The sequence below is a fragment of the Hylaeus anthracinus genome, unplaced genomic scaffold (assembly GCF_026225885.1).
Source record: "Hylaeus anthracinus isolate JK02 unplaced genomic scaffold, UHH_iyHylAnth1.0_haploid 3, whole genome shotgun sequence".
In the NCBI taxonomy this organism is placed as follows: Eukaryota; Metazoa; Arthropoda; class Insecta; order Hymenoptera; family Colletidae; genus Hylaeus; species Hylaeus anthracinus.
Window position 1 is genome coordinate 8,593,785 of NW_026535284.1, and position 60,948 is coordinate 8,654,732.

Genomic DNA, 60,948 nt, shown 5'->3' on the forward strand with positions numbered 1-60,948 from the left:
CTGATTAATTTCCTTGCTTTTAACAGGGGAAAGCGTACAAGAATACCAATATATTACTATTATTAACTTGTACGTCAAATTAGGCTGACGTTAACTTATGTTCACTGTTATCACTGAATATCATCAACGGTTAAAACGATTGGATATAATTTTCGTTGTTTGTGATATTATAAATCTACACTATTTAGACTATGTTATTGACGACACATTTTTGCTCGAATATCTCAGATTTCGTACAGCATAGCTTCATAGCGAAAAAGTATCGCAAGTGTCTCCTCTGTTTGCAAAATTTGTGCATCGCGAGTGTAGAGCCGGCAACATGGTTATCAAATCCCGGGATGTAAACACTGAAATTGATAAGCCTACGATAGCTACAAAGCGTTAAAAGCAGAGCGAATTATTCGGGCGGTCCCGTTTTGAAACGCTTCACCCTGTATAACCGAACGAAACGTACTTATAACGTCGTTCGCAGTGATCCTAACGAAATTCAAGCCACTCTTTCACTTGACAACCCGACCGAATGTTAACTCTGGTTTTACGAGCGTTCCCCATTGGTCGCCGGGTCGTTCGTGCCCGGCTAATATAATACGAACTTATAACCAAAGCCGAAACCTAGGAGCTCGCTCTTGCTTTTACGATCCGGCTCGTTTTTAAAAGTTATCGTTATTTTGCTCGCTTTCGGATGAAATAGTTTGTTCACGGACGTAAACGGTTCGGAGGAGGCTAAAAACCAGCGCGCGGGGGCTAACCACTAAAGTTGAATTGACTCGCGTCGGTCCTTTCCTGGACCGTCTGGGCCAGGATTTCAGCCCGAGTTTCGTGACAATTTCCCCCAGGGATAGCGCACGGAACGATGGTAAAATTTTTTACGAGCACGGAACAAGAGGGACCACCGTATAGTCATAACTGAATTATTTCCTTTCATTGTTGTGCGTTTGTTCGGCCGAAAAGTCGACATGGAACGATTCGACGGATTTCGTTTCGATCCGTGGAATACGGTTCGCGTTCACGTATCCCTGGATACTGGTTTCTCTTTAATACTGTCGCTTCGTCCCGAAGACCGTAGCTTCTTCAGAATTTGCATGTAAATCGCCTAGGCGTTATTTCGATGTTCTTTATAAGTAAAATTGGTTTCGCTTTGGAAACGTGTAGAAACCTTTGTAACCTTGAAAACCTTTTGTAAATATCAACAGAATAAATAGTAACGTCTAAAACATCAATTCCTATGCTCCACGTTTGTTCGGACTTCTTTACTTCTTTTGACGAGTGCTGTCTGCTCCAATAGTTCTGAACCCTTCTTTTTAACTTTCTGTAGAACAAATAGCCGACAACCAGTGAATGTTTACTGGTAAACTTTAAAACGAGTAAGAAGATCATCTTCACGAGAGGGAAATGTAAACGGTAGCCAGAGAAACGAGTAACCCTAAGTGCCACGTGTCGGATGGTTGATCGCGCGTCGCGTGGGATTCAAAATGGCGAGTGACACGGCTTTGGGACGCTCGCATAAACCCAGGAACCGACGTTACGTTTTCGCGAGTTGTCGTGTCCTTTGCTGGTACAACAGCAAGCGACGTGTTATTAAAAGCCTGTGCCCGATGCCTCGAACTGCAAGCTCGTAAAGACGAAGTTTATAACCCCATATACCTCGCCATAATCACCCCTTGGGTTCAACAACGATTCCCTACGCCCGGTGTACTTCCGTCAAACTTTCCATGGTATCGCCGGCCGTGCCACTTTTCCATTACCAACGATGATACGGGGACGACCCCCCCCCTCCACCCCCCTCCCCACCCTTCGCCTCCTGTTAATTCCATCATCGTGGATCCGTGGAAACGCCTGGGTTGTAAATCAATTAAGGGGTTTATAGCTACTCGCGTGAAAAACTATCGTAAACCTCGGATCGCCGCGTTCCGCTAAAGGACCACGGAAGAATAACAGTCTCGAGAATTTCGTTATTAGCGATTATTAGAATTAATACCCGAAACCTTTATTGGCGTGATCGCGTTTATCGAGAGCTCCTGGTCCACCGTGGATGGTGCTTTCAGTAATGCTCGTGGCTAATGACACTTTTTCATTCATGGATCACTTCAGCAGTAACGTTATATTGCTAGATTTGCAACATCAAGAAAGTGTAATTACGTATCGAAGTCATCGTCCTATGCACCGTCATTATCTTAGGAATCCTCGTCGTATTTCGTCGTTATTTGAAACGCGCGCCTTTTATATTTCAGAATAAAGGGAGCTGGTTTTATACCACTTTCGTAACGAACGGCTCGTATTTCAGAATACAAAAGTGCACGGCTGTAACTTTCATTTAACTTGGCTCAACTGTATCCGTCCACGAGTAATTGTCAATTACCTGCATATAAAGTAATGATTTAATGATCGTTTCGCTATGTCGTTAAATTCTTCGGTTGCGTATTCGCCGTGGCTTAGGCGATCAAACGAGGAGATAATAACGCGGGGATGGAATCTTATACGCGAATCCATACATCGGACATATTTTAGATTCTTCTATCCAGACTCCTTCCGGAGAGATATGTTTCTTTTTTTTCTCGAGAAGGTTGAACGCGGATAATGGAACGGGAAGAGTTATCGATATAGCGTCGGAAGTACTTTTTCGGAATCGAATGATACGAGTGTCCAAAAGTGTAAGAGTTAGAAAAAGCTTCTGGGTTGCGCTACTCGGGTTACATTCTGTACAACGCGACTCTGAACATCGCAAGATGTGTTAGTAGAGGGTCAACTTACGTTTGCTCGAGGTAATGTTTTACGATGGAGATAGTTTTTCGGCGCGCAATTAGTGGTACGCGTGCATGCAAAGACTGTTGGCGTGAATCGCGCAAGAAACAGGTCTAAAGGTAGGAAAATAAGCGATTCGCACCGAGTTCATGGGTAGCCAGGTCGATTTTATTCTCCTAATAAAACGTAAGCATGCTTTCCAAGCGAACAGCAAGCGTTCGATTGGTTGTAAAGATTAATTTTCATCGTGCGAGATCTCTTTGGTAACAAATATTCATTCCGCGAATAACATGCACGTCTTGCCGAGATCAAACTCCCGATAACGCGACGGATTTAGTGTTCCTTTTTTAGTACTTCCTTCTCGCAGAGTAGTTCCGTCGCTGTGTACAGCTGTCATTACGTGATTCCGTCGATCGTACACGGTAGCATGATGCAATTAGTCGGAATTTATACGTACGACTACGTATATAAATAAGTACGTTGATAGCGATGAAAGTTGACGAATATCTAGTTTCATTTGCTATTTAAATTCAGATTTGTTTGAAGAACTTCGTATTTAAACATTTTAGGGAATTCGCCCCAGTTGTTTCCGCGAAAAAGCGTAAAACTGCTCGGTTTCTAACGTTACCATAGTAACGGAAATCGGCACGCGTCCACGTCGAAGCGACGATCGTTCCTAGAACGATCATCGAAAGAACGATATTGCGGTCAGACCCGAAAGGGATTTTTCACCTCTGTCACGGAGAGCTCTCCGAATTTTTACGACTCGAGCGGTGGCCTTTACTCTAACATCGACCTTCTCGAAACTCCGACTCGTAAATCTTCCTAGGAGTTGGTCGGCTTTCTTTATCCTCCAGCTACCGCAATCGATGACGTTCACACTGATAGGTTGTCCACTTACAAAATCTCATCAGTTGCCCTTTTATAGACCCCTCGCGCGCCGAACTTAACGGAGGGGTAACCTTTTCTGTTACACGATACCACCGGTGTACTGTTTTTAGGGGTCGCGTGGCGCTGTGGGGTGGCATTTACGACTTTCTTCGGTTACAGTTCCAGTCTTGTGCGCAGTCAGTAGTAAACACATCAGAGGGGTAGGTCAGGTTGTGAAAATCGACCCAGAGAACATCGTTTTCTTGTTACAAATACATTAATCTTTGAAGTCATTTCCAGGACCACGAGTCCATTTTCTCTCATGGTTTCATTAAACATTAAGAAAATGTTTTCATAATACTTATTCGGTTTAAAGAAGCAAATTATACGAAGTATTGGGTTGTCCGGAAAGTCCATGTCGATTTTTGGTAGGTGATACAGGTCTGAATATATCGAAGCGGTTGAAAACAAATAACATACATGCATCCCTTAAAAGGTGGAAAGGTTGTGAAACAAAATGGCACCTATGTAATTCAATAATTATATATTAAAATTCAAACATGTTTTTGAATGTTTCTTAGAAATTCGCACGAACTTTCTGGACAACCTAATAAATGAAATAATCCGGCGTCCTCGGTTTTTTTTATTGTTCGATACGTCTCAAGTACTGAATGTTAGAGCAAACAGCCGATCATGTGTCAAATATTTGTTCAATTCTTTGCCTACGATGTTTCATTAAAATCAATGCATTATACTACGCGTGGTATCTCGTCATTCGATATTTTGATTGGGACAAAACGGTATAGCGAGAACGTGCCGCGCGCGCTATTGTCGAGATTTCGCGGCCACAATCAATCTCCCTCTTTTACTTTTACGCCTTCCTCCTTTCCATTTAACGATAATTAGACGAACAGTAAAACGTCTTTCTAACCGTCGAGTATTGGATATATGATTTTAAATTTCAAAACTGAATCCCAGTTAATCTAGTTTTGTAAAGAAATTTTTCTCGACTATTTCTTCAATTTTATTTCGTTATTCAAACGAATGAGGCTTTCGAAGATTGATGCACGGCCAGCCGCGTCCCTACACACCCTTTTAACTCGTGCTTGTCGACGGTTGCAAATATCACCGCAAAGTCTGCTTTGATCTCCCAGAGACTGTTACAATGTAACGAAAACCGATCATGTTACAGAGGCGATAATTGAAAATACACTTCTCTCATACGTCGATGTATTATCCGCGGCGTTCACTATTGCGAAAGGGGGGTTGGCAGATCATTACTCACTCCGAGGTAATCGCAAACTTATTGCCTGCTAACAGCGTTTGTACAATCAAGCCATAAAATTAAACAACCGGTCTCCTGGCATCAACGACAGTTCGAGCGCTTACAGTTTAATCGCAAATGTTCGATGCAATTCCGTTAAACGTTTCCCACATCAGGATTCACCAGTCTACTCATTAATGAATGTACATACATTTTCTTTTACGTATTAAGATTGGTACATTGTCGAAAACGTTACTATAACGCATGAAAAATTCATTCGGTTCATGAATATTCGCACGCGTTGATCGTGAGACCTAATTTCCACGTTTATCCTGTGCAATTATTTCCTTTAAAGGCGTCTTACGACACGTGAATAATTTTCCCAACAGTCGATAGTCGATAGTCACGTGTAAATGAAGCCTGAAGGTGCGAACTGATGCATACACCTTTATGAATTATCTTGTAAACTGAGCATACATTCTTAAGATATATTTCAAAAATAATAATCCAAAATGGCAAGAGAAAAGTTACCAAATGATACCGCATCCTGGAGAATTATAAAATATAAGTTTGACATGAAAACATAAACATTAAAGCACATTATTATATAAACGTATATCTTTAACGGTTAAGATATATATTTAAACGATTTGCATTAGTATGTATCCATAACTTCGTTCGGGTGCAGCTCCTTTTCTACTTTCCCGATGAATGCCAGTCCCCGTAGAGAAGAACTATAACTTCCTATCCCGGGCTATACGGGGAATTCAGTTTATAACCACCGACTCCACCAAGTTTTATTACACCCATCGTCTTCCTTCCGCTGGTCGTCGGCTGGCATCGGCGCGCTTTGTCCCTTTTACGCGTTCCTTCCACTATAATGAACCGACTATTATTTGCTATACCTTACTTTATTCTTATCGCTGCGTGTTTCGCGTATCCATTCTCCGGCGATCATGGGCGACTTGAAACAGCTTCGCGGAAAAATAATATTTTCATCGCCCTTACGTTCGGTTTCTCTTATTTGCACTCGGAGTTATATCGGCGATATATAAAATTATACCGAATACACCGAACGTTTCTCGTGTAATGAAAAGACGCGTCAAAGTAATTTTTGCGCTCGCCGTTTATTCGTCGATGACAATTTCGTTTAATTTTGTACGTTCGTACGTTTTGTACATTCTTTTCTTCAATTGTCTTCGTAAGTTGAAGTCTAAGGTTTCTTGGAGTGTTGGAATTCCTATTTCCACGTGCACTTGTAATATTGGCAAGAGTAGCAGCGGTAGTGCTATTAATTATTAGTGATTAATACCGTGTCGGTGTCGATACTGCTTAATTTTATTTACAGTCGACAGGTCTCGATGTAGGTGCCATGTACCTAACACGGTTTTACGCGAAACCATACTTTAGTCTCTGGTATCGTATCAATCGATTCAGTATTATACCCCTCATTGACGTTGCCTTTGTGAAAATGAATTTTTCATCGTCTCGTGTGTCATACGTAAACTGTGTACTAACTTGTGAACGTGTTATGTTTGCATTTACCTTCGATACTTTGTAATTATTATCGATAACCACTTTGTGTACTTACACTTGGATGCTTAGAAAGAGAATCATAAATGAAAAACCGTAGAGTCGTAAAAAACGTAGACGTTGCATTTCTTAGGTTGAAGAGCACGGTTCTAATCCGAGAACAATATTAAAATCATGAGTAGTCTATCACTAAGACTAGCAAGTCATGTACTTCAAACTCCTTCTTAAAACCACCCAACGATCAATAATAATTTTACCGCATTTTTTAAAGAATGAATTCGTCTATTAGCCGAGTAAAGTTTTTGTAGTAGACATTCTAAGACAGTCCAGTTCGATTGTGTAAAGTTACCGTCTCGAACCAGGGTGGTTGTCTTCAGAAAAGTTTTCACATTGCTATAAAACTAACAAAGTGGGTAGAAATACTATACAAACTAACAATTAGGTAACAAATTGAAAGAAACTTGCTAAACCGCTATCTAAATCGATGTTGTCGAAGGCTTTCCTTAAGCGTAAACGTTCCTAAGTATGGAAATATGGATTGCGATTTATAAAAATAAAACTTTACGTTACAACTTATAAAGTTATGCCTGTCAGGGCTGAATAGGTCCCTGACATAAGCCTCTTGCACTCGCGTAGTTATTGGCTGTCAGATGATGCTATGTACTAAACATGTAATTTTTGAAGGGTAATAGACGATCTCACATACCATTCCTGAGAAATATGGTCTTCGTTTCTGAAGGATCCAAAGGAAGGCAAAGATACTTTCTGCCCAGAAGACTTTAAAAAATAGCATTATATTGAATTAAACGAAAGAATCTCCAACAAGTGAGCGATGGGAGAAAAGACATTGCTCTATGTTAGCATCAACACATTTTTGGAATGCCTTAAAGACAGGTAGCCATTCCTCTTTGCAAAGGTTCCTTACTTGGTCGAGCGTTGAATGGTCCCTCGATATCTTAATGAGCAGATGCTGAACGATGACTGGCAGTACTTACTGGATGTCAGATAATACTGTTTAGAAAACGCAGAACTTTAGATGGACGACCCCACGTTTAAAGAATGGATTTCCACAGGATCTATGGGGTGAGAAGGCTTGCCTTCTGCTAAGAACACTTCGAGGAACCGTCATGAGATTTACGCCAGGACAAAAACTTTAATTCGCTACCGTACGTCTGTTCGTTGTTGCAATTTTCTCCGAAACTAATATTTAATCTTCGCGCACGATTTATTGCGATCGTTTAGTACCTGCTCGACGAGAGGATTGTACAAATTCATTGGAAATGAACAATTTCCAAGGTGCAGCGTTACTGTTGCCGTCGTTAACATATTTTCAGTATAAATCCTTTCAAGTGGAAGCAATCGAAGAGATCACGATCGTGAATCCCTTTCGGTGTGCCTTCAGGGTCCGATTTTACGACCCGTTCGCATGGTGTGAGAAGAAATCCCGCGTGTATCGGTGAACGACTTCCTCGACTCGGCTTCCTTCTTTCTTCATACCTATAGCCACCCTTTGCAAGCTGGCTTTCATCGCGATTCGTGGGGTAGGAGTAGTGTCGTCGACGCGAAATTTATGGTCGAATCGATACGATGCAGAATGGAAGTCAAGTGTTACGGTTTTAACACTAAAATGCCAAGAAGACCAATTTGAGTCATGCACAGTAACAGTATTTAAATATTCCTGAGATGAGGAATTTGATGTTAGGTCACTCGGAGCCCCCGATAGTCCCGTCCGTAGCAATTCCAACCGTGAAGACTTCACGTATTCGTGCACAAAATTAACCTTATCGCTTCAATGTTCGTATAGATCGAACGATTTATAAAACATGACGCATAATTGTGCGTGTTTTTTTTTTAACGACCGGAGACTTGTGGATTTTAAATCGTCTTCTCTGGCGCCTGGCCTCTCTCCAGCGTATTCATTACTGACAAAGGATGAGTGGCCTAGGTAGAAAGGAAGAGAGGAACAGATAGGAAGGAAGAGAGGATGCAGAAGGCGCCTCTTGCGATTCAAAGCAACATTTCCTGTCGCTACACGTCCCGTCGTCTTCGCACTGCGTGCTCGGCGGACAGAATCGATCGATTTAACCGAACGTACTCAGAAATCATCGGAGCGTAAATGTTCTCGGAGTTGGACGTTCGGTGTTTGTTCCAGCAGCGCATTATAGTAACATGCATATACATGAGACGTAATAGAACTATGTACAGAGTGACCGAGTAAATTCACCCTTCGCATTTCCACGAGTCCTTCAAATCTAATAAAAAATTATTTCTTTTTCGTTCGTTCATCTATTTATTATGCCATTCGAATAAATGAGCCTACGAATAAGTATGCGAATAATAAATGGAATAGTTTTCTTACCAATTGTTGCTGTATAATAAATCGAATTGTTTCGTGATCGAATCAGCGTGTCCGTTGACGATATACCCGCGGTAAGACATTTCACAGAATTCCTCGAGTGCAACACTTGAATCGATCGGCCGATCGATACCTATCTCGCATTGATGGATGTTCATCGCCTGATTATACGCTTACTTTACGACCTATCGCGCGATATTATCGGCAAGAATACACGATCGACTATTTAATGCGCGAATTATTTCGCGAATTAGTTTTTAATCGAGTGATGGATGACGGAAAATTGGCTAACGATTATCGAACGTCGTGAACACTAGAATTTCAGCGGTACATATCCTGAAGTTATGGTTACGGATACTTGGTGAATATTATCAGTGATAATGCAAATATGTTTTTTGTAGACCTTGAAGCTGTTCGAAGGGAGTATTACATATCAACAGATGTGGGACAAACTTTATGTTAATAATAGATAGTAAATAAGATTAACGTCCAGCGACTTATATGCAACGTTTATTCGATCGAGCGGCTAAATTGATGTCTCATCGAAATAATTTATTTCGATAATTAAAATTTTTATATAACTTGTAACGGTGTTTATTCTCTATTTGAATTAATATAAATTGTAAATATTAAATAATTTATTTTACTAACAACGAGCGCTAGGAATACGAATTAATAACGACCAAATTTATTCCACGATCGTCGATATTGTTATTGGGTATCAGAGACATTATATAACTAAGACGTATACGTCATCTTGTGAAAACACTAAAATTATTTAATATATCGTCCCACCACAATCGCTCAGTCTCTACAGTGGTCAGATTTTCGATTGTCGCACATCCAGATCAGTCATCGCAGGGGTTTGGTCACCCTGTCTCAAGCGAGGGTGGATAGTAAAGTTGATCACAGTCTAGTGACTCAGGACGGGTCTCTTTTACGAGGCGACGGGGTTAAATGATCTGTCACTTTCACCTCCGCCATATCTCGTCTACACGTAGCAGCAGCCTACCACTATCGCAAGAATGCTATAAAATATTATACGTATAGCGCCCGTCGGTAATGACGGTCCACGTTTACACATCCAGCAGCAGCTCGCAAGTTCTTCTGTTCACTCTTTCCCTTTTTCTCTCTCGGTTGTTCCTTTGTCTACATCCCGTTCGGCTTTCCTCCCTCGTTTATTCCTCCACTTATCGTCTCTATACTTTCTTTTTTCTTCCGTTTATACTTATCTGTAAATGGTTCCCATCTGATATCACACAGAGAAGTCAGCGTTCGTTAACGTAACAGTTACAACGTGAAGTTCATTATTCGTGTAGTTGTTTATTGTAGGAGTGATATGTTTCAAATAATCACAGCGCCCGAAGAGTGCGGATGCTCAGAGTTTCCAATGCAAATGTTCAAGTAGGGCCCGCCCCCCCCTCCCACGATAATGCTGTCAAATTTATTTCGTCCTCAGAAAACAAAATCCCAAATCCTCCTTTTGGAAAACCCTTTATATTTTCATCTAACGTTCCAGCGTCTCGTAGGTTCAGACGACGTCTGTGCAAGCTGTAGTCGGTTGCGTCGTGGAGAAAATCGCATCGTACACGGTTAAATAGGGCGGTTCATTTTCATTCTCATGAAGTCTTCGGCCGTGCATCGCCTGTCCGAAGAGTCCTAAAATCTTTACGGCTTTCTACTTGTACTCTGTGCCTGCGAGGGCAACGATCTTTACGGTACATATCTCGAGCAGCCTCCTCCGAGGATGTTTATGGCCTCTCGTTCATTGTCAGAGCGCATTGTATATCCGCGCCGTTGTGTTGAAGCGTTTTAATGCACGCGACGTGTCACGTCCCGTGACGTCATTGGTTTCGCTTCGAGAGACTGTTAATCTAGCTGGAAAGGTGTGCTGTTGCTCGTCGTTGAACGTTCTTGTCGGAATTACTTGATTGGAAAGCGATCGATGATTTCGGGGGAATGTTACGTGGATTATTATTCAGGGATTCTCCAAACATTCGCGACCGGCAGATATTTTACGTTTCTAATACAGAGCACTGACGTAAATAATAAAAATTCCGATGCTGGACATCGCAAATTTTGTATCGTTAGGCCGAAGATAAAAATTACAAAATATGTTTCGAAATATCAATGTTGTAAATATATTTTCACTTTTCATTTCGTTTTATAATATGCTCGGTAACTACCCTAAATTTAACTGAAGCCAATACTGTTGTTTATTATCGTCAACTCGATTTTACATTTTTGTTTCAGGTAAGTTACGAAACCTTAACGTAGACGAATCTACAACTAATTGCCAAAGAAATTTCTCATCGCAGGTATTTATCATAATTATTCATTGCTGACAATGGTATTACCAGGTTTCCTCATACGTATGCAAAAAAAAAATGTTTTTTTTTTTTTAAACTGAAATTATTAATCAACCGTAGCGTTCTGTAAAATATAAAACGTCATAAAATGTTAACAAAATGGCAGGACACCTGAGCCACGTTTTAAAAGTTGGATTTCAAGCACCGCTATGATATATACACATTCATTTTTTCACGAACGAACAAGTATGTTCGTCTTTTTGCGGGGGTGTGTGCGGGACGAGGGGGGAATTTATGCGAACGCTTGACAGGATAGAATTTTACTGCTTCCGAAATGTCATGTCTCGTAAAAGCTACTGCGTTCACGACCGTTCCTTCATTCGGTTCTTTCCGCTGCTGAAACTTATTGTGATTTCACGTTGACTATTTTTATAGACGGAGAAGAACTGTTGCAAAGGGTTTCGGTTATATCGTTTTTATTGAAATGGACGTAAAACGTCGTGGCGCGGAGCGAAGGGTAGAGCCTGGTAGACGGAATGTCTGCAACCTCTTCGCGATTCTCTTTTTGTCTATAAAATGACGATGCTATCCGCTGAAAATAGATATCGAAAAAGTTTCGAAGCTTCTATTAGAAACGAAATGGGTCTTACAATCACCTGTTCGCGTGGGACAACGCGCGTTGCTTTCCACCCCCTTTAGATTGAAATTGAGGGTATAGCCGTTGGAGCCTTCAAGCTGAAACTCGACTTTTCGAATTGAGGAAACTATGGCGTTTCATCTTTTATGTTTGGACATGCTTGGACTCGTACACTTTATACCTCTAGCTTTGATTCGTTAATTCTTGAAGTAGCACATAAGGTTAAATAAACTTTTCCTCCATCTCCTCTAATGAAAGCAAAATTAAGAGAAATCTAAATCTTTTTCCATCCTTAATTATTCTATCGTACATTCATCGTAACGTCTCTCTCTTATATTTTCATTTAACTCTTCGCATTTTCAATGAACATTGATTCATTGACAAGTCACTTTCCCTGTGCTCATTTATTTCTTTATTGTTTTTGTCTAATTCTGTGAAAGGTAATACCATATGCGCAAGTAACAGACTAGATCTCTGTTAATTTTATATTTAGAAAGATTTCCTTTGATATTTCCACTTAACAAGTATAAACACATTCGCAATGTACATCCACCGTGTTTCCTCTTCTATATCGTCACCCGACTCTTTTACTGTGCAAGAGGTATCTTTCTACGCGACGCACGATGTTGGCTCTGCATGTGCAAGTCTAGTCATTTTTGTTGCACCTGGCAAAAGCAACGGTGCGGATGATACCAGCGCGAGGATCTCTTGTCATCGAAACGGCCCTCGCGTCACGGCTAGGGTTTCGATTACGTACCGACACAACGGTATCATTGCTACAAAGCTCTCATCTCCAACTCACCCCCTGTGGAAGCTATGCGTGCCTCGATATATGTCCATCGACGCCTGACCAGCGGTCGAAAAGTAGGGGTGGCGCGTTTCTCTGTGTAACGCGAGATCCTCGCCGAGGTAGCCCAGCTGGAAATTTGCGAATTCGCGAGTGTTTGCAAGCGAAATTGGTCCTCTCGATGACGGTGGCGTTTCCATGGTAACCCTATGCAACCTTTCGTTTCCCTAGCTCTTTGCACGTTCAGAGGATTACAGTATCGTGTACAAGTGTCTTAGGCCACTATGCGAAATATGCATTACACTTAAATAACTCATTACTGGACTACATTAAACTTTGTACTGTTTCTTTAGCGGCAAAAACTGTAAAAGATGTAATGTACTGTGACCCAAGACTTTTGCACGGTACTGTTGGTACACCTAGGAGCTTGAGGAAATTACTCCTTTCTCTTTAGTCATTTTTGATAAAATAATGATTGGTGTTATTTATTCGAGATCTTTTTGCACGTGCTGCTGAATGTATGGGGATATGAAATTAATTCGTAAGAGGACGTTCATGCATTCGTAGACGTGCACGATGCGTCAATTGGACGTGTGATTATTAGCCTCGGGGATCTTGTTGAAAAGAACGAGGCCGGTCAGCTTCGTTGAGGCTAAAATTATATATTGCATCCTATATCATTCCTTCAAGAGTTATAATTAAAAAGAAAAGATTTATTAATTAGAATCTAATTTAAATTTAATAATCCTCACGAGCAGTAATGATTTAGATCGCGTGGAAATTGAAGATTTTTAGTTGTAAACAGAAATATGTTTTGTTGGTAATTTTTTATATATATATTAAATTATTTTGAAATTTAGATCACTCCTGCTCGATCGAAGCGAATGAACCAGGTAGTGAAAGCAAAAGACTACATAATTTAAAGTACAGTTGCGTATAGTTTAAGATACTGTTTGCCCAAACATCGAAGGAATCATTAATGAATTTGTTTTCGATTTGCAGTGTGGATTTTGAGTTAGGGAATTATTCGTGTCGCACGTTAAGTGAGTTTGTTGCGGTAGTTGGGGAAAATTCAACAAAGTCGCGGTTATAGTCTCTGTTATGGCTGGAGACCGCGGCTATATTGAGTTAACGAGCAATTTCGTACAATCGGGAACACGGCCATAAAATGGCACAATCGTGTTCGTGCTACTGGGCCCGTTTCGCGTGAAAAACCGACACCCGTTGTGTGATTGGATTTCTTGTATTGGATTCTTTAATTATAAAACACGTTTATTATTAACACGTTATCATTTCATACATATACCTGATTCTTATTTTTTAAATTAATTACGTTAGCATTTTCTGCAGTCAATAACTGTCGCGGCGTTATCCTGTCTCCGCGACACTTATCGATGACTCATTCGTATTTGGCGCCCACCTCGTGTCCCACTCATCACACACATCGCGCTAGATTGTAGGAACCGAAACGCAAAGTACTACAAGATGGGACTATGTAGATTTTATTCTGTGCTTCACAAATAGCCTGTAGTCTTGCGTTATGTTGGCAATCGTCCCGATGTGTGCGCAGTAGTCGATGAGAATAAATCGAATAGGCGTCATTGCAAGTATGTGAGAACAAATGTACCGCGATGCTTTATGTCTATTTGAGAGATCAGATTAGATTCCGCGAATTTCGTTTCTTGTATTGAATAAGTGTCGTGGCGCAGACTTCGCGACACTTACCAACGATTCATTACATTCAACGTACATATCGTGCTTCATTGTATCATGTACGTTGAATTAGATCGCAGGAGTAAAATTGAAACCGTGTAATACCGTTAGATTTTATTTTCTAGTTTGCAAGTAGCCTTTTGAAATTATGTTGGCACACCGTTAGATGTTTAGTATTCGATGGAAACAGATTGTTGAATATAGAAACAAACGGGCGTCATCTTACGGATATAGGAGCAAACGTACCGTTATGCTTTATGCCTCTTAAAAGGGTTAGATTACGTTTCGTTGGATGGTTTCCCTAATTGTAGCCACGGTACATCGTCCCGAACGGCTTCTAAAAAGACCATTACCATACTCGTGCCACGAGCGTAAAACAATACTATCAACCGTGGGCGATTCCAGGTGGTCTGCTTTCTGCGGTGTCGCAGAATTCGCGGGCTTATATCAGTGTTTTTGTTACCAGATATCGTTACTGGCGTCATTCTTTCTTCTTTTTTATGTCCGGCGTGTTGCTATTACGTCGTGCACGCTCGAGCTCAGGTATGCGCGCGTGTATATCTCATGCACGAGGCATGATAATAAAATCGTTCGACCGGCGAAGTCGGAAGGAAACGACGTGGTGCAACATTTCGTACTTCGCTACGACCGAGTAAGTTTCCAGAGAAAAGAAACGACGATCGCGGAATACGATATATTTGAAACACGGGATTCTTCTTTTGTCCAATAATAGTCGTTATACGCAGAGGTGCCACTACTTTATTTTAATGGAAACGTTGGCCAACCGGACGGACAACACAGTCTCCGTTTTGTTTACAGATATTTATAAGCTCCGATCGGGGAATTCGATTAACAAAGAAATGGAATTTAGCGAATTGGAGGAATGCTTGAATTTTTTAAACATTAATTTACCACACACGTTCAGCGAAAATGGTGCGTGGTTGAAACTTTCTCAATAGTTTGTTATTGAATACATTTTCTTTTTATCGTGACTTATTTAACAGACTTCTTTAATGAAATAATTACGATAATTTAGTTGCACAATTTTTAAGTACTGCTGCTACTTATAAATTCATATGTAAAATTGTGTGCATACAATTGTTTTTTATAGCCACCTAGTTGAAAATATTTGATAAGACCTAGAACGAAATACGTAGTTCCTAATCTTAAAATATTCTCAGCGCACTATTAATATGTATGTCGTACGAATTTTATCTTTCTATTGTTTTAACCTTGGATTAAATATACTGGGACAGTAGGTGATTTTGTCAATATTTGTTCATTCGCTCACACATACATAAGTGCTCTACATATATTGCTTTATTATTTTTGCAGCGAAACATAAAACAAAAATCGAAACCTTAATGGAACTACCACGACCGTCCAAGCGTCAATTAAACAATGCCAACAGGTCTTAGAATCGTCCTATATGAATCTATTACAAAGAAATACAATACATTATAAACCCCAGTCGGTTTGCGTTTCACGCTTCCCTTTAAACACGATCGAACGAGTCGAGGGGTTAATCAATTTCCGAGTAGGTCTTATCGATGTTTTGTGTTATCGGATACCTTCGCGTTCCTCTGTCACCAATCTCGATCATCTTTCAACGCCTTCGAATCAAATATTTTTTACGTAAAATCCCAATTATGTTTTCTTTTTTTTTTTAGCTCTTAAGACCCTATAGGATCCATTTCGCTTTACAAAGTTTACAATACAGTGGCGATACAAGTAACGTACAATTAATAGACTATATTTGTAAATGGATAGAACAGTCTTTAAAAAAGTAAAAGATTCGCAGGCAAGCTTTGATGTTCGGGACGGCTATAAATATATCAATGTTTAAGGGCAACTGAAAACCCTTTTTATACAAGGATCTTAGCAGATCAACCGTAGGAGCTTCATACAATTCACATTGCCAAATGATGTGGTTTAAATTCTCATCCCTTTGGAATCATGGTCTAATTTCAAATCGTGTTCAACTTTGGCGGTTGAATGATTATAACGAAGCAAATTTTTCAAACGCTTTCTCGTCGTCCATAACTCTTGTATATGCATCATATAGTACTGCATACGACAATTTTCTGAATACTTGTGTCTCTTATAGCAACAACAGAAATAGCTATAAACGGAAGTTGAACTGTTTAATGATATCTGACTTGCTATATCCATAGATTTTCCATAACTGCACCGTTGCATTGGCAAAGTTTGTACCTACAACTTATTTTTATAGCAACAGGAGTGAAGTCGTGTTTCATAACGAGATTAGAATATCTAAATCAGGGGTCGTTAAACTTTTTCTGGGAAGGGTTAAGACATAAACGTGTAAATGATTTTCCAAGTGACGTCTTAGGATTTTGTTTCATAATGAAGCACAAGCGATGGAGAATATATTCGATTTTTTTTTTCTTTTTTTAATTTTTTGTAGAGCATTTATTTCATTTTGCGGCAATGGCAATTGCGAGATTTTTCGTGATTCGCTACTTATGTGATCATCGTCGATACCAGGCACGCTATATTAAGATAGATAGCTTGCCGACGCGCAAAATGAGTCACGTGTGGCCTTATGTAACGTCATGTATGCTCATTTATCGGAATGGATAGTCGCGTGAAGTTGAAATCTGCGACTAAGTTTCTTTTCAAGATTATCATTGCAGTTATCGCTGTCGATGACGTTTCATGTGTTGGCGCAACGTGCGCGCTTATCCGAAAAGTGCATACGTGGAGAGATGAATAAAATTTTCTAAACTTGGTTCAAATATCTACTTCAATTCATTCGTTCATTTCATTTAAGTACGTTCTATTCAAGTTTCGACAATTTTGATTACATTTTTCCCGATAAACAATTTCAAATTGCATTCTATTCGTTATGTATGTCAATTTATTTCGGAATAGAAATGATGAAATTTTTGGCAAGATTATTTCCTGTGTTGCTTTTCATATTTACGACCCGCGTATTAATATTATCTGGTCTGAATATTGTCAATATCTAATAACAAGGGAAAAAACAATATTTTTGCTTTGCTTAAGGTCGCTGTTAGGTTAAAAATAGTAATGTTACTTTATTACCGTATCGTTATGACATTAAGTAATCGGAAAAACGACTCATTTGCGAAACAACATTTTAACGACCTGTTTCTTAATCGTTTTGCACATTAACCAGTTTTAATCTTTGAAAGACAAATTAACCCGTGCAAACTAGTTACAAGTAAAGGCACAATTTTTATCGTCATTGTTAGGGCGCAGTAACAAATTCGGCTCTTAATGACATCTTCCCACAACGAACACGACGATAGTACGTCAAACGTTTATAAATATGCAATACTCATTGAACACGGTTTAGAGGTTTAGATTAGACTTTACTGTACATACTTCTGACGCTATATTTTCAAATATATTCGTACTTTATGCATTTCCAGAAGAGTATAAATTTTACTTGTTGATGAAGGACGTTGTAAATCAAATGAAATTTTGGCATTTTTCTTATTTTAAATGTTGGAGGTGTTTAAGTAGATATCATTGAAACATTAAAGGAAACGAGATATCTCCTCAAGTATTGAACTTTTGATAACATCGTCTCGTATCGTTTATACACATAATGGTTTAAGAAATCGATTTATGTAATCGAATTATATAGTTTTCATTTCCAAGGGAAGTTCAGTTGCAGTTTGCAAATGCACTTGGAATAAAAGTAATAAAATTTCCCTGTAGGCTTCTATTTTTACTTAGTACTAATACGATTTATGAACAACTTATAACAAATGTCTACAAATACAGAAAATTATTTAAATCTCGCATTTAACCATGAAAGTTGTGGTAAACATTTTGCCACATGATTATACAATTTATTTCTCGTCATCAAAGCGGACTTTGTCGACATTTGCCACGTTTTCTGCACTTTCTAAGTGTAAACGTGTCGTGAATAATTTTACATTAAACAGCGGGTAAGAAAATGCAATATATTTCTCGACAATGAGACTCGACTAATAAGGCGTGCTAATTATGTGATAATGGTAACGTCATTTTCGAGTCACTCTATTATGTTTTTAAAATTGCAAGAATTGTTAAAGCAATCAATCTTTTTGTCCAATAGTGATATCACTTGTCACAATTGTTATTTATTTATATTTCACCTACTTTGAATCACTAATGATTTTTGCATATAGATACGAACTTCCTTTTACTCAAATGTAGATATATACAACGAAAAATTACGCATTGCAGATATCTTTTTGTTCGGTATATTCTAACCTGAATTTTGCTTAAAGTTTAACGATAACATTGCAAAGGCACAGAATAAACATCTAGATCCAATGTATCATCTACCTACAATTTATCAGTAACAGAGTGAATTCTGGTAACTTCTTAATTTGGTAGGAATAGAAATAATTTTAGTAACTCCATAATTTCATACTAATCGAATTAGTTGGTAACATATAAACAATTGTTTAGATATGATTTACGTATAATTTTGTATCTACCTAAGAATTTTGCCCCTCTTCGTCTGTAATTCTACAGGTACTCAAAAGTTTGAACAGCCTAGCTGTCGCATACTCAAAGCACTCTGACAGTTAAATGACTTGGCGATTGACACGGAGCAATCGCATAGAGTCCTGTCGTTCGGCATCGATGATGTTTACAAGAGCTCTCCAATTCTTGGTAGAGACTCGAACGAGAAACTCTCATTAAAGGCCTCGTTTCTCTTCTGCGAAGATATTTATTCAACGCAGAAAATTGTTTGTAATCGTTGGGCTGAATGACATGACTGGGATCCCTTGACCATATTAGTTCCCTACATTTACAGTGTACACGCACCACTCAGATAGTCGAGTGCGTTTACGCTACTCGTTCGCACGTATCTTATCATTCATGTACTACGCGGTAGTTGCCTGTCTCTGGTGTTACATAATTAATTGCATTCGCGATATTTCTTTTCGATTCGAATTTTGTTTATAATGACGAAAATATGTTGTTCGGTTTTGATTAATTTACTCTATTCGTTCTGGTAAAGACAGGGAAACCTATCCATTTGACGTGCATCGTTAGCTCCGGTATTACGAACATAACAAGTGGTCTTAAGATCGAGCCAATTAAATGTTTACGCTCCAAAGGTGTGTAACGAAATCTAGGTTGTGCCACGTTGTTGTACATTTCTGACAGATAGCAATATATCTAGCAATATAAGAATAGGAGCTTAACTTAAATGAAAAGGGGTAACTATAAAATCATCAAAAGTATCCAGGGAACGTACACCGAACTTACAAATAAAAACAGAAACTTAGACAAAATAATCCAGTTAATTAAAAATGGACATATTTGGACCAACATAATCAAAGGTTGATGCGACGTTAAATATCTAAGGAAGAAAAAAAAATTTCAGGTAGTACCTTCGGCACATTCCACCATAAACAACCGTCAGAACAAAACATAACGCCACCCTTGGGCGGTTAAATGGATGATCGGTGAAAACCGTGTTCCCCATTGGCTGGAATCCCACCCCGAGCGCAGGCTTGCTCGCCAAATCGACCGGACCGCCGCGCCGTTCGGCCTCTAGGTAGAAATATCGTAAATTCGTCCTCCATTCCCATTAGGCCGCGTAAATACATGCCTGCGAATTTTCACGAGTGCCCCCACTGTACCCGTATGTTCGCGTTATCGAGACCGCGCGGCATTGACGTCACGGACAAAATGGCGTCCGATGGTAAAAGGTTCACCAAAAGACCATGAAGCGAAGGAAAGCGTGCATACCTGGAGACACCAGGGGACGTATGCAGACAACTGGTAGCTCGACGAGGGGTGTGTACTAAATAGTACATACCGCGAAAAGAGAGATAGAGAGAGAGAGAGAGGAAAGAAATGGGAGAGAGACAGTGTACAACACTGGTCGGAATCTTTGGTCGACCAAGAGGACTGGATGGCACTGAAAGGAGCGAACTCTAGGTCTTTCTCTCTCTCTCTCTCTCTCTCTCTCTCTCTCTCTCTCTCTCTCTCCACCTCCGCATCGTCGGTACAGCCTTCCTACGTTTAGGGGGCAGCCCCTCCATCCAGCTCTCTTTTTCTCTCCCACTCCCGCATTTGCGTTTCCCTCCCCTCTCTCGCTCTCGCTCTCTGGTGAGGACGTGCACACGCGCGCGTACGGAGCACGTGGTTGGCCGGGATCACCTGTACACGGGAAAAGGAGGGGAACCAACGCCGGGAGTCCCGGCGGCACCTGCTCTTCGCGTCGTGTTGTCTATTCGATAAAACGGCGGGAGGGTGGTGGTTAGAGAGGGAGGTGCACCATGGCGAAAGAGGGACAGACAACGCGTGGAAATGAACAGGGGGAAAGTGATTGTGTGCGACGGGGCTGCCAAGGGAGGAAGAGAGGGAAAGATATTTCCTACCTTTTAAAAAACGCTTCAGAAGGCCCCTTCATAGGCGGAGCTGGCTGGTGCGTACGAGCCACCATTGGTTGCCTTAACGTCTAATATATCGTATCATATCGGCCAGGGAATTATTGTACTTGTCCATGTTCGCGGACGCCTGGCATTTACGGATTCGCGTCCCTCCGTCACCCCTTGCGCGAGCGAACATGCGCCATTCGTGGTATACCAACAACGACTTGTCGCTGATTATTTAAAATCGATATTTACCACGGCACCGGGTCACCACTTTGCCTCGAGTATGCGCGTGGTTCGTTTTTAGGATCTCCTTTACGAAGGGATGAGTTGGATCACGTGGTACCGCGAGCAAATCGAGCACGGTTGTGATTTACGGATGACGATGGCATTCGGTGCGAGGATTCTTCGGTCTTTGTGCTCGGGTACCTTCAGAAAATCGCGTTTACGCGTTTAGAATGGCTCGTGACCGAACGGTGATGGTGAGGGGTTGGGTTCATAAGCTGTGATAAGATATAAAGCATTTTATTGCGGGCTTATGACGGGAATAATATTTGATTACTTATACATATACTATTTTCTTGTTTTCTTTTTCGATGAAAGTGGAATCTGAAAATTGTTGTACATTATTTGTAATCGCCTTTTCTCAGACTCTCAAAATAAAAAAAATAGAAGAAGTGAGAGATAAGAGATCACTACAACCACTGGCGATCGCTAGACCACATAGATTTCAGAGGAGGATCTAATGAAACTGTGACTGTTCATGTATAGTTCGTTGGTCAGAAGTTGGCGAGGCAGTTCGATTGGCTGTATTGGCTGAATCCGTTAGGCCGGGGGCATACTATGCGTTTTCGCCGCTGCGGCGAAAGCGGACGCGATTTAACCGGAAGGCTACCACATGATACATTGCTGCGATTTTAACCCAGTCGATCTCGCCTGAACTGTCAATACGTCAACATAAGCGCGAAGAAATTTTTAACGAAGACGATGAACGAGACATACCGAGATAAACTAAGAGAGTTTAGTTGTGGAATATATCCGATTTATTATATATCTACGATATATTTTATATTATAAAAGTTACATAAATTGCACGCACTCCACTCCATTTGCGTTTTTTTGAAAAGATTATAAAGCTTCTCTTAGGAAACCCTTGACTTCAACCCTGGCAATGGTTGTTGAAGAAACTAATGGTTTCAGGTGGCCTCGAAGGAAAATCTAGCGCATGTAAATTTGCAGAACAAGCAAGCCAAGGAATAGGTTTTGCACGACCTATTCATTCACTGGAATTTAGATAGTCATTCGGTCAAGTACTCTTTGGCTATTTCGCTGAAATGAGCAGGTGCACCGTTATACATAAATCATATGCGACGTACATCTAATGAAACTTTCTCCAGTGATTTATTTTGTTACTTAAGAGATGTAGGTAAAATTGACCCGTTCATCTCTCATTAAGGCAAATTAGGAGTTACAGAACATTCGGTGCAACATTTTAATAAAATCAGTTGTAACGACTGTTGACTTGGCAATAGGATCAGATAGGGAATATGTTTCTGCGAATTCTTTCTATAAACTAATTTTATAATGTGCAAACAAAATCCCACGATTCCATTAAAAAAAATTAGCGGTGGTGTTGAGACGGCTTCAGCATTTGGACTAAAAAAAGAAAAAAAAGGATCTTCTAACTTTTTCCTGTAAGATTTTTGTTGTATCCACGATAGTTTAGACATTATCGCTCTGTAACAGTTTAGCTCCCTCACCCTGTGATTCTTTTAGTTTACGACGTAAACTCTACGTGTTCGTTCTCGTAACTTCTCTGGTGATTGACATCGATAGCTATCGATAACGATTCCCGGCAAATGCAATTCACCGGTTGCTCTCAATTCGATACCTGTCGTCGACAGTAGCAGGTGTTAGAAAACGATGAGAAAGTCGACTCTATTACAGATAACGGAACGGATGGGTCGTTAAATATGAATAAAAAGGATATCATTTATATTTTTGGTTTCTCGACTGCACCCGTTTCAGTTTCATCTCGCGTGAAAATTATTGAATGTACGAATAAACACGTACGACACATTATCAAAACGAGAGTTTCTTACTGAAAATTACTTGGAAATGAAATAGATTTTCGGTGAATATTATGTACAACATATTCTGGCAATGTTCTCGTTATAATTTCAGTTTGGAACATTTTCAAAGAGAGTATTACGTGCAGGCAACCTTGGCATTTAATATTCGTATACAGCGATGTAAATATTAATGTTTGAGAATAAACGAAATTGAAAATAATATTTCAAATTTCAAATAAACATTCTCGAGTATACAGGCTGCGATGGAATGATATTTGTCGAACTACCAAATATGAAATCAAAATTATTACGTGTGATTGATCTTAAAATTATATGAAACATACGAGTATTTTCAAAAGATAATTCTTTTCTCTTTGTTACATTAGACCAACAAAAAATTCATTGTTTTATTACTATTATTGTCCATGTATTGGAGTAACACCTGTATTTCCGTTACAGGTGACAGTGTGGAGTTGTTACTGGAGTATAGTACCAAGCTTCTGGAGCTCTTTCAGTATTCTTGGGAAATGCTGCCACTCATGTACGTCATTTTAAAGGATACAGGAGCTAATCTCGAAGAGGCTGTGAGGCGCATCATGGAAGGTAAGTGCATTATTTATAACTTTTCACTCGTGAACGTCATTATTTGACGTTTCCACAGCAAGGGTATCGATATTTTCATTATCTAAAAAGCACGTAGTAATTATTTCATTTTAATATACCGATTCATGCTGATAAAAATATCCTTGCGTTACGGTAAAATATAAGCGAGAAAAATAACTTTTTTATTTTTTCCTCCAGCTTCGATAGCTTATCACCCGAAAATGAAAAAGTCGCCTTGGAACTCCGTCTTGGACAAAATCCTTTCGTTCATAGTAAATTTACAACCTACTTGAAAGGGCAATAGTTTTGGCCATTTTTAGAGCTGTTTTCATGGGAATTTTTATTTATATACTTGAAAATGTAATTTTATTATAACAAAGATGGCTCCTTCGCGAACCTGCCAGATAAGAATAACAACTCCGTTCGAGTTGGAGAGGAGACAAGGATGTATGTTTCATTCTGGCAATTCAACAATGGGAAGATACTTATTTTTTCTATCAGAAGCGGCGAAATTCGCTGACAAACGTGGAAATCGTAGCGTCAACGAAATCGGCAACGCGTTTAGGATAACTTAACAACGAATTGCGTCAGTTTTGTCTTTTATTCGTGATAAAATTCTGTGACACAGAATGTATCTCCGTTCCGACGAGATTACAATTTCTTAATTTCAATTTCGTTGGGTCCGTGATGTTCCAATTCACCTAGAAAACAATGTCAATTTTCGCCTGTCGGGACTTCCACGATCGTCGCGCTCGAAGATCCTCTAGGACACTTCCGGCAGTCTCGGAGGCGTCTCTTCACTCGAAGATGAACTCGCCCTGAAGACCAATACCGTCATCCTCATGAAGATATCCCGTGAAACGCGGTTTAAGAAAGTGGAAATGCGCGAATCGGAACACGTTGTTCTGTTGATGGTGCTTCTGTAAAAGTTCTCCCGCCAGTTCGACGCATTCCTTTAGAAAGTGATGCATCGACGAAGCGTCTTTGTTCCGTAGAAAGGAAACGCTTTCTATGCGACCGTGCCTGGGTGAGTCGTGGGTGTCGTGTAAGTCGTGCACTGTTGGACTTCCTCCACTCGAAGATCCGTGCTAATTCGATGCTCGGGCGGATGGGAACCTGCGACCAGCAACGAGGTAAGTTCACTAGATATATTCTATTTTGCTTACTCTCGTTTGTTTCACGTAAAGTGACAGAAGGAGAACGTGTATGGGAGAAAGCAAGGTGTTCCTATTTCGATGACCAGTGTAACGATTTATGCGAATTAGTGGCACAGTTGTCGAAGAAGTTTGATTTTGTGACAATTGTTACGGGTGAAAAATTGTCTATATTGCGTGAGCTGTGGCAAACACGTCAGGCTATTATGTTTGTATTACGTTGCTAGGAGCGTGGTACAAGTAGTATTATCGCCTATTTTTGGACCGATTAATAAAACTAATTGTAATCTAAATCGATCAGGCATACCTACCCAAAAATCTCGTGTCTTCTTTGTTAACCACAATTAAGGTATCGCTGGGTCCATAAAAGGTGCAAATGTCCGTTGTGATTTTGTATAAAATATGGAAACCTTTGTATCCTATTTGTTGTACACGTTTGAAGAGTTTCGAGCTAGAGCGTTATTAATTTTGATGAATAACGAAGCCAGGCGTGACAAAATTCTATTAAGAATTTCCAGTTTATTTCTCTGAGAGCAATCACCTCGCCCAACAGCTATATAACTTCTAACACCGGTTATACACGAATTCGCATGGGAGTTATAAATTTCCAGGCATCTACGTGCACTTAATCATTCTGTTATTCTCGCTCCACCGCGTCGGCCGCCCGTCCGAATTAGAATCCAACGTACAAAGTATAGCTAAGTCTCATTGTTGCATCCGTGCGGAATACCAGCTGTAATGAATATTCTCCCATTGCCAGCCAGGAATAATTAGAGGATATTTTTGCAGTTATTATGTAGCCGTTATTACGATCTTCTGTCGAGTTGCCGACAACCACTAAATGCGTCCAATGGAAGTCTGCCAATCTTATTCACAATGCGTGCGTGTTGCTTTGCTCGCAGCATCTCGTTTCGACCGGTGACAGCGAAATTAATTGCGAGAATTATTTCCTACTGCAAGGTTTCGTATCTTTATTTTAAATTCCATTGCAGGTGAAAATACCATCTTTGAACGACAGGAATTTCTCTGTAGGATGCGGGATGATTTAATCGAATTAAATGGTCTATTTTAATTCGGTGTACTTGACGTTTTTATTGCAGTAAACCTGTTGCAAACATACACTGTATCACACAGACTTTGTGCAATAACATTGATAAACATAATTCACTGTATTTATTTCTTCTACGATGCTTTGAGTTTTTTAATTTTTTTTTTCTTATTTTTTTTTAATGATAATATATTTTTTTATGAGTAGCGTTTGAGGAAGGGGAACCTCGGCACAAAAATTTTGTTACAAGTCACCCTCTGGCATCCTCTTTGTTCGACGTCAGATCAATTTTGCGGAGGTGTGGCGGTCAAGTAGGCGTGAAAAGGTGGATGCGTGATTTGTTAAGTAGTCTGCCTACTTGGCTACTGTTCGCACGAGTCGATCATTATAAATCGTTTAAGCTGGCTTGGGTTCGTTCGTCGTTACATTGCCTCCTGCTGGCGCCTCGGTGCCCGTATCATCTCGATCACGTTACCTGGTCTTGCAGAGCTCTTAATGAGCTGCAATTTCACCAGCCACTTATCGGTTTATTGCTCGTGGACGCGATATTCGCGTTAAAAATTATTTAAAAAATTATTTTTAGTTAAAATCATCGCTTTGGAGGATTTGAAGGCATTGTGTAACATTCTTTTATAACATTGTTCGAAAAGTATCTTAAAAATTATGAAAAGTGTTTGCCTATGCCTGACTCTTAGGATGATATTCAAATAAGAAGAACGTGTGAAATTTCAAAGACGATCGATTCATTTTATTCGCGTTTGTAAATTAAATAAACCATTACGTATAAAAGGTGTGCGAGCAATAAATACTCTATACACGTCGAATCAGAGTAATCATCGAAGCTGTACATTTAATTCAAAGAACCGTTATAACGCAATGATTGAAGTGTTCGCAGTAATTGCGGTCATCTTTCCTCTTCTTCCGTCAGCCATCCTGGCGTGTCTCCATTAGGTCTAATTTATTCACGGCCATAAGCTTCCAAAAATTCAGAAAAAATTCATGGCTATTCCTCGAGACCTCTACTATATTGTACAACAGTTTTTAAAGTTATTCGTTACAAGATACATTCAATAATAATCGAAAAGTATTCGAAAGTCTTAATTGTAAGTGATCCATAAATTGATCTATGTATTCGTGGTTTTCTCGAAACAGCCGTTAAACATTCCATTCGAAACGTCATTTACATACCTAACCAGCCCTCTGGGTCGTCTGTAAGAAATGACCGAGAATTCGCGAACAAGATCAAAGATTGCGCAGCGCGCTTTTTATTAAGAGTAGAGATTAGTCAATCGTTATCGCGACGGGGAACTGTTTTGTTGGCGTAACATTGTTAATCCAGGTTATGATCGTGGACTAGTAATTACGATGCAGACGTCGTGTTTCACACGTGCGAACACTCTTTGAGGATAAATGCGCACGTCGAGAATAGAGCCTGTTCGCTCAGTTGGATACTTTTAGACGTGGAAAGTCGCATTCCTGCTAGCGTACGGCGAACAGGTAGACGATTAACGACCTCGACTCGATCCAAGTGGTTACACTGTTGCTGAAAACACACCGCTATGGCGCTCCGTTCAGTCGGTTGGAAATTATGCTCGTGAGATATGCGATCGTTGACTGGGGATTAAGGAGCCCCAGGCGGGATTAAGGGGCCTGCTTAAGGAATTTTTAACTTGGAAACTGAGTAGTGTAAAGACTTCGTATTTCACGATGCGTATGTTTTGACTATACATTCTTTCTCCGCTACAGAAAAATTCAGAACTTTTAAAACTAATAAATTTTTAATGAATTTTGTTGGGACCTTTCACACTTTTCTAAAGTGGATATAAAAGTGCATCTCTTAATGCATGCAAAAATGTCTAGTTTCACTCCAAAAGAATCGAGGTTACTCATTTCGTATTAACTAAACAAATTTTGTACATTCGTACAAAAGTACATTGTACATTCGTAAATTTGTACATTCTCTTCAGTTAAAAATGTAAAAGATGTAATACACCGTAGTAAGTGGTATATGACTTTTCCACGGTGCTGTATATTAATACGTAATTCGCATGCAGGCCCAGACCGGGTAAACTGAATGGGAAACGTCCACACCTAGTCGCTCGGGGCAGAGATTAATGATAGCCGGTGGAAAGAAAAATGTCGTGCCGGCAAGAAACATCGTCCCCAGCTATGCGGTGGCCGTAAGTCGCAACCTCGCGCAAATAATAATGGGCCCGTGACGCCAGTGTACACATGTTATACCTTAATTATCGCCGAGCATTACCGCGACTAATGCACCGGGAGAAGAGGTTGCAGAAGCGATGCCGCCACGACGCCGGAAGCGTCTTCAAGGTTTTGTTCCGTGCTCGTACGGTGAATGGAAAAATTCGATGATCGATGCCGAACACTCGCGGCGACGTACACGAGGTTACTCGCAAAGAAAGTGTCCCCCTGCGCCGGCCATTCCTCATCGGAGACGGGCAAAACTCTCTCTCATTCCGATAACAAATCTAGAATCATGAATAAGCGAAGATGAACAACTCTCGGTGAGTTATTCGTTCGGTACTGAGTGGAATTTAAATTGGAGAAGGTTTTAAGGAGGCCTTCATTATTTTGTTTTTGAGCAAACATAAGCGATTTAGGGGTAATAAGTGTGGTTGTTTATGCAAATTCTTATTTTTATATAGACAGATGAGCAACGGGAATTTAAATTAAAGTATGTTTTCGTTTTTTAAATGTGGTAACACGTATGCAGGTAACGCTGCATTTTTTTTTAACTGGCAAAATAAAACACAATACTGCAAAATGCAGTATATTCGAGCATCGCATCGCAGAGTATAATTACCGCAAAATACAGAATATTCTGCTTTTCGAAATTTCATGACTAAGTCATGAAACATCGATTCGCGATATATATATTCAAGTAAAATATCAAGTAAAATATTTTGAAGAACATCGTTGCTTTAAAAATCTTTCGACCAAACCCGTACAATAATGGTCTCGAATTTCTCGCGAGACGATTACACGCAGTGACTTCAATGCCATTGAAACGGCGGCCTAAGAACCTGCCCCGCATAATCTTCTTTTTGAAATTTCATGATTAATTTATGAAACATCGATTCGCGATATATATATATTTAAGTAAAAAATACGAGGATCGAACGCAACTTTAGCTTCTGACTCTTCGTTAGCATGTAATAAATATCAAGAGAACGCGTTGCGACACTTGTGCACACCTCTGAAATAAGAATGCGTGCAGCTCGTATATCAACGTTCAGACTGGACATGAATGAAAATGATCTTATATAGAGGCGAAGTGTTATTGTTAACGCTGCTGTTCACACTTAAGGGACACCAATCGTGATCGTTTGAAAGCGTGTCTTCCAGTAGCGATGCGTTATTAATCTTTCTTAACGTATACCAACATTAGCGGGCCACATATGCGCTGCCATGCTGCAGCTGCAAATGTATGCATGGATGTGCATTACATGCCGTCCAACGCGCGAGGTCGATGCTATTTTTCGTGCCGTCATTCATTTTCTTCTTCTTCTTCTTTTTTTTCTTAGTGTCGCGAGAGAGACACGTTTAATTTATTATAGCCTTCAACGTTTCGTGATATTTAATTACGATGGTACCAGTTTTCTGAACTCGAAGGTGAATCATGACGATCGGGGCTAGTAGAACACTTATTCCAGTGATTTCCAAGTCGACTCCCAAAGACTAATTAATACTTTATCTTTAAAGAAATTTTCTGGGTAATATTCTGCGCGGAATAGCAGAATAGAACGCGGAAGAAGCGATAATTCGCGAGCAACAATAGTATCTAGAGAAACAGCTGTAAAGATAACGCGTCGTTTGTTTCACGTAGAACAATTAGCCAAGAAATCCCAAGTGCAAGCAATTTGACATCGTGCAACGTTCGCTCGTGCACCGCAAAAGGATACATGGCGCAGATGCATGCAGGGACGAATCTAGACGCGGGGTACTTACCTCTCTATCTTAAGATTTATTTACATTTATATTTTGAGAACTTAAAAGACGTTTTTCCTGAGATCTCGTAGTGGTTTGATCCTGTTGCTTATTAGTTGTCTTCAACTAATAGAAACGTTTCTCTAAGTCTATTTCTCGAAGTGAGACAAAGGGTTACTAAACCAAGTCAAGCCATAATAATAATAAATACATTTTATAATTAAATTTCGAATCGTGCAAAAGAATATTTAGGCATTGGTTCGTATATGATTCGTGATCTCCCTCCTAAGAAAAGTTTCGTGTATCCGCCCCTGGGTGCATGTGCATGTTGACTGTCAAGAGAACCGCTGCACTTCGCCACAAGGTCGTGCATTTTTCGGCCGAGATCGACATGCATGAGAGGCCGGAGAGCCTGACATTTGTAACAATGTAACCACTGGTAAGAGCCGGTTTCGGGCCGTTAATCGCTCGCCTCAGCTTACATTTTTAGGCCTTGCACATATAATGGGCTGCAACGATATCGGCGATCGCGTACACTTACTATGGAAATGGCGTATAATTTTCCCCACGGGACGAAATGCTTTTCATCGACGCACGATTATACATGAACATGGCCAGAGATGAGCGAAATTTTCCTCGAATAAGGAATAATGAGTAAAGTCGATGTACAGCCATTTATTCTTTTTGTTTATTTAATTGGACGATTACTTTTATTCATTTATTATGAAATGTTTCATTCGATCATTTGAAATCTAATTACTAATTTTTAGTGTCTTTTATTCGTAATTTATTCAAAATATTTATTCAGATCTAGACGATTTGAATTCTAATTCGTAGATCAACGGATAGACAGGTGTTTCTCCCCCAAGTCAACGGGACGCGCTGATTGGAATTTTGCCATTCGTACGAGGCCCACTGAGCGTCTTCAGGCCCGTGTTGTCGAGAAGAAGTTGAATAGTTGCCTATTTACGGGACCCCAAGTACTCAGGTGGTGACAGAATGGCTCGTGTCGTGGGACCCAGCGAAAATCGACACTTTCGTCAAGTGATAGCAGGTTTCGTCCCTTTTATGTTGCACAGATGTGCATCGCCCTTGAGTTCTCCGAGTTTAGGACAACGACGTCTATTGAGAACGAAAAGGAACAAAATTCTGCAGGTCTTATCTTAAATGTTCGTTGACGGAACACGCAACAGAGGTTCTAATGTAAAACCTTTGCTTAGAAGTACCATATGGATTGCTTCGATGAGACCTACTGAAAACTTCCCTAACGATATCGATCACTTAGTGCAAATATAGTAGCTCATACTGAGACCCATCCATCACACTCGCTTAAGCATTGGCCTCCATAAAGAGCACTCCGTTATTTCCGGTGCCAATGAACCGATTAAAATTGTTTTTGTCTTATATGGCTTGGTTCGAAGAAGCCTACAAGCAATTTGAACTACGAGACATCTCGTACGTTGGAATGTTCCTAACTTCATCAATTTTCCAAGCTCAAAATCCTTTGGCAGATATACTTTAAATCATCTACCGTTTAAGAAAATAACCGTCGAAAATAGTTTGTTTAAAAGTTCTAGACGGAAATGATCTCTTAAGAAAGAAAGGTACGATTTTTAAGAAAGAAGAATCTTCGATTGAAGATCATCTTCAATCATCTTTGATGAATCTTCAAAAGAAGAATCTTCGATTGAAATGACGGAAGCGGTGCTGGTACATTGTAAACGATTCATAAGAGTTAACGAAGCCGCATCTCATCGTTATCTGCGTTTATCATCGGTGCGTCGATCATCGTCGTGCACGTTTGCGATGCATGGTAATGACCGTGAGCTCATTACACGAAGAACACGGCGCCATATCTGGGTTCACTCGCCGGTAAACGTTACCCCTATTACAGCTGCTTTCAATTACTTGCCTGTTCAGAAGTTTCGTGCATAACTTACTGTTGCAGACCTATAATTACGATGGACTATAAAACGTACTATAAAACAATTTTTGACGTAATTCATGTGTGTCTATTATAATCTATTATAAATCAATAGGAAAATACTTGGAAACGAAAAAATCATGCAGGACCATTTAACGCGTTGAGTGCCGCGTCAGTCACCGATGACTGCCACTCAACGCGTTAAGGGGTTGGTCGCAGTCAGGAAGAGGAAAAATGACATTTCTTTCCGTTTTTTTTTTTTTTTTAGTTATTAAATAATAATTTGCGAAAGTAAAAATTAGGTATATTATGAAGCATATTTTAAAGAACTAAAAAACATTTTTTTTTGTAAGAAACGTTTAATTTATATCGTCATAACAGCCGATGACGTAGACGATGATTTAAAAACATAGGTTTGCGGCGAGCAAGATTCTCTACACTGGTTTACCTGAAAACAAAAACAAAGGTAGATTTTGAAAATAGATTAGTCTAGCGGGTCCCTGAACGTAAGATTTTGGAAAAAATTAATTTAAAACGCGATGGCGTATATTTGAAGTTGTTTTTCAATTTTTTCACTAAAATTAAGCGATTCGATACAGGATGAAAAAAAAAAGTATACAAGAAAATAAAAAATCCTTCGATTAGGGACCCGTTAGTCTAATATATTTTCTAAATCTACCTTTAGGTTTGCTTTTAGGTGCACCAGTTTGAAGAAATCTTGCTCGCCGCAAACTAAGTGGCCACCCACACCATTGCCTGTTATGACGAAATGAATTAACCTTTTTTTAAAACAAAAATTCTTTTATAGTTCTTTAAGACACACTTTGTAATATATTTACATTTCATTAATAAAAATTATTATTTAACACCTTAAAAAAATACACACACAAGAAACTGTCCGTTTCCATTTTCCTGACTGCGACTAACCCCATAAATGGTTCTACATGATTTTTTCGTTCCCAAGTATGTAGTTCCAAATATGGCCATTTTAGAGCATCCTTCTTCCGCACTGTGCGTAACTTAATAGAATTTAATAGAAGAATAGAATGGAATTAATTTAATAATCGTTCGTTGGCCTTCGAAAGAGCATTTTAATACGTTAAAATGCAAACCCTCCATCTGTCCCGTGGTTGCCAATTATACTGTCAACGTAATGGCGATGATGCTCAGCTTCGTTAACGTTCACTGTCTCGATCGAATATCCAGATAAAGGTCCGGGAGCGGCCCCAGGACGTGATAAGTATTAAAAATTTTCAGCGCACAAAGTATGCAACGTGCAATTAAACCTGTTGTTTGGCGGAGTATCGTTCTCGAAATTGCGAACTCGCATCGCTCTGTTGGCCTCGTAACTGGTTTTCGTCGGTGATGGGCAGACTTCGCATCTGCAGAAAATACATTCAAATTGTTTATCTTAATATGTATCTCATTTACTTTTCAATGTTGAACGTAAATGATATTATGGCGCAAGAAACGGAGTATATATAATTATAAAGTTTCGGAACGTACCTATATTAATATTTTTTAATTAATACAGCGAATTCCAATAAACAACTCCGAAGCTGAAATTACCGATTCTAATTCACTTTAGTATGAAGCGAAGATCTTTATTTCGAAAATAGTACATAGTCTGTTTCATTCAATTTATATATCAAAAATATTGAGGATTTTGAAATATTTTATTTATGCATCCATAAATAGTCGTAATGACGTACAAAGTATGCAAAATGATAATTTGTTGCTAATAGTGTTGCCGATGCAACGACCACGCAGGCATTTTATTCGCCATCTGTTCTTTTATCTTCATCCGTATAGAATGTTGCCTACCTCTGCTTTCAAATTGCGTCGAAATGGAGAAAATGAAGCCACTCGATGGGAGTGTACGACAAATAGATATCGGTTAAAGTTCCAAATTGGCGTAAGCAATGACGAGAACTTGTTCGCTGCGCGACAGGTGTCCGGTGACGATTTATCGTGTATTTTCATTTTCTCTTCGCGGCGAACGTTAATTGCACGGCTTTTTATCCCGGACCGGCCCCTGCAAGCTTGTCGTCTTACTTTAATTAATCGACATTCCGTTCACCTTGACTACCATCTTGGTAACAAATTTCAACCTATGAGTGCAAAATCCAGCAAAGAAATTATTACATTCTAGTTGTACCCCGCGGCTTCATCCGTGTCGAATACTATTAACATATTTTACAGCGAATCTACAGTATTAATTTTCGGACACTATAGTACTTTATTTATTATTCCACTGTACATACACCTGACCATAATTCAGTTTATACATTTTTCGTTGTATGATGTTGGAACGTATATTCTGTTTAATAGAAATGTACATTTTATTAAGTCTACCGTCTGTGATATCATTAATATTCTAATAATTTAAAAAGTGTTATTTATAAATATCTTAGCAAATATTAGCCATCACTATATATTCTGTACTTTACAATAATGAATACCCTTTTGGTCTTCGGAGCTTATCATCTTGATCATTATTCTTAATCAGTACTACCCACACCAAGGAGTTTTCGCAGACATGATTCATATCGAAAATAATTGCGTCCAAAAGAGAGTAATCCGACAGGAATCGGCATTATTTGTTCGATCGTTCAGGAAGTGAAGTTGCTTAATTACCAAAAATTACTTTACGTAGGCAAAAGCTGAAACCATTGATGGGGGATTGTTGTTTCATTGCTTTTTTTTCTTGCAATTTGCTCGTACTTCTTCTCCGCCCATCAAGCGCGTTTCACGAAACCCCGCTGTGGAGTTTACAATCCATTTCTACGTTCATCGAGTTTGTATTGTATCGTTTAAAAATACGTGGCTATCACACAAATTTTGAAGTCGACAAACATTTCAAAATTCATGAACACAAATCGCGTCGCGTTGACCGTTTATTACGACCTCGTCGTTCAAAAAGTATTTAGTCGAATACGAAAAGAAGTACTACACTGAACGATATTGTACAAAAAGGAATGAATTGAGTATGAACAAAAATATTTTCTACTACGTTCTATTTATTATAAAAGTAATACATGTGTGTTATTATAAATAAAAATATCTATTACGACACTAGTACATATGAATGGCAAAGTAGTTATTTGATTTAAAAGTGTTGCGAGTTTGATAAAAGAAAACATGTATTACAAAAGTATAACCAAGCATGACCAATTAGGCGATTATTTGTCTTAAACGAGTTGTAAGTTTCATAAAAGAAATATGATCGGGAATAATGGAACGTAACGGTATTAAATTGGATCATTTTTAACAGATTTTTGTTCTTTCGTAAGTACGAAAAATAATTGACGTAATTGCAGGAGCAGCAATAACGTGGTTCACGTTAAAGATCGTACGATACAGTAGCCACGACGAAAGAAATGGTAATCTTCTTTCGTGCGGGTTGTGTGCTTAATCTTCTGTGGTACTCGATTAATGTCCGATGGTGTCCTAATTGGAGGCCGTAATAACGCCTCTCCGCGGCATGCACATTTACTATCGATGCATTTTCAAGCAATGGAAATAGATGGATGGCTTGCCTGGAATTGCTCTTATTTTTTTTCTCCTTTAATATCTTCATTAACCCTTTGTACTCCGAGAATTTCTTCGAATACGAACGACTAAAAGTATTTAACATCGTTATGGAAAATATCGTATCTCGAAATCATTTTTTCTTTTTTTGCTCCTATAATTTTTATTGCTTTCTTATCAGACTGGTGTAACTCAAGATGTATTTAAAATAACGTGAAATTAGAAATCAATAGTTTTGTTAATAGGAACTCCAAAATCAGGACCCGCCAATTAGTGGCGCTATTAGTTTACATGCTCGCCGTACACCGAAGCAGTGCCTAAGCATATCCTACTCTGTGCGTTACGAAATTCCAGGCTACTTTAAATTTGTTTGCAGTGCTGTATAAACAGAACAAGCTTGCTCGCAATGTTATCTAATGTCACGTTGCAAAGTTGTCGTGTTCACGCGACACATTTACTGTTTCACCTGTTAATAAGTTATGTAAACCTGTCGAGACATTTCTGTACCATACGTTCAATATGTAATTATTAGATATTAGTAATCGTTTCTCTTATCATCCTTACAATGCTCGTTCTACGACGCATTCTTTCAAAATGCTGAAAGTTTTCGCCTTTCTTCAGCAGGACTGCATGCATCATTAAAATGCTAATTTTCTAGATTAGAAATACTCGATAGCCGTTAACAAATACGTTACAAGCGTAAGACATTTTTCATTGAGAACAGTGATGTACTGTTGGCAGCGAATACCTTGTCTCGTTATTGCGCTGTTTCATGTTTATGGATATAACTAGAAATCAGTTGACTATCGGCATACTATAATTCATGCGTAATGCAAATCAATAATCAACCGAGGAGAATTTTTATCTCGACGAATGGGCTGCAAATAAACTTCAATCGACGGTGCAAGATATTTTTCGAATATCCGATTATTGAAGAAAATTTTATACGGATTAGTGTACAGGTAAACTGGTTTTCCTAAAATGTTATGGTAAAATATTTCATGGACTCTAGCTTATTCGAACCTGGCTTCGACAAGAGTATTGGTTAATCTGAATGCGCAGACGACACAAAAAATTAAATCCTTCAAAAAGATGATCATCTGGATGTAAATTCGAGTACAAAAGGAACAGTTGCCTAACGAGTTCGATCACATTGCCCTTGAAGCTGGCTTAAGGATGACCGGTAATTCTGCTCTTGGTATATGGCGATGTTAAAATTCTTTTTTTTTTGGGGGCGCGAAGGGCTGAGTAATTTTTTGCCCACTTGCACGTCTGACGCATCAACCTGGTAGATTGATCCTGTTACATGCTGGCCAGCATGACGTTTCCATTAAACATCGACTTTCTTGTGCGATTGCTAGGTGCAAGGTTACCGTTTCCGTTACCCAGAACGAAGCAATTAAACATTCACCCCTCTTGAGCTCACATTTTTCTTTATCGAAACTGAAACACTTCGCAGGGTCTTCATCATCCCGAGTGGTTGATGGGCACCCATGAGTTGGAGGCGGTTGTTCGCGAAATTAATGAAGCTCCAGTTGCAGATCCTCATATGGGGCGCCCCCAAGAGCTGCTCACTTATTAAGTTTTTAATTTAAATAATACTCAGAAGCACAAAGGATAACTTTCGTTTATTTTTATGGAACGGTGGGGGTTTGTTAACAGTCTCCTGATTTCGTTTTTGTTTTATTTAAACAGCAATATTTTCCAATTTATTGGTAACGATATACAGCGGCGAACAAAAGATAAACTTGGAATATGTGTGTACGTCTAACAGGAATCAATATGCAATAATTTAATAGAATTTGTCTTATCAAGCAAAACTAGGGAGAGACGATAAAATAATTTGTGGTATAAAAAGACAAAAAAAATTTCTTGTTTGTTAATGGTGATTGATTGAACGTAAGGAATTCGTTTGAGAAGATCATCGCATTTGAAATTCTTTATTGCAGGCATACATTTTAATAAAATTCATTTTCGTGGATTTTGCAACGGACGTTTGTCATTCGTGGATGCAATTATTTTCCGTTTTCTCGTAATTAACGTTGCACGATCGCGTACGAAGGCGACAAACCACATGTGTATTTTCAAAACTAAATTTTCCCATACTTTTTTATTTTTCCTTTTTTTCGCGCGAAGAATCCAGCTGCCTAAGAATGTCAAAAGTGACCGGTAGTCGCGTCTTGGAGCACTCATCGGTTTTCTACACGGCCACATTTGAATATCATCGCTTTAAAAAATGACGCCGCGGTAACCGAGCATTAGCGTCATGCATATATGCATGGCGTAGCAGTAATGCGTTAAATAATTCTCCAGAAGAAACCGGCGTCGACTATGAAGAATCCACAGGAAATGCATAGTTTTAGAACAATTAGAGGATGTTTAAGAACTACTCGATGATGGAATGCATCGATGAAAAAGCATTGCATATTTGACGACTGAGACTTTTATGCCGAATCTTTAACGTTGATGCATGAGTGGGTTTGTTGAAGTAGTCAATATTTGTTTAGCAGTGCAGTATCTGTTGAGAAACATGCTAAGATTAAAATTCTTGGCTCGTAGGAATCGTGCTAATTTACTAATAGTAAGGGGTGGTTTTCTAAGGGGATCTTCAGGAATTTACTCTCTAATAAAACACAAATGGTATGGAATAATTTTCAGGGACGACGATCTATAGTTATTAACTTTTTACGTGAAACCATTCGGTGGTTGGCTCGAGTATTACGTGCGAACGAGCCAGCCATTTTCCTGACTGATTGTCACAAGCTAATACAAAGTCGAGAGCTGACGTATCTGTTATCGTTTAAAAATCACTTACGTAACACAATGTCAAACCACTATTTGCGCTCGAGCGTTGCTTGGTATGTTGTACATGCACGTGTTGCGGCCGTTCAACGCGCGCGAACTTTTGCAAATTGCACATAAAAAAAATTGTTACTTTACCAACTGTAATAATTCGTTGATTTAATTGGAGTATTTTTTGACATATTAGGTAGTCCTCTCTTGTAATATTTTTAATTGTATTTAATAAAATTTCATTCGTAATGATCATACTACACATCTTTAATTAATTGAAATTGAATTACGTTGGATTTATAAATTTTATACAAAACGTACGCATAATTTATATTTATTATTGCTGTTTTATTTGTAACAACGCGCAATACAATTACCAGAATTTTACCAATTTTGCAAGCTTAAAAAAAAAAAAATAGAAGTTCGATGCAAATGTATTAAATTGTTGCGTAAACTTTAAAATTCATAGATTTCATCTTAAAGTTGTACGATACATCTACATGTTGTTATTATGTTCAGCGTAATAGTGGTTCGAACCTGACTATCCCAAACGACTCAATCATTTCTCTCCCTTCTGCGAATAATATTCGTTTATTGAATAATTTTTACTGACAAATAATTTTTATGATTTTTACCGAAAAACTAGTAAATTTATGCAGAAATGTCACGTTCCTCGTTACAGGAGTGTACGTATGCATCTTTTTCTTCGACAGTCCCCTGACCTTTTGACTCATTTTTGTTCAGTCATCGTTGTCGGGCGTTTTCTTTCACGTTTCTCGGCAGCATTCAATTTTCAATGCGGCGTTACGTGCGTGCCGCGTAAATTACCGAGGTTCTCGCTCGTCTGTTTGCAATGCACAAAGTAACTAACGTTGCGTGACTATAATGCCGAAGGCGTCGGCGACGTTACAATTGTACGGATCGCTGGAGCATTCTTGTTCCTGGTGTTTTTATACTTTTCTACTTTCTACGAAGTCGCGGTAAACGAAACGAACCGTGAAGCAAAAAATGCTGAATATTCGTGCACCAAAGCCGCGGTAAGATGCTTCATTTTATTTATAAAATATTAGGAATGATGTTTAACTTTATTAATAAAACTTTACGTATGACACTTCCTCGTAACAATTTCCTCGAAGTATTATTTCTAATAATTCGTGTGACGAGGTGTCATATTTGAAATAAAATTCCATTAGCAAAAACTCTAGAGAGGTTCATTTCAAGATTAGGAAGTACCGTTCCACGAGGTTACGAACATTATAAATTATGCTACTTTGTTTAGCATTTATCGATTAGATCAAAGTCATATTACGCGTGCAAATTATCGTAACAACGTCATTAGAGAAGCTTGATAAACTACTACATAAATGAAACCGCTTATCCATTGCAACAACTCACGCTATCGAAAATTACATTGACGCTGATTATATTGAAATTGAGATAAAAGAAGAAGAACATTTAAATATTTCTGTTTTCAGTAAACAGCTATGTTTCCAATTATTGTGTAATGTGTAATGAACAGAAAGTAATGATCAGATTAAGGTTTTCGAGGATTACTTATTAATTATGTCCCTGTTGTATGCTAGGTTTTAATGTTTCGATTTAATTGCGTATACACAACTCGCGTTGTACGACAAAATGTTCAATGTACAGCCCACGTTCACTGGTGTGGAACGATTAGCAGAATCGAAAAGGTCCGTAATTTGCACCTGCTGTCCGGCAATAACAAAATAATGGCACGAGATACGATCGCGTCGTAATTAATTATATCGGTTTCTACCTTATAAGCAACTATTCGAATACCAAGGGGACAGCAAGCAAGTCAGAGGAGACGCGTCAATTAAATGCTTACGTTGCAATAAGATTCAAGTTTTGTTTTTCTTCGTTTTAAGGGAAAGCGAAATATATAAGTGATCTGTGAGATTTAATTAGGGTGTCACTTAATTGAAAAAATTCTTCGGTCTTTTAAATCCAGAATGGTCCTAAACGAATCGATACTTTGTCGAAATATGTAAATTAAAATATCAGAAAGTATCACTTTTTATTAAAAATATACATTTATTTTATTATATAAATATATTATATAAATATACATATATTTTATTAAAAAAATTTATAAAAAAAATAAAAAAACATATAAACAAGATTCTTCGAAACGTTTACGTAGCTTTTATGATACAACTAATTCTCTATCTTAATAATTATTAATCATTGGCTGACCTCGGAATTTAGAAGTAGATAAACTTTAATATTAAAAGCATAATATTTCGAAGTATCGTTTCCATTCACTCCATTTCACGGTACAGCACTGGCTGCTTGCTATCTTCGTGCGGCATACCTATGGGTTGCCTTAATCCGCGTGCGCGCGGCATGCACATTCACATGCCGCGCGGCTTTTGCAACAGTGTGCAAATGTTGCAGGTGCCACTCGTCAACTGGCGCTGTATAAGATACCGAGAGTATCCGGATAGGAAAATCTTGTACAATCTGGCGAGAAAGTCGCGGCCAGATCTAATTCCGTCAGTGACGCGCGCCTAGACGGCTACCACGAAAAACGAAACGCCTCCCGAGTTATGCGAGAAAACGTTCAGCGAATTTCTGGATTCGCCGGAGCAGTGGGATTCTTCTTTGCTCGTGGGTAGGGTACCGTCCCCGAATCATAAGAATAAACACGCTCTTTTATCTGTGGAAGCATTGGAGTAATATATTGCTTCATGGATTTGGTCTGGCTCTTGTGTACTCCTTTCTTACGTTCTGAGAACGTTAGAGAAGGTAATCCTACCTCCGAGAGTCGCATCGACATGTGAGTAGCCTGATGGTCGCTAAGGTGTCACGTCCCTCGAGTGCTAAAGAGAATCAACAGTTAGCTTCTATTGATTCTTATTAGCATTCTCATTAGCATGTAGAAATATAGACAAAGTATCGACGACAATTGACAGTACAGGGTGTAAACGAAAATAAAAAGTACAGGGTGTAAACGTCTTCTCTCTTTAGCGCAGGGTTCAACAGGTAAACCGTTCCAGCGCACGGTGAGCACGAGAACTAGTGGCGTCACAGGAGACCGGAGCTTGGTACTTAAAAAATGGATCATCTTTCGAAATCAGAAAAAAAAAAATCTGAAAATCCTATTGTCTTCAAATTTGGCACCTATTTTGGTCGATTATCAGAGTGTCTTCTCATCTTAATTAGGTCACCTAAATCTCGCCTTTACCATACCATAGCCATAACTCCTAGTAAATAGCAATTACGCCAACACCGTGTCGCGTTCATCCGAGTCTTATCGTGTGGAACACCTAAACGCTAAACGCAACCGTCGTACAAGATTCTATTGGCGCGGTGACGCGTATATTATTCCAGCGCACGCAACGCCGGTTAGTCGTAAGAACCCTATGTTCGATTCGCCGCATGTGTGGTTAACGCAGCCTTGTCGCTGCACCTACGTGCGCCCGACACTTTATTTGCAAACCATTTGTCGTGAGGCTCGAGGCACGCGCGTAAGAGACGCGTATAATCCGATTCGTAGATGAAGAGGAACGAGTCTAGTCGAGCGAGCCGTCGCGTCGACGCACGTTGCACGTGATAACGCAAATGAAGATCGTACACGAACGATCAGGGGGAATCCACCTTGCGAACGAAGATGGATGGAATGCGATCGTGTCGCACAAGGCTGTGTTAGCGAGACATAAATTCCTCCGTGAAACGTGACGTGCTGTACTTTGAGGACTCGCGTACAGGAAAAAGGCTCGAAGGTAGGGAGGGCTTCATTTCATCTATGTTTAGTCATTTTCTTACCTTGTCAAATTGAGTTGCAGATGGACGGCACATTGGGGTGGGTCACAGTATTTGAAACCTGTATAGGTTTTCATTTCGTGCATACATCTTATATTTATTGATAATCTGTGAATGATTTATAAATTTATATACATGTAAAAACATATGGACATGGGTGTAGAAAATATGCAAACGTGCAAGTTATGTGAAAAATGGACAAGTGTGCTCGTCGTCATAGATAGATATCACCATTGCTATTACCATGTATGTATAGTTACTGACATCGTCGACATGGTCGTATTTATCGTCGCCATATTCGGAGTCACTGTCATAGACACCGCGGACATGATCATATGTCACTAATCGTCATCTTCAGACGTAATCATCGTCACAGATGTAGCCATTGTTATTATCGTTATCGTGACTGTAATTATCTCGCATACTTGTTGCCATCTCCATCGCCATAAACCTACATTGCCGTTATTGTCAGTCATTGCCACTGTCATACCTAATCAATTCTCATCGTCATTGTCATTGGCTACGTCATCACCATATCTGATCACGAAACGCTCTCATCATTTCATCACTGTACACAACGTGTGCATATGCTATATGCATACATACATACACGCCTATACAAGGTGTCCCAGCCTAAGCGATACAGAGCTCTAACTCCAAAACTATCGGCCGAATGGAAAATTTCAAATATGGAAATTGCATGGTAAAATGGGGCTCATGTTTCAGCGCGAAGGAATTTTGGTTAACTTTGTTATTTAACATGATATGATGGTCAAGTTTCGTATTTCAAATGGAACTATATATATATTTTTTTTGTTATACCATGCGATAGTACTTGTCAAGATGAATTCATTAAGCTTTCATGTATTTATTCGATTTTTATTAATTTTCAAGCTATAACGCTTCAAAGTTTGCTAGTGTGTCTCTCAGATACCAACCCCCTCGCTGCCAGCCCATTCATATTTCTTTTGTCCGTAGTTTCGCCCGAGTAGCCCCGACCACCAGTGTAATATGATCCTCGCCGATTGATACGCTTCTGTCGAGTGTTTTTTTTTTCTCGGACCTCTTTCACCTTTTACTATCTGTCCTTTTCTATGTTGGACGCTCGACTCGGAGTCAAGTGTAAACACATGAAAACGTCAGGTGCAATGTTTTGGGTCTTTTAATGTTTTGCCAACAAACTTCGAGTGTAGAGAAGGACAGCAAATGAAGAAGAGGACGGAGCGACATGCGAAAATGGCGACCAACACCGGGATTATTTCGGCGAGACAATAATGTAGTATGTCGCGAATTACGTCGTGTTTGGACTCATTTTAATCAGAAAAATGTCAGGAATATGATGGTAACAGTTTTACAACCAAAAATGGTAATAATAAAAAAAGTGTGATTGTTGCATTAGCATTGTCTCTTTGAAACTTGTGCATTTAAGGAGACTGTCGAATTATATATGTATAACTCCATTGCACCACTTGACGTACAATGTATATGTTATACGTACACCTCCTATATGTTTTCTACGTGCATGCATATTTTTCGCGCACGAGTGCATAGTATGCGCTGCATACTTTTCGCGGCAGAAATGCATACTTCGTCCCATATGAAAGATACGGGTCCGAGTATCTCGCGTACAGGAACAACTGCAATCTATTTATCGCAATATCTTGACTAACATATCAAAGATGCACCAAGCAAGAAGACTCGAGAGGCGCTTCTAATAAAAGCGTGTGGACGCTGCTACGAGACTTTTACAGTATGTATAGAAATTTTTTCCCCCCACTTAATAACCAAGTGACTTCATATCTTCTCCCATCAGTTGCAATTTTTCTTGAAGAGCAATTGCAGTGACCTATACGTATGTATAATTCAGCACATCTTCTTGCTAAGTCACGCTATTTATGCAAAAGGCGTTCGATGTTGCTTTAGAATTTTCTGATGGTGCAAACATTTCAAATAATGTCTTTTTAAATGAAATCCATTGCATATTTATTAGGTGTGGAAATTAATTCTGAGCTTTTACATTCGCACATTTCTAACGTTAGTTTAAACAGAAATATGCCTCGGTATTTCGTGTTTATAACTAAATGTACTGTTTTGGAATACATAACCGAGGGAAGATTAATAATTATACAATTTTTCTTTATACATAAATGGCAAGTCTACTTTAGAAAGGCATTGCATTAACTTCTAGACCTAATAAATCAAACCAATAACGTACACCATAAATGATTTAATATCCATACCTAAAAAATGACATTGGCTCAATCAAATAATCTCAATGAAATAATAATATTTCTCCAATCGTAAATACCGACAGTGTCAAATATTGTTTAAAACGATCACTTCTAAGTGCTCTTGAAGATCACTCTCCTGGCCTATAACTATGTACATATAATTCAGTGAATCCTGTGATAAGTCGCGGTTGCGTATGCAAAATGCGTTCGATTGTTTCTCAAGTGTCGTCAGTTAGATTTTCCTGTGCGAAGGTTGGAAGCACTACCGTCGGCATCCGAGCCTGCGAACTGTACCCGGTTTGTTATTACACGCCAACACGGCGACTTGAATTTTCACTTATGCAGTATGACTTGCGTCTAGTAACACGCGAACGCTGCACCTTGATCCGCTAACTGTCGTCGACACGCGCTTATACAGTTTCTATTTTCGTACGTTTCACGAGCTGATCGAGTACGTAGACCGGCGCGCTATCGATCACGCCGCTTTCACGGTCACGTAATCGGCTTTAATAAGTGCGCGCTTCGAAAGATGGCAATCATCGAAAAACACTATGATTTCCCCGCTCGCGTGGATCGGAGTTAGAAGTAGAACGGATTCACTCGCCGTTGCACCCTGATTTCCTTTCGAGTAGTCTTCTTAATACGCGACCAATTTGCATGCACCCCCTGCTCGATTACGCTCGTACCTGTCTCGCCTAATTTTACCACGGGGCTCATTGGTGGCGCGCGAACCATCGCGTTCCGCTTACTTTACGAAAGATACTCACGTTCCGCTATCGCGTAAGCGACACTTGCACCGCCTGATGCATTTATCGCGGCTCTGGGTGGATTCTATTTTTGTTTCTAGCCGGGTCAAGAAATTTCAGGAAAGTCGTCAAGAAGGAAGTTACTCAGGTAGTGAGAATTAAAGAAATATCAGTACTCGCGACGAGAAGTTTTTGTTTTGTTTACAGAAGTTATTGTATAAGTATAAATGTAGTGGAGGAAACAAAACACGTGACGCGTTGGATTTTATTATATATAATTCGTCGGTAAATTACAAAATCTCAAAAGGAAAGAATTGCAAACATTTGATAACGTTTATGAATATTTCCTTTAAGAATTTGTCATTATCTAAAGGGGATTTAAATTTAATGTGATATCAAAATACCAAAAGCATTGCGAAAAAGTAATTACTATACTTTACCCGAGTAATAAATTCATTTAAAAATCCTATTCGAGGCTATTAATACTTCTGAATTGCTGCATGTTTAATCCAGCATTTGAAGTTTGCATCCGCGATTTGTACCTTTTTCCAGTGCTCTCGTTTTATTTGCACGTTTAATGTCTATGTGGTATAAGGAACCATAAAAGTTTCTAGCACCAAAGTAAACGTTTTATTACACTATTACTGGCGTAGATATTAAATGCTCCGGCCTTGAGGACAACTGATAGCGTGTATACGAATTACATTTAAACCAAGAGAGAATCATGCGAAAAAATGTTTGATGAACAGCGTGGCTTTTCTCCTTTTCCTTCTTTTTTTTTTTTTGTTACATCGTCACGTCTTAGTCGAGTCGCTTTAAAATACGATATTTAGTGTAAACATCAGGTTAGAGTTGTTCAATGACACGTGTACTACAAATACCTGTTTTTCAGACGTAATTGACTCGGATTTTGGCTTTTTTTTTTCTCCATGTTGCATTGCACTATTTTAAAAAAATTCGTACGTTAAGAATAATACGATGCTGCGTAATGAAAAAATTTTTTTCCTTTGCAATGTTCTACAACATTTATTTGTATACAAATATTTTAAACTTTGTCCAAATCCGACGGCATGAGCCATGCCCACCTAAAACGAGGTCAACGTCATTTTACTTTTCCACGTCTAACGTGCACTCCAAAAGTGCCGTTTTAAAGCTTATTATGTTTTTATCCACGGTAAAAAAAATTCATTTCGATCGAAGCCACGGTATCGTCGCAAAAAATTCGCAAAGATGCCCTTTGTTTTCTCGCCGTCAAGGTGGCGTAACCCCCTTAATGGCAGATTCACATTACCCGGCAGGCAATCGTGCGTCGATTATTCTTCAGTTGGTTTTGTATGAAGGTATTCACACTGTCTGTTACCGTTCGGCCAGGCGGTTCCTTTGAAGAACCCTTGTGAAACAAATCACAGTACGAATCGCATTAGTCAGGCTCAACAAAAATACGTATCTACGGTGACGCGAGACATCCTGAGGAAAACAACTGAATAACCGTCGCATCCAGGTCAGCAATCGCTGATTCGCTAAAGGACCCAAGGATCTGAATAGATTTTCTAGATACGATGTGTATTAACAACATTTCATTCGGTTGATATGTATTCATTGCGTCCAAACTTCGAGGACATTCTGTATACAGAAACCAAAACGTCATTTAGAGGCTAACGTTGAAGTAACCAATAGTTCTATAAAGCCTTTAAAGCGTTTACACTTTTTCTGTCAACTGATCTATCCGGCAAGTCAGAAACTACATTTATGTTTATATTCAGTACTTAGAAACTGTTAAAATGTTCTACTAATTTTACTGTCGTTCGTCTTTTATTCGGTACCGAAATTTGTCACCTAGACGAAGACATTAAAACTACGTCACCTGGATGACCAGCTGCTCGACTGTGAATGTGAATCAACCTTTACGTTACAAAGTCGTTCGTACACGACCGAGCAGAGGTTCTCGTGATTCTCGAGAACTGTTTGCTTCGGACACGCGAGCTCGCGCGGCTCTTTGATCCTCAAGGAGACGAAATCATCTTCCCAGGTCAAAAGAAATAAGAGACTGGCCCGTATATTACTTTGTCCAACCCTGTCGCAGAAACCGGATCTATCAGGTTCTCATTAACAAGCATTCGTTTGTAGGTTTGATTGTGTGTGTGCAAATAAGGCAGCAGGTGGACCATCGGTGTACATTGTTTCTATTTTTCGTATATTATATTATATGTGAGAGAGAAAGTATGGGTACTGATGATCAAAGAATGCCTTGCCTGGCCACGCAAAGCATTTGACTTTCAGACTGCGGAAATCTAGGCAAATCATCTGGCAGCTCATTTCGATTTCACATCTTTTTCTACTTTCTTGTAGGTTTTTTTTTTTTTTTTTTTAATGAGGATCTTTTATTTTTCAATGATAACTCCTCGAGTCCTCCACTTTTTCGGAGTAATTCTTTTACTTTTTTGAAGTTTTTATACCTACACCGAACCTTTAAAAGGGGCTCTAAGGGCCTGTTAATTTAATTGTACCGAACACGATAATCTGAATATATACGTAAGTATTAAAAATCAAAATCCTTAAATTCTCTTTGGATAGTCTTAATTTAGAACGTATAAATAAACTAATCACGAAAATTGTCTCGAAACTGGTAAAAAATAAAAGAGTAATCCCTTGGTGTAGCAGTGTGGTCAACGACATTAAAAAGTTGCCGACTCCTGATCGGCAGTCAATTCCTCCTGCCGGCGAAAATCGCCGAAGCGTTCGCACACTGACCCTGAACTGCTGTACGCGTCACACGCGACTAAGACGGTGCGTCTCGACGAAGAAGAAAGCAGAGGTTAGGCACTGCACTTAAAAGAGAGAAAGGAGAGGAGCCCGTCGCGTTGCGACGCCGACGCGCGACGTTTCGCGTGCGACGAGATCAGACCAGTAGCAGCTGAAGGAGCGGGGACGGTTGCAGAGCGAGATGGGAGGAGTGCACGGATGCATTATGCAGGGACGAGTTAATACGTGTTACTAAGACAGCATCTGCTCGATCAAGAATGAAAAAAAAAAAAGTGATAAACTAGTTTTACAACGTATACGCTTTTATCTGCGCTCAATCACAGGAAGCTTGTTTCGTGAAACTTTATACCGCTCGCAGTGCGAGGAACTATACACAGAAGTGAGTGACTTTCCATCGAATGCAGTTTCATATAAGCTTTGCTTGTTAAGCTACATCATCTCTACGTATCTTATCTTAGCACGCTGATATGTACCTTGTTACCGTAAGCAATTATTCCGTGTTTCAGGTGGAATAAATGCCTTTCAATTTCTATATAGTTTGTACACGCTACAGTATCATTATGTAGTCATGTTGATATAAAATAAGAAAGATACAAGTATTTAGTTGGATTAGTACCTGTCGCGGTTACACGTGTACGCGCCACCGCTTTAAAAGTGCATCATTAGGCCTCCGTATTTGACACTTCATACAAAATGCTAAAAATTGAATGACTCAAATTATCGTCAAAGATAAGGAAAATCAAAGGTTAGAACATTTCCATTCTTCTCACACGTTCCGTTTTTAATAAGCGATTATGGTTTTAAACGCATCTCAGAATTGGTGCAACTTACGGAAATGATTTTTAATGGACAAAGATATGTAGATAGATGGCCAAGGGGCAATTACGGAAAAATTGTGGAATTGAAGTATAGCGGCAAGGAGCGAACTGGTCGAGAATTGGCAATATTCGTTGCGGAGTTGCATAACCGCGAACCCACGATCGAACGGAGAGGGGATCGACACACAGACAAGATAAAATGCACTTACAACGCATCGAAAAAGAACGCGAGGTGATATGTGCGTTTGCACTGATATCTAGCAATGGGTTCAATCCATTCTCGCGCGTGCTGATCAACTTAACGACTATAGTTGGGCGAATTTGATGTTTGAGAAAGTTTTACTCGGTTTTGGCTTCTGGTATCAAAAGAACATTTGAGGAGGAATTTTAAATTTGGGATACTTCTCCAGTAGCCATATTCTCCTGATACTTTGATGGAATTTCAAACTTTCCAATGCGTTTATGTATTATATACAAATCTTAGCATATTTTAAACTTTTTTATCACGTTTAAGTTTCTGTCGATCGTAATACAGTTTCCCATTCTACGAGATGGAAAGTAATCGTATGAATTTAAGACTTCCAAAGACTCGATTATTTATTATTATTTTTAATTCTGCGAAGGTGTCCAGTGTCTACTGGAATGATCACAGTGGTCTGGAGTGGTCACATTATCTATTGCACATCGTTTCCATTTCTGCGGAATCGTTCTACGTGGCGTCCGCGACGTTTATTCCCCACCCGCCATGTTCTTCCGCGTGCACAACGTGAATGTGTGTTGGTGGTTGCACGTAAGAGGCGCCAGTTAGTTTTCCTTGACATTAGCCGCTACAATGTACATACATAACAGATGTTTATCTTGAACGCGTTCGCAACCGCCCGCGAGTATTCGCTCGCATATTAATTCGACAAAAGTTACATCGTTTACGTCGGATTCGAGGCTTTAGATGCCTTACCTGGTGCATTTGTCGACACACCTATCTATTACATTCACCATCATGGAGCTCAAGTTATAATGGAATTTTAGGACGTCATTGGAAAGAAAAAGTAATCAATAATTGCTTCTTTTAAATGAAAGAATATAATTTTAAGTTGTAAGCCTAAAAATAATAAGGATCGAAACATTCTAAAGACGTTGTTTTTACGTTACTGCTCTATTCAATATTGATATAAACATATTAGCAGAACATGTTTAGATAGCTATGTTAATACTGTGATGTTTTAAAATATTTCCTTGAATTAGTTCAAGTTACTGTATCGCTATCTTATAACATTAATACAGAACACTGACCGCGATAATTCATCGTTCATTTAGTTTTCATAATAGCCTAATTAATAATACAGTTTCTTGTTATGGTAAGTGTTTCTGATAATTGAAATAACGCGTAGCTGTACCGAGCCTGCGGTATTTCGGAAATGGTTTCTTATCATTTGCGCTTCTGAGAATGAATTGCTTTCTCAGGTGGTATATAACTATGTATGTAGTTTTGCGTGCGGAGATGCAGTTAGCGTGATAAAAGGAGATTAAGCTAAAATAAAAACACCCAGGTTAAGTTTCCCTCGAAGTCGGTTGTTACAGTGTAGTAATCGCAAGTCAACTTTGTGTTTTCTTGATACAAATTATAGCGTTGATAACTTGCAAACAGTGTGTTGAAGGTTAGTTCAGTTTTAATAAATAAAATGATATCTGCTTCCTGTTCGTGTTTTCCATTTTCGGATCATTTTCGTTCCTGTAATTAGCACAGGAAGGTGTAACGTTCACCCTCTGCTTCGCCGACTCGGTACACTCAAATACTGGTATGTTGCTCTTATTTGGCCAGACATGAAAAAAAGAATCAATGATCGTAATCATTAGCCGTGAGAGTAATTAAGCAAGCTATCATGATCGCATTTAATTAAATTATTCCTCGTTCATTATACGTTGTTTTATCGCTACGTGTGTCGTGACGGCATTTAGTAGATTTTCATCGTAATTATAATTACATTTTGGATTTCTTCGTTTCGATAGTAGAAGTACAAGCGACAAAGTTTTAGAAAAATATCTGTAATTTATTTTCGTTGTTTATGTCTCGTCTCTGTTCCCAGTATCCTTTCGTCATAACGATTCAGTTCTCTAGTTACTTTCATAAATTACGGTTTCATTATTATATTAATCGAATTAGTTTTTCATGGATGTCCCTTTGATCTTCGATGGATTAAACCGCTTCGCGAGAAGCCGAGCTAATTAATCGATAGTATGCTTCCTTATAGCTTCATCCAGTCGTCTCCAACCGCATCCTTTTCAAAGCCCTGTAACTTTACGTGCGCGTTATCCACCTTCCGGTCTAGAACAATGTACGATGCATTAAGAAATAATTATTGCTACTACTGTATCACACCATACTTACTGATAATGATCTACTCTCGTCCACCGAGTATCAAATTAATTTCGAGAGCCGCACGAAAGACAGGGTATGCTTTCCTTGGCGCGGTACGCCTGCAGTGATTGATGGGCGAAGTAATGGATACGGTGCAGGAAGTCAATAACCACAGAGGCAGTGGCTAATTACTTCTTCACCTCTTTCGTTAATTTGCCGTTTTTTCGTTACTTACAAAGAGTAGTTTTTTCCCGAGCATTTCTTATGAACTTGTATATATTTTCAAACACGTAGTACTTTCTGTGCACTTCCCTAATTTGCGAATATTTACATTTTCGCGATGCATTTATATACTATGACGATAACCAAAGTTATTCCTTACCGAAGATAACGAATTCCTGGTATTAAAATTCTGGTCTCTTTCGGATAACCCTCGACAATATATAACGTAGTTTATAATAATATATTTTATTCTATATTCTTTATCCTTATAAGTATAAAATTGTACGTATCCCTTGTTTAGCTGCAACTACTGTAATGCAATGCTCTAATCGTGCTTCTCGAAGGCGAAGCGTTCTCGGTTTCGTTCCCCATGGTTCCGAGTACAGAATCGTCGAGTTCGCGGGAAGAAAAGGGAAATAAACGTGCAACAGGAAAGGAAGGGCGAGCCGAGGGAGAGCTTAATCGCCCAGAGGGCATAAAATGGTAAACGGGCCTTTGCACGCGAGAGACATAACAGCAGGCGAGCCGATTTATATGCGCTCCTTAGCTCGTGCACGCACTTTACGATATGTAAAACCATCGGGGCCGGCATTGTGCGACCGTCGTAAAAACGGCCGTTCGAACCGTCTCAACTTTGAAAGACTTTCGAATAATATTACAAGTTTTGCGTCGTTCTTGCTCTAACGCGCTCATCTCGAGACGTTTACGTCTTCTGCGAACCCTGGGAAGGGTTGCTTAGCGTGACGCGACCGGCCACTGTTTCCTAAGGGTCTACCCTCTCCTTTCGCAAGGATTTTTTTCGTTCCCTCAGGATTTTTCATCTTTTCAGGGTTATCCTTTCCGCTTTGACCGTTTACTGAAGAACCGCTTTCAAGGAATCCTACTTAATTATATCGCGATTTAAGTTTCAAAAATAAAATGTACCCTTTTAAAATGGTAAAATAATGATCTTCAAGAAAATCTTGCTATCTTTATTTTTAAAGGTTTGAGTATATACTTCTTAAATACTTTTTGAGAATGACCCTATAATAAACTACTTATTCGAAGAACATTATTCTACCTACACTTCAAACACATTGAATACCACGGAAACTATTGACGTCGGTTTCAACCAGCAAACATCTTACGCGCGAATTCGATTTGAATATAACAGATGTTCGGTGTCACACGTGTCTGTGTCGCCGACATAAATTATGATACCTGCCAATTCGTTCGGCTCGTCTGGAGCAGCAGGAATTTTTCTCCTGTCAGTGTTCCATTCGAATGCATTGTTTTAAGCGCGTTACGTGTCGACGTGGTGTTAAGCGGATGCGTGAATTATTACCGTCACTTCGAAACAGGTGAAAAGGGATTAAATGTGAAGCTTGCATGCCTATTGTCCGACGATCGACCGATAATTAATTTAACGGCTAGATGTATCGTGACTAATCGTTCAAGGTTGACCTTGCAGACCTCGGAGTTATTCCTCGGAATTATTCGTTATTTAGTTAGTCCTTTGACGACGTGAATAAGTGCCGAAACTTAACGAGGCAAATTATAAAATAATCGACAAAATATGCAAAAAGAGTGCAGGCTACTCAGTTCCTCTTTCGATTTCCCCTGTTTCGATTAACGCGTTCTTGACGACGGTAAAAGGGTGGTAATATCGCGAAACGCGCTCGAAAATAGGATCTCGCAGCTGCACTTGCGTTCGCCGTGATTCGGTGTAATTGCCATAACTTCCGGCCCCACTAATAATCGCGTGGCGTCATTTACACGATTTGTCACGGAGCAACGACGCGGCTCTAAATATAAAGTATCGACAAGCAATGGAAGCAATTTTCCCTTCGTTCGACTCCTTCGACTCACCTCGTTGTTTATCAGGCTTACTGGTTGTCGTCACGTACGCTGGCTTCGGAAAGCTGCGTGGATCACGCGTCGACGATGAACAAACGACGAAGGTCGCTTTCGAGAATTACTTGGTGTCACTCTCACTGCGAGTACATTTTCCGAAAATAAATCGAAACTCTAGTGTCTGGTCTAGCGATTTCTTTGCTTGTACTTTGACTTCAGGAGCATATTCTGTATGGTTAATTCCAGTGACAGTTACAAACTTTAGTAATTATACATGTTTATGTATTAAATCTAAATCAAAGTCATTATAATCCTGGCATTCCATATGTAACAAGTACAAATAAGGCGCGCTTTAAACGAAGACGAAATCCCCGAAAAAGTCTCAGGCGAACTTGAACGTAGCACCTGCATTGATGTTACCAGCGGCGTTATTGACCAGCTGCTGGCCACGTCAAACGGAAATAGGTTCATGCACGTACCTACGTACAGCCGCGCCTAACGTGTCATTATTCGTAACACGGAGGGCTACAGCGAGAAACGTTCAGATAAATAAATACCGTGTCGCGCGACAAAATGAACATAGACCACACCCCGGTTGTCACCCCCGAGCACGCCCACCGATTACAAATCCCTCGTCTATTGGCGGGCGCAGTCTACTTTCTCACAAACGTGTATTTAGCCGAATAGCACATTACCGAACGATGCAAAAAACATCGAACACATGTTTCTTTACATTTTCAGAAAAAAAAAAAAAAAATGAAGTGTTCTGCGCATTTTAGCGAGCTACTTGCTGTATTCCACGGTTTCACTCGCATGGAATACTATTTATTTTATGTCGTTCGCATTCGACCGCGTGTTCCTTCGTGAATCAGTAATTTACTATCTTTTATTTTCCGTAACTCGGATGTTTCAATCGATATTTTCGATAGCTGTGGCTCGCGGTTTCACTCGTGTGAATTGCAAGTCCCCTTGACCCCCTTAGTGGTTGAATTTCGAAATATCCTTCCTTATTCCTTGTACACGTCATAAAGGAAACCTTTGTGCAAAATTTCAGCTTTCCAGGTTCAAGGGTTTAGTCTTTCAATTTTGAGAAAATTGGTCTTGAATCTCCTTGGACCACGTGAACGATTTGATCAGCGTGTCTGACCATGACTCGCCATTTCTACTTATGTCGCTAATTTATGTTGCTTCTGTTATGTTAGTGTACATTTCGATTAGTTGTAATCATTTAAAGAATTGCAGTTTGCATAGGAGAGGTATGGTACATTAGACAATGCCAGAATTAGTAGAACTGGCCAGTCGTGGTCAGACATGGTTAGCCGAACCTTTCGATTTATTTGTACGAAAACGAAGCTTCCTATGAAAAAATTTCATTCTTCATTTTCGATCCGTTTTCGAGTAAAGAATCATCCCCTGTTGATGACGTTATATTTAAGACTAACTGTGCCTTGTATACATCGTAAAGGAAACCTCTGTGTAAAATTTCAGTTTTCTAGGTTCAAGGGTTTAGCCATTCTTATATATATACATCTATATATAGATATATAAATAACAACGGGACGATTTAACCGTGTTATCTGTTTTACGTAAGGTTCAAGGCGAAACGCTTTGAATTTGCCTGGCAGTGAACGGGGTAACCTCATATTTGAAACAAAAATTTACCGCGTACATAGCGCAGACCTTGCTCCGTCCAACTGTCACCTTTTCGCCGTAATGGGGCATTTTTTGGAGTAGGAGGTAATTCGACAATGATGACGACGTCAACGCGAGTGTGCGAAACGTTTTTGCATCCATAGAAGCCAGCATGGTATTGCATAGGAATACAATTGCTTTCAGCATGGTGCCAGAAGACATCATCATGCTTGAAATTATTTTTTGTTGCTGCCAAGAAGTTAAGTGACTGCGAACAGCTCTTATAGGCGCTCGGCCGATCTGTCGACTGGACGCGATAAATGTCTGCGTATTCAGCGTGTAAGTACACAGGGTGTCCGGTGAGGTTCAACAGAGCTTGCCTACGCATTCGGCAAGACATTATGAACAAAAAATGTCATACTCATTGCACCTTTACTTCGTTTTGTTAGGAAATAACATTTTATTTAAATGAATACCGAGAATCAGAGAATTTTGATTGAATTGAACATATTCCTTTTTGTATGAAGTTTATTCCAAGGAAACTGTGTTTTATTCTAACCGGAATTCTTACCTGCTTCAATAAAAGAATCTCTACCAGTGTCTCACGTATTGATAGTTGCAATGTAATATACATAAATGTAATATACAAAGATACCGTAACCTCCTTGTGCAAGTACCTACCGTAGCGAGCAGGTCTCTCTGATCGTCTGAAAATATTTCGAACAGTCAGAATATAATTATTATCGGAACAAAATCGCGCCGCGCGACGTGTAATCAGAGGCCCCGCGGTGGAATTATGATTCCTCCTTGTGACACTCAATCACAAACGCGACGGGGACACGATAATTCCTCATCGCGATGCAGATTACGAATTTATCGTGCGCCTTGGCAAGTGTACGTCTCGAATCAAATTACCAAACGATGCACGCGAATGTCGCCACACCGGGAGTAAGTGATTGGCGAAGGCCCTCGCGAAAACGAGAATCAACCGACCGACGGCTCTGCATGCGAAGCCACACCATTAAATGTAATTTACGAGTGGCGCAGCGTTTTTACGTCCGGCTTTCGACTCGGGGCCCGCTCCGTTGGATTCATCTGCCCAATTTGAACCACGAACAAATCATTCACCATCGCCCGATACCGAGGGACATAATCGAGAACCCTTTGTTCCACCAGCCTTTCTTCTGATGTACCGTCCATTTTGTTCCCATCTGGGATCTTTGGTCTTTTTCTTCTTCGATCGCACGATGAAAGTGGAGCTGGTAATCGGAACCCACATGAAAATTTAAATGAAAGTAAATGTACGAAGGCCATTCAAGTATAAACCGGAATTTTTGTACACAACTTCATTGGTGATAGATACAAATACGTATGGAGTGCGTTATTTTTTTGCGTACTTTCCTTCAATAAAATACATTTTCTTCATCTGATAGGAAGCTGTTGGGTTCTGTGGTTGCTCTTGGGGGAGGAAGATAATGATTATTTGGGGATAAGGTAGGTTATGTTCTTCAGAATATATCGACGAAAGTCTCGTAATCAGGGTTCGGGATCTCTCATTAAATGTTTTTGTTCGTTTATATGGGACTTCGGGTATTAAATGATCATTAAAACAGTTCGTTAAAAATGTATGGGTGGTTATTGATTGCCATATGATTGCGAGTCCTTTTGCTTCAATTGATTTTCTTGGCGTTATTTATCGTTAGTATCGCTGCATCACGAAAGTTTATTACAACCCTTAACGCGAAACAAAAAATACTAGAAACCGTTCGAGAGTGCTTGTATATGTGACACTGGTATTTCGGTTCTTGTAGCAGGACTTTGTAAGACGCTCTATCAAAACACGAACTAATACTATGTAGAAATTTAATAAATATTTGAAAGTACAGCCTCCTTAGGAATTTCGAAATTTGAAGTTCTTAAAAACAATAATAGGAGGTTGGATATATGGATTATTATTAATTTCTCGTTAGAATTTTTTAAATAGTTGTACAAAATCTTATCTAAATAGTTGAGATTAACGTAAAGGTGAATGATTCTCTTCAGGTATAACCTTCTATACAATGCTAAGCGAGATAATTTTAATATAACTTATTATTTACTAGAAGAAGAAGAAAAATGAATGAAAACGACTATGAAAATGTATTAGATGTACAAACAAATGCAACCTACATGTATTCTCTCTCTCTCTCTCTCTCTCTCTCTCTCTCTCTCTCTCTCTCTCTCGATTTTAATACATAACTGTCAAAGAGAAGGATCAAGGTGATCATTCAAAGCATTCCCCGCTTTCTCCTCCTGCGAGAAACACAAGATAAGGCTTAATTACGTTCGCATTTGTCAAACCGCTAACCCTGAGGAGGCTGCCTATGGATATATTTTCGTCTACATGAGTTATCGAACGATCAGGATCGTGCCTTCTCACAACGAATAATTACAGAGTGCTGTCAGAGTATTTTATGTTCCACCTGCAATTTGAAGATATCAAATTCATCGAATGAGATGTCAGGCCCGTTACGTTCTTCGAACATGAAAATGCCAAAATAAAATAAATCACTCTTGTTTCAGTTTAATTGGCAAAAATGCATCGTGAAAGACGAAACATAATGCTGTCGGTATTCATAATTATACATCGATTGACTGATTATTAACAATGCATGGATCTGGATTAACTTGGTAACATTATTGGACACGTTCTATAAAATTTACCTAAGTCTTATTTTGAAAATTGAATCTGTGTATTTTCTGTGATATATCTTCAGCTACCCAATTACAGTTAAACACTGAATTATTCTGCATTTGAAATTGTGTGTAATGAATAGTAGTATCAATATTCACAATTTTGAAAATCGATGGATTCAGAATAAGTGTTAAGGTTTCGGAAAAAGTTTGAAACATACGAAGCTTTCCAGTCTGGAATGCGGCACATTGGCCTATATACTAAATCATTTTTAACGCTTATTTATGATTATCATAATTCATCCATTATTTATGGCTAATTAGCGGATGAAAGTTGTGCAGCGATTTGCAAAGAAAAAATAAAGATCATCGTAAATGTCATAGCTAACGTTTTTATTTTCTTTCTGGAACGATGAGTTTTGCAAGTGGTAAGCGTGGAGTATTATCAGACGGAACTCAAACTGTACAACTAATTACTATTTTTCTTAATATTGAAGCGAAAATTACAGAACAACGAACAATAAACAAGGTTAAAAAATTGCAATTATTTTTAAAAAAATAACTGTGACAAGTTCGAAATGTGTTTTATATAATATGAAATATTTTAAAGACTTTAAGTAACAAGAATATCCGCTTAACGGAGTTTACAAAAACTCTGTTTGAGAAAGTCTCAATTATGTCACTTGAAAATTTGTAATGATTAAATTGATAACTCTCGTGTTCTCAAACAAAATTAGAAACTGTTCCTTTAGTTGGTTTTCTACATTCACATGATAAAATTGTTAATCAATGCTGGAAAGCTTAACGTGACAATCGATGAAGCTAGCAATTATAAGTCGTACCGATAATAAGACCTAACGACACTTTTCAACTAGGTCACCAATGCTTATAACATTCATTATCATAGGTGCTATATCAGAGTCAACAGGAAATTACGTTTACATAAATTTAACCTTCTGCGTTTCTCCGTATATACTCTCTGTTCATAAAAATGTAATTAAAACGTAAATAAAAATAAACCCATTCAGTCTTCGGCTATTTTATAAACTGTCTCGGCACATTGTGTAGTCAAACCGTGACGTTTGACTTCTGCAATTAGAATATTATTTAGACGGCTCGTAAATAAAGATGCTAATTTAACAAACAAGAATATAAATGTTTTTCTTAATGTTTATTCATGCGACTATGATGTAGACTAGAATGATTGGAAAATAATGTCAATTGGAGGGTTAGTATTTTTTGTCCTGTTAGAAAATCTTGAATGTAATGTTTATTTATTAACCAATATTGTTTATTCTAGGACACACGATAGCCAGATTAAAAAAAAAAAACGTTAAGAAAAAAATTGTTCTCTTTTCGCTTCAGGTAAATGGGTCGCGAGATATCGTGGAGAATTTACAAATTTTGTACTTCGTCAATTTTATCAACGCCATTTATCGTGTTAATTAACCAAGTAGCCAAGGTAATATACAAGCTTTCAGTCGAAAAAATACGCTTTTCGTAGATTTTTTGAACCAGAATCAGTGAAATGGAGCAGCCTTCATCATACGTGTCGTTATTAAAACAACAAATTAGAGTCTCCGTTTGCGGCAGCAATTTCGAGCAATCCCGACACAAACAGTAGCCGACAAGTGTCTGGCCATAAGCGTCGAAAACTGACAGGATGCACCGCTAACCACAAGTTCGCGTCGGTCGCATGTTGTAGCATGTTATATCTACAATATACTTACAAATTGGTCGTTTCTGCAATAGCTATTCTTCAACAATCGAAAAAATGTCTCAATGAAAAAATTTCTCGGGTTTGAATGCGAATAAGACGCGAGGAAGAATTGTGTCGAGAATTGCGTGCGAGTGGTCCAAGCGAGTCTCCGTTATGCAGAAAGAAGGAAAGAATAGAGTATTGCGGTGAGCGTTAACCATAATAGTCGACCAAAAAATGTCTTATTTATTTTCTTCGTTATTCAAATGTCAGAAAGTCTCGATAATATCCTATTCATTGTATGGGGTAATATGAACATTCTTGTGTGCTACCAATACTCCAACATCTGGATATGTTCGACCATATACTCAACATACTCAACCATTTTGTAAGTACGATGTAGCTTCGCGATAGTTGAATTTAAATAAAAATGTCCAATAACGAAGCATTGTCCGTTGGTAAATGTATCTAGTTGTTCCGCAGCAGTAGTTGTTGCCAAGGGGTGAAATAAATTTTATTTATACACTCTGTATGCACACAAACGTTTCTCCGACGATTTCAAAAGTTTACGGTAGCCAGAAGGAGAATGAGAATCGAAGTGTGCCAAAGTCCAGAGAACGACAGTTCGAGTGTCCATAATACGTCATTGCTATTTTAGTTATTTTTGCGACCTAGTGTCTTGGATTGAAGTCCAATTGTTGAATGTTTTTTAGTGTCCAATCATATTACCTGAGATATCTCTAACAAGAGAGGATAGAGGTCAGTGATAGTTGCAGATGGAGGAGGATACCAACTGGAGGAGTATACCGTTCTCAGAAGCCTTTGGTCCGTTAAACCTACCTCGTTTCGCGATAGTACATACTACCCTAACTGCGAGTTTGATCACACATTTTGTGAATGAAGGAACCAGGAATATAATTTTCAGCTACCAGCGAGCCTCGAGCAACCCACAAGTGTAGCGTCCATTCATTAACTCGCCTAATGTGGGAGTGGCAACAATTAAAATAAACGGCGCCAATTAGGCTACGGGAGCACACGAAACCCAGGGAATTGGCATCCTTCAAGGTCTTCCGTTTATATGTACGCTCTTGTGAAAACCACGCCTCGAGGGGTCGGCCATGTTGATGCGTCAATTGGCGAATTCCTATTGGCTATGACCCACGGGAATTCTGGGTGCACCGTTCTCGGAATCCCCCTTCTGGATAATGCTCGACCTCGTGGTTGAATCCCTATTGTGTCGGGGATCATAGCTAGGGTTGTTAATAATCCCGAGGTCGATGAATTGTTCCCGCCTTCCAACCCTTTGGCAGGCTCTTCGGAACATTTGGCCATTGGGTCGGTGGACGTGGATAGAAACAAAAATATTATTATTACTTGGGTATTATTCATAGGTCCGAAGAATGATATTCTAAAAATTTAGTTGATTTAACAATTATTTATATAAGCTTTTGTCATTTTGTCATTTTATTAATATTACTATTATTATAATATATATTGTATCATAGATTGCGTTATGTATTTCTAATTCTAGATTAAATATACATACATTATAATATATATTGTACAAATATGTATTTTTACGTGTGAACGTTATTTATGCATGAATATATTTTTGTATGTCACAATATTTATACGATAATTTCGTACAGACACTCCTCTGTTAATAGACCAATGTTACGTGTAACATAAATTTAGTCACGCCCACTTACTATAAATTACAACAATCTATTCAATTTATTGTAAATTAACATTCGAGTAATAACCTGCAATTCAGATTGCAATGTTTCTTAAATTCATTTCCTGTTACTTGAAATTTCAATTTGTTCTCAACTTTTTGTTACAGCCAATAACGACATTCGCACGATGCACTTCTGGAAAGCGCTCAGAATGGTCCAAAGCAGTAGTCGGACGTACAATTGCTGCTCGGCATACCCTCCTTCTACAGGGGCGCCAACATACGAGGGCCAAGTGCCCTGCATAGGGGGTGCGCCACCGCCCGGTGCTGTCCACCTCAGGCCACTTCAACATCCCCTAAATTCTCATTTACCGACCACTAGAGTGTCGTCAAATCCTAACAGCCCTCCAGAACATTCTACTACGTAGCCTCGGTGAGTCACATTCTGTCCGTTTCGTCTATTTAGGTATATTTTATCCCTTTCCACCTGGTTACAAAATGTCCGATCAGGAATCGCGTTATATTAAATAGTCCAACTTTGGAAACGTGCCTTTACATTTTATTCAAATCGCATTTCACGATCGTACGGGTGGTGCCCCTCATCAGAATCATAAGAACTCGGGAGACGGTTCGGAAACTAAGCGAACGCGAGTCTCGAGGGAAAAAAACGGCCGAAGGATTAGTTTTCGTTTAAGGACATAAAGTTTTCTCCTACTCCCTTCCTTTTGAAGCTCTTCCTCAGTCTGGAACGTTCGAAGTTGGGGTCGTAATCGCAAATCCGGCGCACATAAAACAGATTCTAACCTATAAAATGCCCTTCCTTTCAAGAGCCAGCCAGACCGTATCGCTTAGA

General features: G+C 39.2%; 1 long non-coding RNA gene across 1 annotated transcript; it reads left to right on the top strand.

Moving 5' to 3' along the window:
- The first annotated feature begins 23,121 nt into the window (after nucleotides 1-23,121).
- Nucleotides 23,122-60,404, top strand: LOC128893937 (uncharacterized). Its single transcript, XR_008461427.1, has 3 exons — nucleotides 23,122-23,263; nucleotides 23,462-24,396; nucleotides 60,264-60,404. It is a non-coding gene; the product is annotated as an uncharacterized LOC128893937 (long non-coding RNA).
- Nucleotides 60,405-60,948: the final 544 nt, after the last annotated feature.